This window comes from Ornithorhynchus anatinus, chromosome X1 (genome assembly GCF_004115215.2).
Source record: "Ornithorhynchus anatinus isolate Pmale09 chromosome X1, mOrnAna1.pri.v4, whole genome shotgun sequence".
Taxonomy (NCBI): Eukaryota; Metazoa; Chordata; class Mammalia; order Monotremata; family Ornithorhynchidae; genus Ornithorhynchus; species Ornithorhynchus anatinus.
In genome coordinates, this window is record NC_041749.1 from 16,855,201 (window position 1) to 16,927,289 (window position 72,089).

General features: G+C 44.2%; 1 protein-coding gene and 1 long non-coding RNA gene across 5 annotated transcripts; both read right to left on the minus strand.

The window, feature by feature from the left end:
• Positions 1-2,107: 2,107 nt before the first annotated feature.
• Positions 2,108-60,334, minus strand: CSNK1A1 (casein kinase 1 alpha 1). 4 transcript variants are annotated; one of them, XM_029051244.2, is made up of 11 exons: positions 59,908-60,333; positions 59,276-59,382; positions 34,575-34,701; positions 28,098-28,196; positions 25,563-25,646; positions 21,700-21,839; positions 18,723-18,801; positions 17,155-17,229; positions 15,584-15,690; positions 14,174-14,286; positions 2,108-4,634 (listed from the first exon to the last, which is right to left on the minus strand). In XM_029051244.2, the coding sequence occupies exons 1-11, from the start codon at positions 60,028-60,030 to the stop codon at positions 4,627-4,629; spliced, it is 1,062 nt and encodes a 353-aa protein (XP_028907077.1). In that variant the 5' UTR covers positions 60,031-60,333; the 3' UTR covers positions 2,108-4,626. The 4 variants fall into 4 exon arrangements, with proteins under 4 accessions (XP_028907077.1, XP_028907075.1, XP_028907078.1 ...); XM_029051242.2 differs by having other exon boundaries at positions 14,138-14,286; XM_029051245.2 differs by lacking the exon at positions 25,563-25,646 and having other exon boundaries at positions 14,138-14,286; positions 59,908-60,329.
• LOC114806509 lies at positions 4,726-14,128 on the minus strand. Its single transcript, XR_003754546.1, has 2 exons — positions 10,531-14,128; positions 4,726-7,989 (listed from the first exon to the last, which is right to left on the minus strand). It is a non-coding gene; the product is annotated as an uncharacterized LOC114806509 (long non-coding RNA).
• Positions 60,335-72,089: the final 11,755 nt, after the last annotated feature.

Genomic DNA, 72,089 nt, shown 5'->3' on the forward strand with positions numbered 1-72,089 from the left:
TTAAAGTTTCTTAAAAGGGAAACAAAACATTGCTTTCTACGTTATGAGCACCTGACCTAAGAACAGATCTATTTTGCCATCTTTTTTCCAATCATCTTGCAAAATGATCAGGCTCGTTTCATTGCTTTCACATATTCAACTGATGGTACAACATTTGCACCCTAAAAATCACATGGAACTGTAGCTGCATCAAAAAACTTTCTTCTGTTTGGCTACTTCCTTAGGGAGGAGAATATCTGCCATTTTCTCAGAAGTGGCCAAATCATTTTCCCCTTAAAAACACACAAAAAAATAATGAACAGGGTGTTTTATCTACCTGTAAATTTATTAACACAGAGGCATCACTGCCTTTAAAAACTGCCGGATGAAATTCACTCCAAACAATGGGAAAGGTCTACCTCCTTTAGTTAAGGACAAAGGTATTCTTCAGTACTTTTCTCAACCGAGTCTCTTGGTTAGTAGGGAATAAGCCCTCTTAGGAAAATTTACGCCTGTTTTCATTAATGGAAATAGATTCCAATTACCTGGGTGCATACTGAAGAAGAATCTTCAACCAATAATTCTACAAGGTAAAGAACAGGGGAGATGGGGAACTCTAAAATGCAAAAATGCCTCTGAAGAAGAACATAAATTGATTTAAAAAATCCAGAAAAAACAACTCTTTATAAATTACCCCTTTATATTGAGCTTCTACTTAAAACACGAGCCAAAATGTCCCCGGCTGTAACATCCTGCTCAAAATAACTCAGTCAGCAGAAAAAACACAGGGACAATATGCCATTCCATGGCACATCTCTGCCCGAAGGCTCGGCAGTCATGAGTCAGTCTACTTTTGAATGGGAAGGCACTGATTTTTCTGCTTCTGTTTCACCGGACTTTTCCTCCATCAAGATCTGGAATATCAGACATTTGGGGGAGAATTCTTTGCTTTTTTCCAGGTGTGCTGAACTTATGAGGAAGGATTACTAGGTTTTCATTTAATTCGGACCTTAGATTCCTGTACACTTATTAGCGGGATAGAGTACGTATTGGTTAACTTGGTTACGCACCACCAATCCCAGCATTAAATAGACGGACATGTTGTGGACAGCACTGAAATGGAAGCATTACTACCATTACTTCAAATGTTAAGAGCAGAGATGATAGTTGTTAAGCACTTACTATGCTCTAAGCCCTGTACTAAGCGCTGGGGTAGAAATAAGATAATCAGGTCCCACATGGGGCTCACAGTTTTAGTCGGAGGGAGAACAGGAACTGAATCCCTATTTTTGCAGATGAGGGAACTGAGTCACCGAGAAGTAAAGTGAGTTGTCCAAAGTCAGACCACAGACAAGTGATGTGAGAACCCAGGTCCACCGACTCCCAGGCCCGGGCTCTTTCCCGTAGGCCACAATGCTTCTCTCATTAGTCTAACAAAGGAGCAGAGCTAATTTTTCACAGGAAAGAATTTTGGAACACTACCATTCAGAAGAATCGGGCGACGCAGACACAATAACCAAACTTCTCTGTTTCCTAGACATCGTCGGTTCTGACACAAAATCCAGGTCACTCTACAAACCACGTATAAATCTCTACATTATTCATGTTACCATCCATACACAAGAAAGATGATTACAGTATTCAACAACCGAACAAGTGTCAAAAAGAACAGACGGTACCAGTGCACTTTTCCAAAGGTTTGACACTGACCCAAGAACTGGATACTTTTTCCAAAGGGTTCCACAATCATCAACATCAACGGTATCAATCTTTGCGATGAGCCCAGGCAGCATCCAAATGGCTTCCCCGAGAACCACGGTCCCCTTTTCCCCCCACTATTCTGTAGACGGGAAAAGAGAGTCACCTTGAAAAAGATATGCGAGAGCCTGGGTCTCGAACTGCAGAGGGGCTTGGTTACAACCAGTATTCGTCGCTTTACCCTTTCAAGTAATAAGATCCTTTTTCTTTTTCTTTCTAAAAGCATCAACCCGGAATTTACAAAAAGAAGTTCAGAAGGAAATCACACTTAGTTAAGATCTGAAAAATCCCTAGCAGGTAAACATTCTGATCCCCATAAGGGCAAACACGTTAAAATGCAATCGTAGGCCATTAAGAGCATATGCACAACCATATGTGAAGAGAGAACCAGTCTCCCCTCCAATTTATTTGCTTATATTTCTCCCCAAAACAAAGACATTCAACAGTGGTTCCGTTGGCCAGCTCCCACCACTTCTGAAAACCACACCATCCCCCAAGGGTGAACAAAGGAGTTAGCGTGAGTGACCTAGAGTTCAGCTGAGGAAGCCAGTGCAGAACAATAAGTGGTCAAGAAGTCCAATTTCAGAATGCTGCGTCTTCAACTTGTACCATCATTTTAGTGGGAAAGCATATTTTTAATTCTATTTCAAATGAGATTTCATCTCCAACCAGGATTTGTCAAAGCATTCATTGGATTTCAGAATCTTCTTTTGTCAACTGTGAAGAAACGGAACGGTAGCTAGAAGGTGAAAATGGGTTCCAGCTGAAGATGTAATGACAACACGCTCGGGACAAACAACGCCATTTTTGATTTACAAAGCTATCAGCAGTCTTAAACCCGCAGCTTAATTACAAGAACTACATACTACACCACAACCTTTTCCAAATGGCAAGATTACAAAAGGGGTGAGAGTTACAAAAATACCTCAGTAAAAGTGCATAGTCTAAGTGCATAGTAAATAAAAGCACTGAAAAGTATTTTGCCATTGGCAGTTCAGCCTGGGAAAAGAGAGTACCAAAGCAATTTTCCTTTACACAAGCTGTACTTTACATCGCTTTTAGTAAAGTATCAAAAGGTGGATTTTGAAAGCAGATCAACACCTTGACAGATCAAGAGTAAGGGAAAAACAAAAACAAAAACAGGAACCTGCTGCCCAGGTCTGGAGCTCACTCATTAGACTGCTGCAGTGTTCAAGTTCTGCTCTCCTATCCCTTAACGGCCGATTATGTGGCAATCATGGAATAATTGCTAAGGCATTTTTCAAATTCGAAAAACCTAGTCTGGGATTAAAGACCACACCGGGACCAAACCTTAACACGTGTGTGGAAATTTACAGTCTCAACAAAGCTAATGTACAAAACACCACGTTTACACCATAGGCCATCTAGTAGCATTTTTAGACAGTCTTTTTAATTGATTCTGACATGCTATAAAGGAATAAATTACACTTGGTTTCTTTCCACTGGGACAGATTCAGAGAGACAGAGAGAGTAAGGGTGTGTGTGTGAGAGAGAGAGAGAAAGAGAGAGGTGTGTGGGGCGGGGGGAGTGAAGGGGAAGAGCAGACAGCCTCAAGGGTGGTAACGAATGAGGCCATCCAACAACTACAATCAACCTGATCATAGCCACTCCACAAGTATTTCCCAGAAAAAAAAATCCCGTTGTAAAACCCTTCAGCACTTTCATTCTAACTTCCAAAATGGGTATCTTAAATCAGTCCAGCTGTTGAATCGACGATGACCTGTGGCAGCCAATACTGTCTCCTCAGTACTAGGTATTGATGCAGCAAAGTTATTTTTTTTTTAAAAGCAAGAATGCCTTTCCCCTTGAGGAAAAAAATACAAAATTTATTTTAAAACAAAAACCAAAAAATGAGGAAGAGGTACAAAGGAGTCTAAAATGATTTGCAAAGGAGTATGAGTTGTTTTAATAAATGGCCTTGAAGTGGTCTATTAAAAAACTGGGGTGATGGTGATTTCATTGTGAATTAGCAAGGCATTAAAAAAAAAACCTCATTTCCTTACAGAAACAGTTTTTAGTTTTTAATGAATTTGTAAACAAAAAAAAAGCTCCCATTTCAAAATAAAAACAAAATCCCAGATCATATAGATGTTTACAGTGATTACATTTTATCTAAGCAACTTACATACAGTTCAGTTGTAAGATGTTAACTAAATTCCTGTGACAAATATGCTGTTTTGCTTTTTATACCAAGAACATTATAGAGTTAATGCAGAGTCCTAAAGATAATCTAGTAGTCGCTAAGTTTTTATTAAGTCTTCGCTTTAGATGCTGTTATTTCTAGCACAGGTAAGCAGGCAGAGTCTTTCATATGCTTTAAAAACTGGAATCTTTGGTTGCTACCATATAGCTGGCTTGCACACAGAAGCCAACAATTTTAAGAATGTTTAAGTGTACAACTTTCAAAACCCAGGGAGGAATAACCTTAAGGGTGCACAATTGTGAGCATTTACAATCATCACAATTGTAGCTGAAGACTGTTCATGCCATTCTTCGGAAGTACTTATTTTCATAAAGCAGTGTAGTTCAAAATCAAAGGTAACAAAAATTGGCATATGCACAATTTCTCCACCACTTTGTGTGTCAACCATTTAGTTAACTTTTCCACTTGAAAAAATGCAATAGAAAACTGGACACCATGTTTCACTATCTCAGTTAATATTCACAATTACAGCGGCTACGACTCAGAACGCAGCATCACCACTGCTGCCCAGAGCCAGTTTATACTGAAATTAAGTTCTTTACACCAAGTAAATGGTTGCCCACAACCACTGGCAAGTGTACATATGAACTAAAATTTCTAGATTTGGGGAGTGTCAAGTCCTGCTCCGATCGTCTGCTCTGCTTCTTCTGTTCCTCTTTTCACACTTAGAAACCTGCAACAGAAAAACAGAGCCAAAGTTACTCTGGTGAAGAACTAAAACTCTGTGGGCAGAGCAGTCGGTGGAAATTGAACACAACACAAGAAGTTGAGAAGGGGAGAATTCTTTTGGGCTTACCCTATGGAAGGGGGAATGGGTGCATGGAAAGCTAGAGCCTAGCATTCTTAAATCCAGAAGGGGCCGATTCCTGATACCTTCACTTTTTTTTAAAATGGTATTTGCTAAGCATGTACTACATTCCAAAAGCTAATTAGGTTGGACACGGTGGTCTATATTCCACACAGGGCTCACAGTTTTAATCCCCATTTTCCAGAGGCGGTAATTGAGGCACAGAAAGTGAAGGGAATTGCCTAAGGCCATGAAGCAGGGATTAGAACCCAGGTCCTTTTGACACTTCTGAGCAATTCCTGCTCTACCCACTAGACCATAATGCTCCTCAGTTTATATTATTCTTCTTTTTTACCACAGGTTATGTTGGATGGGTTGAGTCTAGAAGCAGTCATGCCTTCTTGTTCTCTAGATTATAAAGCTCGTTGTGGGCAGGGAACATATTAACCAACCCTGTTGCACTGAACTGTCCCAAGCACTTAGTAGAATGCTCCGCTCACAGTAAGCACTAGTGACTGAGTGATTGAGGGAGCTATTATTCAGGAAGATTCTGGTAATGTGCTTTTAGTTCTCTGCTCCTCTTAGAGCCCCAGGGACAACTTAGTTCCCAAGAATTACCCAAAGAACATGAGTTAGGCAAGCTATAACCCTTCTTTGTTCTCTGAATTGTATGAGTCTTGAGATAAAATTTCCAAATATGCTCTGCTTCCCTGAAAGAAGCCAACACATTACCCTACTCTGGTGACACCACCCAAAATGAATGAACCAAATTTTAGAAACTTCAAAAAATATTAGGATTCCTCCCACTTTCTAAATATACAATTTTAAAACAGCTATGGATTCTTAGGGGGTTTAGAGAGCTAAAATGAGGAAATAGCTGTTGCTTTGGGCCTGGTTTCAGTTATATATTAAGGTTAGTACTGCCCTGAATTAAAGCTTGGGACTCTGCATCTGGGTTACACATTCCACCGGCTCCAAATCACATGGCACCCAAAAGGCCTTAGCTTCACAAATTCTCCCATCCAGTCTTGCAAAAATGCTCTTTTCTAAATTGCTGTTAGGTGACTTTTCAGTTGAGCTGGTTTGAAAACTTCCCTGGCAACTGGGGAGACGGTCCCTAAGCTCCTAGAGGCTAGGAATCGTGTCTGCTAAAACCACGGTACTCTCTCCAAGCGCTGAAGTAGTCTACACTGAGTAGAGGCTTAATACTAATGAGTAACAACCAGCTATTTCTTGAAGATTCTATCTTATTCTGACAAACAAAAGAAAACTCTCAGTCTCAAACTGGTCTCAACACCTTACTTCACATTTTAGTTATGTTTCCGGACCCAATCCTCTACCAGCAAGAAGGGACAATTCAATTCACTTAGGTAGCCACTCCTCTGGCTATACAATTGATTCATTTGGATCTTGTAGATATTATGTGCAGGGAGTCATAATAAAAATAACCCAAACCCACTACGAACACCACTGGCAACAAAAAAAGTTGAGACCTGCCAACACTTGTGTGCCTGGAAGAGGGAACTGCGTCAGAACAGCCGTCTCCAACTGCCTTCCTAGTCAATCGTATTTATTAAGCCCTCGTGTGCACACCAGTGTACTAAGCGCCAGGCAGAGTACACAATAACAATAAAACAGACACGTTCCTTGTCCATCGTGAGCTCACAGTCTACTCCTCTTGCTTCTCATATTTTAAATGCTCTCTGACTCTGGCTTATCTATGAATTTCTCTTTTCTAAGTGTCTGTCCTTCCCTACCTGGAAGGACAGACCTACCGGAGTCTCCCTGAGTCTCTTCTTGGGGCAGGGACCAGATCTGGACTTATTCTGTATACACCCCAGGGCTCAGTACGGTGCTCAACACAGGAGTCCACACTCCATGAGTACCACCCCTACCATAATATCAATAAAACTTTAACTGTAGAATGATGGTAACCAATTAATAAAATCAATTACATGGCCCCTCAAACTGAGCTGAACTCAGCTAAACAAAAAAATTTCAGTTTTTTGAGAAACATACAGAACTGCTAAAACAATGAAAGCTAGTCAAATTGTTTTGGTAAATGAAACTCCGAAGACAATTTCTTTTATGTTGAAGATAGGATCGGTTAGGTATGCATCATGCATTAAGTGCAAACAATTATTCACATGGTGATAATATCGCACTCTGACCTAATTAAAGCTTTATAAAACCATTCAGTCACGATGGATATGCACCATCTGCCAAAATGCACACTTTCACTATGCGTTTTGGCTAAAGCATTAACTGGGAAGTAGGGAATTTCTGACCAATAATGTGGGCCTGTTTGGCTAAAGCACATGGCTGGGCAGTGAGTTTTGTAGCCTGAGTTTTTTTCCCTAAGGCAGGGTTTTGCTAGAAAGCAACTTCTGTGTTTTAGAAGAGCTGGGGGGTAATTACTTGAAGGTGAGATCAGCAATTGAGTAAAATGGAAATGATAGATACTATGTTTAGATTGTTTTAGAGGCTCATACTTGTTTTTCATATCTCCATTTTTCAAACAGGACAAAGGGAGAACTACATCAAGAACTGTAGATTAAATCACGTTACCTAATAAGAGAAACGATGAAAGACCCTTACTAAACAACTAACAAATCACATGAAGCCCCCTGCAGTAGTGACCCTAGGAAAGAAAGCGACGCATCAGAGCAGCTGATAATTGTTCCCAATCAGTTGAGAGAAACTGAGATTGGAACATGCTGGATAATTCTCGTACTGCCAGCCAATATTTGGAAAAGAAATTCTAACATCCCTACTGCAAGGAAGATACTCATTACGCAAGTCTTGCCATCATTTAACTGATATATCTGGAGAATGTTTCTGTGCTAATGGCAACACCTGAATGGCATGCCACTCCTGGCGGGGAGGGAGAAGATGAGTGAAGTTCATGGTGGGAGGAGATTGAGAGTTTTTCCAGATTTGTCAAGAGAAGAATATTCCACTTGAGGATTCATATCAGAGAGCTGTCTTTAGTAGCTTCAGGGGATCCTAAAAATTTAGTTCATCTTGAATATTTTGCACCTCCTCTTCAAGTCACCGAATCATTCATTCCTTAGTATTTCATTCTGATGCGTTTCTCTTATTCTTGAGGTGAACTTCTCGATCTTGCTAAACCTCAGGCAAACTGAAAGGTTAAGTAGTTCTGTTGAAATGGTAAATCATAGCTGGAAATTCAAGACAGTCCAATGATCTGTAGTGCACGTCTGAATTATCTCTTCAAAGCCTGCAAATACAAACAGATGCTAGATTTGTAAAGGAAGCCAGCAGAGACAGATGTGTCTATAAAAGCCTGTAATTGAAGATTATTTGTGAGGGGGGAAGATTCTTCAGTGATACTGGTCCAGAGACCAGCAATGGTAGCAAGGGGAGACTTGTTCTCTGATTGTGTCTCAACCTAGGGGATGGCCCTCAGGAAGTTATGAACATTTGTGCTTCCGTTGTATTCGACAGAAAAAGCCCCGATTCTTTGTGTGTGTTGTTTTAGCTTCTGCCGACGGTAAGGTCCCAGAGGCGTAAGGTTCCTAAGAACAGCAGAGTGTTTGGTTCACAGGAGACACTCAGAACCTACCATTCCTCTCCGAACTCCTTCACTGAGTTGTCAACATCCACTCCCTCCATTTCCTCTCCCTAACCTCCTCCAATCTAGCTTCCACAGACATTATCCCTCTAAAGTCGTCAATGACCTCCCTCTTGCCAAATTAAACAGCCTTTACGCCATCTTAACCCTCTCTGACACCTATTTAACACCGTGGACCAGCCCCCTTCTCTTGGAAATAGTATCTAACCTTGGCTTCCCTGACACTATCCCCTCCTCATTCTCTTAGCTCTCCAGCAGCTCAATCTTAGTCTCTTTCACAGGTTTCTCCTCTGCCTTCCACCCCCTAAACTGTGGGGGTCCTTCAAGGCTCAATTCTGAGTCCCCTTTTATTTTCTATCTATACCCACTCCCTCAGAGAACTCACTGGCTCCCATCTCTATGCAGATGATTTCAAATCTACATCTCCAGCCCTGCCATCTCTCCTTGTCTCCACTAGAGAAGCAGCTTGGCTCAGCGGAAAGAGCCCGGGCTTGGGAGTCAGAGGTCATGGGTTCTAATCCCAGCTCTGCCGCTTGTCAGCTGTGTGACTTTGGGCAAGTCACTTCACTTCTCTGTGCCTCAGTTACCTTATCTGTAAAATGGGGATTAAAACTGTGAGCCCCACATGGGACAACCTGATCACCTTGTATCCCCCAGCGCTTAGAACAGTGCTTTGCACATAGTAAGCGCTTAACAAATACCATCATTATTATTTTGCACTTTCCAAACATCTCTACTTGGCTGTCCCTCTGATACCTCATTCTTAACATGCCCAAAAAACCCTATCCTCTCTTCCCCGACTTACAAATCCATAACTGGCATTATCTTCGAGTTGCCTCTCTTATTCAAATATTCATTCTGCCACCAAATCCTGCCCGTTCTACCTTCATTGAATCACTAAAATCTGCCCTTTTCTCTCCATCCAAACTGCTACTACATTAACCCAAGCATTTACCAATTCCTCAATCACTGCAACAGCCTCCTCAGTCCTTTATTCACTCTGCTGCCTAGATCGCTTTTTTTAAAGAATACAAAAAATAAAAAGAAAAAAGACAAAACCCAAAACTCAAAAACCAAAAACATCCAGGCCACATCTCCCCACCCTTCAAAAACCTCCATCGGTAGGAAGCAAACTTTTTACCATCGACTTTAAAACACTCAATCAGCTCTCTCCCTACCTTGCCTCGCTGATTTCATACTACACCAGCCGGCCACATCTCCCCACCCTTCAAAAACCTCCATCGGTAGGAAGCAAACTTTTTACCATCGACTTTAAAACACTCAATCAGCTCTCTCCCTACCTTGCCTCGCTGATTTCATACTACAACCCAGCCCACACACTTTGCTCCAACCTACTCAATGTAACCTGATCTCGTCTATCTCACCACAGACCCCTTGCCCACATCCCCCTTCTGGTCTGGAACTTCCTCCCCGCTACATATATGACAGACCACCATATTCCCCACCTTCAAAGTCTTATTTAAAATCCCAACTCCTCCCAAAGGCCTTCCCTGACTGAGCCCCCATTTCCCTTACTCCATCTCCCTTCCATGTCACCTAGTCACTTGGATCTGTATCCTTTATGAACTTGATATTCACCCCACCCTCAGCCCCACAGGACTTATGTACTTATCCGTAATTTATTTTCATGTCTGTCAACCCTCTCTAGAATCTTGGCTACTGGTAAACAGGGAACCTATCAACTCGGTTGCATGTGCTTATTAAGTACCACTAACTGATAGTAAGAAAAACAGCAAGTGGGAGGCAGGCCTCACATTTTAGAACTTTGGAAAACCAAGTGACAAAGATGGCCAATGGCACAATCAAAGTACCTCCACGTTCTGATATTTCAACATTAGGTTCAATGCAGGTTTTAATCTTTCGAGTCAAACTCTGGGAACTCGAGAGATCAACCAGACGAAACCAATAGCATTAAAAGTTGAGCTGTCCCTATAAAAAATAAGACCTTCCATAAACACGGGAGAAATTTACAAAAGCCACGAGGAGAGACTAAATGTATTTCATCTTCTCCACAGTTAAGGTAAGACTAAGCAAAGGCTTTCTCCCTCGATACTGGATGATGCCTTTCAGCGACCCACACTCATACATCCTCATTAGCCTTTTAAGCAAATTCACTATGACAGGAATTGCATTTAAATGATTGTGCAGTTGAAAACTATTCCGTACCCGTTGTGACTGACTCCTCTTCCAACTGGCACCATTCGGTAACTTGGGTTGTTACCGAAGATCTCCACTCCACTCAGGATGTTCTGACTGCTGTGAACCCACAGAAATACGGCTGCACTTAAACTGAGTGGGTTGATGGGGTCAGTAGCAGAGAAGGATCCTTTTTATGCTCTTATCTTCATTTTCGATCGAGCTGCTTTAGTTCTTCACTGCAACGTTTATTGTTCACGGACTCCAGATTTCAGGAATCTGTTCTCTGGCAGACTTCTGGATTCAGTTTACTGGAGTAGATTTCTTCTTTAGCTGATATTTCCTCCAGCCCCTCATCCAAATCTTCGCCAAGGATTTGGACTCTGGTGCCGAACAGTAAGTCATTTTCCTAGAGCAACTGGTGAATTTGGTTACGCTGGACAGAAACTGTAGCTAAAGTCCCAACAAACATTGGAGTGTGATTCAGAAAGAAATGGATATAATAGGATGAAGTAATTAGATAAGCTCTCACTGATTTTTCATTTTTAATTTAACAAAAGGTGGTTATTAGGACAAACCATTTGTCCACAAACAATGACTGTGCCAGGAAATAACTATTTCAAACGTACCCTAATACTTCAGGCTGTGGGAGCTTTAACAAAAACACTCAGCATTTCTGCTGAGTTCTAAATCTGCAACTGTTTTAGCTGGAAACAATGTTTCTGAGACATTCTGCTTTTATAATTAAGAGCGTCATGGTGGATAGAGTGCTTCTGGGGGGTGGTTTTGAAGATTAAAAAAAAAAATATGTACCACCATTTTAGTCGGACTTGTTCCTCAAAAATGAGGCCGGACCCACTTACAGGTTCTTTAAAACACTGACTGTTGAAAAGCATTTGGGCTGGAAAAAAACCACACCAAGTTATTTCAGTTTAAGGTTTTAGGGGAGAGTACAGATTCCCTCAAAATCAAAGTCACATTTTTGCCTCTAAGGGGTTGTCATTTGGTTGCTGACTTGGGCGTTGACGAAATGACTAGATGGATTCAAAAGGCACTACGAGGCGAATCGGTTTTTCTGGTTAATTTGTCCTTTAATCACTTTCAGTCAGACCATTAAATCTTAATTTAGTGAAAGAACCTGATGAGTTGGCAGGACATGCAGGCATCGCTTTACCTTGAATTAAGGCATAATGAGTTATCTCGGCTGAAAGCACTGAAGAGTCAACTGAAACAAAGTAGCTAGGCTACAAGAAAGATCTATTATAGAAAAGCCTTCATTGTCTGGAGCAGTCGGGCCTGAAGTTTCCATGGCCACCCAGGTTGAATTGATAAAAGTGCTCTCAACTAAGCCACGGTAACAAGGAAATCTGGGGCACATGATTCTTCAAATGAGTGTTCTCAGAGAGTACAAATGCAGAACAAGTTACCATTTCTTGGAATCTCCCTGGCGCTTATCATATGTCAAAAAACCTTTCGTCTTTTAATGCTGCTGTCACCTTTGTAAAATTAAGTTTCAGTTATGGAAAGGCTCTACAATACAGAGTACAAAACAAACAGCTCTGCTGCAACAAAGGGAAATCTCAAGCAATCATTCTAAATGAGAGGGGCTGGTATGACAACACGAAGATCTGACTTCGGCTGAGAGAAAATGTCGTCTCTGCTTACTGAGTAAGATTTACAAAATGGAAGCGGTTGTACGTTCGTTTTTCCTAAAAGACTGCCCGTTTGTGTTGAATTTTCTAGGATTGGCAGATAAAACTGAAATCCCAACGTGAATCAAATGAATTGGTTTGATGACTGTAGCTTAATTCTTCATTTGCAAAGGCCACCACAGCCCAGTGGTCAATTTAGAAGTTCCGACAGATCACGGTACAAAATCGAAGTGGTTCTGTTGGCTTGGAAGATGGGAGCCCTTCTCAGTGAGACTGGTCACTTGCTGGCAGAAGAGTTAGCTTTCACTGCAGGGCCCAGTCAGCAGCTGGCAGAGCAAGCCAACAAGACTGACTAAAGTCCACCCGTTGAGGAAGTTTTATGACTTTTCACCCTACACCTTTTTCTGAGGATACCGGATCCCTTGCCTCATCGGACCCAAGCTGTGAATTTTCATATTTGCATATGAAAAGTTACACGTACTCCTTCCACCTAAGTCCTCAGTTTAAGAAATCTGTGGCTCTGCACCGAGAAGACTGGTGAATTAAAGTTTATCACACAGTTTCCCAGAAATCTAGACTGTAAGCTCCTTAAGGGCAGGGATCGAGTCTACCAACTCTTCTCCTCCGCAAAGTAAGTGCTCAATAATTACCACTGGTAAACTGATTGCTAAGTGCTCTCAAATAAGCAGTTGCAGAGAATTCCTCTTGGGAGCAGAATTCCCTGTATTCTTATTTACAGGTGATTTGGGGGAAAATTTCAGAAGACCAATATCAAATTTCTCGGGCTTCACTCTTTCTAGGGCAATCACACCGCTAACCAAAAATGACCAAAAGAAGTGTACTCCTGCCCTTTATCTCTGCAAACAAATATTATTAGGTTGGAAGGTCTCTAAAGATTACTACTGATGGAGAAAAGGGAAAAGATCATTCTCGCCACTCAAGGGTGGAGCTGGGAGGCAGCAGGATAATACGGAAGCAGAGCCATGCGGTAGGCAGCTCCATTCCTTACCAAATAGCAATGGAGGGCCAAGAAGAGCCGGGGTGGGGGTGACGGGAGACGCTTAACCCTGATTAACAGGAACCCTTAATTTGCAAAGCCATTCTAGAGCAATGGCACAGCAAACTGCTCTAGCCTGCTGCAGATTAAGTTCTACATTGCCCCCGGAGACCATAATTTGCCAGGTCTTCACTTTAAAAGCTCAAGCACCCAATCATTTTGGAAACACAGATCATAGAAAATTGTGACTTGGAATGTTAAACATTCGTTCGGAGTGTGCTCACTCTCTTCCTTGCTCCACATGCAGAAACAAGTAAATGTATGTAGAGGAATGAAATTCCGGGCTCCTTAATCACCTGAGCGGCTAATACAGGATTTGAAATATTGGAGTCAACGAGCATTAGCTTTACTGCGATGCCAGGGACACCTAGATCACGTTCACAATTTTCCATTTTTATGGCAAGAGCATTAAAAGGGAGAGAAAGATCCTTAGCGTGATCAGTTTGAAAATAGAAGCCAATATACCATGGCAAACCAACTTAAGAAAAAAATCACCAAGTGTTAGGTCTAGGATTTTGGATGGATTGGTGCACCGTGTCATCGTGTTCCCAACATCAAGTTTGTTTTGGAAAAGGGGTTAATGCATGAGTAAAAAGATGCAGTTGTTAAAATGACCCATCATCCCAAGAGAAATGATTGAGATATATATATCTATATATACGTATAGATATATATATATGCATATGTATGTGTATATATATAGATATATATATGTATATATATGAACAAGGACATTTTGGTTTAAAGTTAGTAGTCAAATTTTCCAAGGACGTCTGATCTTTTTTAAAAATAAAGAGCCAAATGTGTGTGTGTCTGTCTTTTAAACCACCTCCTTGATCTAACACTGTTAAAACAATTACTGAATTACCCAATTTGGTGTTGAATTTTTTTTTCCCCCTGGAACGTCACTTGGTTCTTGGCTACTAACCTTTCATGTTACTCTTGGATTTGTCAGTTTGCTTGCCTGTGGGGGTTTGGGCCTGTTGACCCTGCCCACTGGAAGAGGCTGCCTGCTGGGCTGCTTTCTGCTTTAACATCGTCCAGTCAAACGTGTAGTCGTATTGGTGGTTTAGGGTCCTACGACATAAAAAGGAATCAATAAATGCATCCCCGTTTCACCCGAATAACTTCCACACATCAAAAACATCATGGAAAATTTGGAGTCTGAGCAGGTGGCTCCTTAGCAAGACCTATTCAAACCAAAGTAAGCACTCACTCTGAAATGAGGCTCTTGGAGGGCTCCTGCAGACCATTTCATTTTCAAGTCTTCAGCTGCCTAATCCCTCTTTCGGTTTACAACGGTGGGTCTTAAACGCATTCCATTTTACGATCCCCCAAACACCTTCCTCCCTATGAAGGATCCATTGGCAAATAGGGGTATTACCAGAGGCTTTGTTGGAACCAAAACTCTGCTATTAAAGTCACTGAGGTCCAGGCAACCCAACCCTGGCCGGGGGGTCTTCCCAAGTGGCTCATAACCTCCTGGAGGGCAGGGACTGTGGCTACCGATCAAACTCTTCCAAATGCCTCGTGCTGTGCTCTGCACAGCGGGAGCGTCCAATAAATACCAATAGCGTGTCAATAGATTAAAACCTGTCCTGGCAGGGACACAGAGCACACTCGGGACAGTTTTCTTCCGTTTGCATTTACGACACTTGCAGAGGCGGTAATAACACGGGCAGCAGGGAAGACAAAATGTGGCACTCTTTGGGGAACTCCTAACACTGAGGGTGTCATGGAACTTTGCGAACCTCTGGTTTACAAGATCGGTACAGAAGGATTTCGGTGACGATCCCACCCTCCATTTATGTAATAGCACTTGCCTGACAATAGAAGAAATACGGCTACCCTCACTTGGGCTTGTTGAGGGTGAAGACCGTTTGGAAGGGCACTACTCAAGCAGTGGACATTATGGATTGGTTACCATAACCCCCTAAACCTCCTCACTCAAACAAGCAGCTTGAAGGTTTAGCACACCTCAGTCATCTCGGGGAAACTGTGCCCCGGTGCGGGAATTTGGTGGCATTTAGGGGAGGAGCCTGGGGCTACAGTAAACTTCCAGAGCTCCAAACAGGACAGATTGAAAAATGTAGATAGTTAAAAAAATGAGGTTGTAGATCAATTTTGAAAATGGTGGCCTCAAACATCCAAAACCTAGAATGAAGACACTACTCAATCTCACGTTCAGGGTCTTAAAATCTCCTGCCCTTCTTCCCCATAAAATACCCGCAAACCTCCAGTATCGTTAGAATAATATCCAAACGGCGTCATTTTTTTTTTTTTAGAGTGTCTACTGTGCCACACTTCACTCAACTACGTTATTTTTTCACAGCTTTTTAGATCATCTTTAGTACGGAAGCATTTAAAAACGAACCTGAAAAGAATACGGAATAGTTGTCTCAGGTACATGTAATCTGGTGCCTCTTCAAAGCGCAGGCCACGACAGTAGTTTAGATACATGGCGAATTCTGCAGGAAACCCCTGAAGGTTGAAGCCAAATGACAGATTAGTCAACAGAAGCTTAACACCCTTTTATTAACTAAGGGAGGCAGAGGCACTCTAAGTCTAAATGGAAAACAAACGAGCAGATTCGTGGCAGGATGCGGTCAACGCTTTGTGCAAGGGACAGCAAAATTCTCAACTGGCTGATTGTTTTAGATCCTCCTTATGGTTCTAGTTACTTTACATCAGTAAATACCAGCTAGAGGGAAAAACTGAAGAAAATCCCACCCTCCTGATACCAGGGTCTTTTACTTATATGGAGAGGGGGCGATGATAATGGCTCATTAACTACCCAGGGCTCAAAGAGGGGGTGGAAATCTTGGAAGGAGGGAGAATCCCTGGATAGCCAGAGCCTTTAGACCCAGTGGCAGGGGCACCACCCGGACAGCAAAGATGCCATCTCCAGAGCACTGGACTCCAGTGCTGGTGTGAATTATTACCGTATTGACAGGTTGATTCAGCAAATGCCTAACGGCCTGAGGTTTGCTGCTTTGCCTTGGGCTGTGCTCTGACTCAAAGCCGGGGGTAGAGCCCAAAGGGCAACCCCCAACACGGTTTCAGGACAGAACGGGACGTCTCTGGATCACTTCCCTGGGCCAGGGCTAGGGGCTGTGGCACTGGATAATCCTTCATCTCATCCCCCTAAGGTCATCCATGACCTATAGTTAAGATGATGGACAACCTATCTGATCAGCTGCTTTATACCACCTTTCAGGTAATCAAATATGCACATGATTACATGCGCACATACATCCATTTATATATAAACCACTCTACTCCCTCACTTGAAAGATACCCTCCAGTAAATTTCCAGTGTACACCGACTGACTTCCGTAAGGTACACTCCCCCTTTGAATCCCATGTTTAACACTTCAGACCCCGACTTGTGTAGTTAATAGGAAAGGCTCTCTGAAGATTAGTTATCCTGAAAGTGACGGCTTGTACCACTTCATCTGCTTGGTGGAGGGGAGGGGGAAGAAAAGAGGTTGTGGTCTGGGTGCTATTTTTTAGCAAGTGAAAATAAACTCTCACGGATTTTCCCTGAATCCAGACAAATTCTGAGAATTTCCTTTCCCCTTAACAAAAAAAAAAGAGTAAAAAAATAATTTAAGAACAAGCCCAGATATGGAAAGGCAAAGCGACTAACTTGCCATCCGCTCTTGGCTGCTAATTCAGATCACAGCGAGGATGGCACAGTTTCTTATGGAGTCTCCTGATGACAAATTTCACAAGTCTAAAAGATAAACCCAGCGGAACCATCTGGCAACCAACTATTTGGGAATTGTCAGATTCAAAGAAATTCACTCGGTGCCCAGAAAGTAAATGAAAAGGGGAACTTGGTCACTTAATGGGACACCAGCTCTGTGATTTGTTATAAAGAGAACATTCCTAATTTACACTGTATCTGAATTTACACTGAATGCATTGGTCACGCTATTTTACCTTACACAAAACTTCGACTGGAGTGGACATCTTCTTTTCACTAATCTTTTCATACTTCTGTTTCTTTGTGGCAGCCTGTGGAACACGTGAACTGTTAAATTTTCGGTAATACTACTAAATTTACAAGGATGGCACTGATAGATAATTTAAGATGTTAATTCAAACAAGTCAAATTCAAAAGGTTTCCATCAGCCATGCTTATTTAGCAAAGCAGCCATGCAAATTGAGTACATCCTCAGCCTAAGGGGAAAATCAAATCAGGCTCAAAAATCAATTAAAAAAAAAGGAGTGGAAAAGCAAACTGAAGAAGCTGACCTGAATTTTTCTAAACCATTTTCCTTAATATCATCTAGTTAGATTTTTATTGAAGTGTTGTGGGAAAACTCTTCTAGACTGTGAGCTCCCTGTAGGCAGGGATCATGCTCAACGACTTTATTGTACTGTATTCTCCCAAGATATACTGATTGACTGCTATGCAGGAACACATTTATATTCTCTTAAACTCAGAGTTTCTAAGCAATAAAAGGGTTGGGTTTAGTGAGGATGTGGAGGAGGGGAATTCAAAAGATAGCTGGGCCAAAGGAAACTTAGTAACTTAATTCTATTTGCTTTCTTATGCCAATTTCACAGGCAAAATGATTTTACTTTATGAAGAGTATGAGAACCTTGGACCCTTACTATCAATCAATGGTATTTAAAGAGTGCTTCCTATGTGCAGGGGACTGTACTAAGCACTTGGGAGAGTACAATACAAGAGAATCAGCAAACACTTTTCCCTGCCCATAAGCTTACAAGCCAGTAGAATGACAGCCAAATACCAATACTGCTATTTAATGCATTTTCATTCATTCATTCAATAGTATTTATTGAGCGCTTACTATGTGCAGAGCACTGTACTAAGCGCTTGGAATGTACAATTCGGCAACAGATAGAGACAATCCCTGCCCACTGACGGGCTGACAGTCTAATCGGGGGAGACAGACAAAAACAATAGCAATAAATAGAATCAAGGGGATGTACATCTCATTAACAAAATGAATAGGGTAATAAAAATATATACAAATGAACGTTTCTAAGCACTGGGGTAAATACAAGATAGTCACTTCACTTCTGAATGCCTCAGTTATCGCGCCTGTAAAATGAGGATTGAGACTGTGAGCCCCACGTGGGACAGGGACTGTGCCCTACCCAACTTGCTTGTATCCACCCCCTCGCTTAGTACAGTGCCCGGCACACGGTATGCGCTTAACAAAATACCACAACTATTATTATTACCACATGGAGCTCACAGTTTAAATAGGAGGAACATCAGGCATTCAATCCTCATTTTGCAGATAAGGGAAGTTATGTGACCGCCCCAAGCACACACAGCAAGCAAGTGGCAGAGCAAGGATTAGAACTCAGAATCCGACTCCCAACCCCACGCTCTTTCCACCAGGTTATTATTACTAGAGCTCTCAGGCAATCAAATTCCCAAAGTGCTGCATACTGTCCAATCCAAAAAGTAAAAACAAGGCAGATCAAGATGGGTTCTTATCTTCTGAAACGCATGCGAGTATGCGACCTACCTTTAATCCTTGCCATGGCAGGCTGGTTCGGTTAAAATACATCAACACATATCCTAGAGATTCCATGTCATCTCGGCGACTAGAAAAGAAGGGAGGTCAGTTTTAACAGCTGGAAAGCTAAGGATGATGGGGTTTTTTTTTTTAATATAAACAGTGACATCTTTTCAACCACCTCTAAGTAGAGTCTGTGTGTACATATATTTCAATTTTTATGGTATTTCTTAAGTGCTATGTGCCAAGTACATGTGAGAATCAAGCTGGACAGAGTGGGAAGTCACAGCCTAAGTAGGAGGGAGTAGTTGAGCAGCAACTCTCAAGCTCGACTGTAAACTCCCTAAGGGCAGGGAGCAGAGCTATTTACCCTATTGTACTCTTCCAAGACCTTAGATCGGTGCTCTGAAGGGTAAAAGCTCAAATACCAAAGATCGGTGATTCTGATTCTATTAAAACTGAAGCAATAATGAAATGCAAGTCCATTTCATAATTGGGCTCCAAACAAATGATACTTTCAAAAGGAATCATGGATCAGAAGTAACAAGAGAGCAAGACATTTATACATCGGTTCCTAAGTTTTCAGCAGGGTAAAGAGTGCTGCAATTAACTGCTGTTATTGGAGAAGAGCTTTGTCCCACAAGAAGCCCACTGATCTCTATGACTAGAGAAAAGGAGAATAAAAATGACTCAATGTATCGATTTTAAAGTCCCAAGAACCGAGACTTAATATACAAATTAAAATTTATCTGCCTGGGTGATTCTTCACAATTTTGGCTTTCTTAAATTATCAGAACTTGGCTTTCTACTTCCCCGAGATTCCTGATTTACACCTAAATGTCGGTGTCAGGATTCTTAAAATGGTAGACTTTGGGCTTAGAATTCCCTTAGGAGGTTTTGGGTTGTTTTTTGGAAGGAACTTTTTGTTTTATAATGACGGGGATTGTGGGGTGAGTTGTAGATGCTTTCGGTGGGAAGGGGTGGGGAGTTAAGAACAGTTAACTGGGAGTCGATTGGGTGCCAGTGAGAAACGGGAAACCTCTGCCCAGAGATTGTTGTGGCAGTTGCTGCTTCTTCCCCCTTATCTACTATATAGCTCCTGCGGAAATAACTCAAGGCAAAAGCTGTTAAGAAGCTTGTATCTCTGGGAAGAAAAAAAAAAGATGGGGGAGGATCGGGCAGCTACCGTACCTTGGGGTCTAGGCTATTCTCAGACTTTTTTTTAAAAAAGATTACATTAGAGCTGATACAGGTAAAAATGAATTTCAGGACACGTGGAATGATTCTCTTATTTCACTGGAAATTATTCTGGTAATGTCACAAGCCGATAGGAAGCATCTGTACCATCCTACAACCACCATCACCTAGAACTCATCAATGTACAGTACCTAATAAATGGGATGGCTACAGTGGAATGATTATCTTGGCAAGATCAAGTTATTGATAGAAACCCCTGACATTAACAAGTAGACTTAATGACAAACTGATAAAAGTTCTCAGAAACTGGGCCTAGAAACCATTCATGCCCAAGAATGTCACAACAATGACAGGTAATTAGGTTTTATTTCAACCTTTGCAAAATCAACATTCCTTTTATTCGGAATCATTATCAGGAAATTACAACGGGGGAGTAGAAATAATCTGTGTCAAACTTTTTAAATCATCTACTCTTCTGGCCTACATTTATGCTTACCCATTGCTTTTTTTTTTTTTTTTAAAAAAAATGGCATTTAAGCACTTATTATGTACCAGGCACTGCATTAAGCACTGGGGCAGAAACAAGGTAATCAAGTTGGACACAGTCCACGTCCCACATGGGGCTCAAAGCCTTCATCTCCATTTCACAGATGAGGCAACCGAGGCCCAAAGAAGTTGAATGACTTGCCCATGGTCATGTACCAGACAAGTGGCAAGGCAGGGATTAGAACCCAGGTCCTTCTAACTCCCGGGCCTCTGCTCTATCCACTGGGCCACACTGCTCCTTTATTCAGAGCGACTATCTTCCAAAAATGCTTTCTTCATTTCACCACCTTAGCTTTAGTTTACAATTTTCTCATTTGAACACGGAGCAGTGCGACTCAGTGGAAAGAGCCCGGGCTGGGGAGTCAGAGGTCATTGGTTCAAATCCTGGCTCAGCTACTTGTCAGCTGTGTGACTTTGGGCAAGTCACTTAACTTCTCTGAGCCTCAGTTACCCCATCTGTTAAATGGGGATTAAGACTGTGAGCCCATGTGGGGCAATCTGATCACCTTGTATCCTTCCCAGTGCTTAGAACAGTGCTTTGCACATAGTAAGCACTTAACAAATGCTATCATCATCATTATTATTTTAAAACGAGAGTATCACTTATTAGCAGGAGATCCCACTGTATGAAATGTCATGAGTACACTGGAAGCATCAACTCCTTTTTAGAGTTACCAGTCGTCAAGACACATCAGAACCACGAAGCCTTTAAGTGCTCTTCAGGAATGCCATAGAAAACATTCCAATTGTGAGCAAAGTTAAAGTGCCAGGGTATTGAAGCAGACTGCTCCCAGGAGGACACCTACGGAAGACACAGATACAGCTGCACAGAAACCGTGCCGTGTCCTCAAAATACCACTTAATAGACATTAAAGTTAAACTGCTTTGGGCGATATGGGTTGCCTTTGAAAAATAGACGATCATCTGGGCTGGCAAGACTCCACTGGGCAAGTCTTTATTTCACCTGAAAGTGGTACATCCAGTCTCGTAGGATGACAAGCTAGAGACATCTGTTCCAAGAGATGTGTTCAAGAAAAACAAAAGCTCCATTTAATTGGCTTCCCTGTCCTGTCAGCGACAGCAGGGGAAAAGGATTAATATGCATCTCTCCATTTCTCTGCCAAGGGAAAAAGCTCAAACTTAACACGAAACTAGGCAACAGTGCTCCAGAACCGGAGGATTCAACGGCTTCTGCTTACGACGCTAAGTCGGGCTATTTGACTATCTTCTTGGGAAAACTCACCTCTGCTCAATGCCAAGATGGGCATTGATGCTAGCATATCGGGCTGTGCCAGTGAGATTTTTATCTTCTCTATATGGTATGTGTTGCCTCGTCCTGTTGTCTCTGTACTTTTTGGCCAAACCAAAGTCAATAAGGAATAACTTGAAAAAAGAAATTAAGAAAATTAGGCTTCCACATCATGTAAATTAAATCTTCTTAGTCATTAACCGGTACCCTCTCTTTGCTTACAATACAGCAAAATGAAGTACCTGAAGTAGAACGCAGATAATGAAGACTTAATATTGTGATACTAATTAAAACTAATTTATAAATCATACCGATAGTTATTTCGCTAGTACAAGCCCTTTCTTTAGTCATGTGCACTATTCGCTACTCCAAAATCTGTTAAATCAACGTGGTCAGATACTTGCCCTAGTTCGGGCTGTCATACAATTGGGACCAGTTCTTTAAAGTAGGAAGGAAAATACAAACATCCACAGCAGTATATTTGTCAAATGTGCTATTCACCATAATGAAATATGACACCATGTTAGAAAGTCAACCAACTCATTCAATTATATGCAAATTACAATGGGATTTTCCCAGAGGGGCCCATGTTTCTTTAAAAAAAAAAAATTAAAAAACCCCAGCCCCTTTTTTTCCCCTTTTGCCCCATTTAACAACACAACATTGTATTCTTTCAAATAAATCACACCTGAAGATTTGTTACCATATGAAACCAGTATTTTTACAGGCAAAAAATTACACCATGTCTACAGAAGCATGCACTACATTTACTAATGTAAGGTGACATTATGCATGTAATGTGGCAGCTAGTGCCTGGCAAATATATCATGTTGAGATTAATTTCTAACCAACATTTTAACCAAGTATTTGTAATGATTAAGAATACAAACACATACTCCAAATGATCAAGCATGGCACAGCAAGATTATCTCCTCAGAACAGTTTTGTTCTCAAATGAAGACTAAAAGGACCTAAGTAAAGTACATGTTTTTTTTTTTTAAATTCGCACTATTCTTCAAGGAATGTCAGTATTTTAAAAGTATGTTTGGACATCTAAAACCTTTCAAACTCCTGGGATAAACTCATTCCCCATTTTTTTAAGGAGGGAAAGACCACAGATTATGGGTGACAAAAATGTTTAGGGGAGCAAAAGGTCAAATGCAGCATTCAAAGCTGTTCATCATTCGCAAACTATCTGAATGCACCAATATTAAACCAACATAAATGAAGGTCAAGCTCTCTAAGCAATACAAAACTAGGACTTCCAAGTTCAAACAAACAGATTCAAGGTGGAAGGGAAACAAAGCAGGGACTAAAAACACCCTGGCCTAGAGAGGATTTTCCTCAGGGCACCACCTCTCCAGCCTCAGAAATAATCTGTAGGAATCCTAGGCAAAAATATTTCTCCAAGGAGCATTTTATATTGCTGCTTTCTTTAGCAGGTCAATATGGATGAGTGAGAGCAAGGAGAAACTGTGAAGCCACTTTCTTCTGGTTGTTTCTTACAAGTCTAAGCCTGAATAGTTGTGCTGCAGGACTTGTGTTACAAAGCAACTTTCATAACCAGTTGCTTGGAGAAACAGCGTGGCTCAGTGGAAAGAGCACGGGCTTTGGAGTCAGGGCTCATGAGTTCGAATCCCAGCTCTGCCACTTGTCGGCTGTGTGACTGTGGGCAAGTCACTTAACTTCTCCGTGCCTCAGTTCCCTCATCTGTAAAATGGGGATTAAGACTGTGAGCCCCACGTGGGACAACCTGATTCCCCTATGTCTACCCCAGCGCTTAGAACAGTGCTCGGCACATAGTAAGCGCTTAACAAATACCAACATTATTATTATTATAACCAACAGCTTGCTTTAAAAAAGAACAACAACAAAAAAAAACCCCGGGATTCTCTAGAGGAAATTCTTTTCTTCCATGAACCTGGGAGGGGAAACCCTGCCCTGCTGACATTTCCATCGAATTGAAATACACTCTTAAAAAGTGGAAATGATCCTGACCTCGCTGTCAGTCTTCTAACCAGATTTAAAATAAAGAGAACTGTTCCCCCTTTCTTTATGAAAACACATTATACAAGTTGAGCAAAAGTTTTATTTGTAAAAATAAATAAAATAGTGCAACCAGATGAAAAAAACAGACTAAAATGTGGGAACCACAGCAAGTTCAACATTTCCTTCCTGGGATACCTCTGGACTATCATTTACTGCCCCTCTTTCCACTCTTTCCAAAAACGAAAATTTATAGGAGTAAATTATTTTCTGAAAAGAAAAGGGCACCTGAGCTTGACCTACTTGTCACATCCAAGCAATTTTAAAAAGAGACTTTTGGGCCTTGGGTAGGACCAAGAATCCCAGAGCACTACACAAGATATACTTCAGGAGCTCTCTCCAAAGACTGATCTTGAATTTTACTAAAACAGTGCAGTTCTAAGACAGCCCAAGTGGGTTAGATACCAGGCGGTCGAAAGACAATTATTTTGTTGAACCTCTACATCCACACAATGAATAAGTTAATCATTCTTCTAAGAGTCACCTTCTCCCACTCTAGACTGTAAGCTCCTTACGGGCAGGGAACATGTCTACCGACTCTTAGTACAGTGCCCTGCATCCAGCAAGCGCTCAATAGATATATCTGATTTACTGAAGATTTTGTCTGCCGGCAAAAGAGTGGTTTCCCATTCAACAGAGGGGGGGGCAGACCTCTTCAGGGCCACACACCACACCAACATGGTGTGGAGTGAAAAGACGACGACAAAAATGACTTAGAAGCCCAGCAGCAATACTAGGGAGCCCTCAAAGAGGAACGCATCACCACGAGTTGATGCCTTAGTGTATAGTTTAAGGTACAAATTGATTTAGAAAAGTCTGCCTTGTATTTCAGAAAATGAGTGCTATCGATCAGGAGCCAGTTAATAATGACTGGCTAAAGCGAATCTGTAGCTCCCACAGTAAGGACCCCTGAATGCACGCCTGCAATGAAATACTTAAATGAAATAGTGCATTCACTCATTCCATCATATTTATTTGAGTGCTTACTGTGTGAGGAGCACTGTACTAAGAGCTTGGGAGAGTACAGGACAACAATAAACAGACATTCCCTGCCCAAGCTTACCTAACTGGTCACCACCAAAGAAGGCAATTATATAACTTCTATTGTACATGCTCAGCATCAGGGCTAACATGTTCTCCATGAACTTTGATGAGCAATGTTCCCATTGGGGTGACTGAGTAAGTCACGACAAGGCAAATTCTCAAGCATGTAATACTGGGAGAAAGCAAAAATACTCCAAGCAGAAAGAGAGGAAGGGGGCAGTCTTAGTTTAAGACGACTCAGTTCTGGGAGCACATCATCTGAAACAATTTTAGCTCGTCTGATATTTTCGGGAAGGGCAAGGCAGGGATCGGGAGTCAAAGTATTTCAGGTACCCGGTAAAATAGGAATCCAAGTCGCTAGATATCTCACGCCAACAATCCTGCCGCTCCCACGCCATCTTTCTTAAGTAGATGGCGACTGCTTAAAACTCAACAGGGAATACTCTCGACCATGGCACTTGAAAACCCAACGAAAAAGCGTCCCTTTGGAGGGATGTGCAACAGCATTCGTTCTCTTCACGTAAACGCGCTCTCTAAATTTTGCAGTTTAAGCAAAAGCCACAAGAAAACATCTTAGTCATGTTATATGTTTGCCAAGTATGTCTGAATAATGCCAACATAAGAGGTGCTTGAGCAAGGCCTACATTCTCCAGAAATTAAAACCAAACCAAACGATTAAAAGATAAAAAACCGAAGGGAGAGAGAGAGGAAAAAAAAAGCAGCACATGAATTTGGGGTTGAGGTTGGAATAGGAGACAGTTTCAGACCTGGTTTAATCCTGAGAAAGATGGGTCCTGAGAAGTACTAACAGTCATGCTTCTTTTCCTCTTCCCCACTGGAGATTCTAAACACTGAACAAACAATAGAGGGTGGCAGTGCATCAAACAGTATTGCTCACATTGCAACAATGGCCGGCGCAGACAGGCAACACCGAGGCATTCGAGAAAGAACAGGGTAGCCAAATGCCATCCTTCTTCCAGCACGCACAGTAGCTTCTCAGTTTTCCGAATAGTCAACTGAATCACATGCTCCAGAAAATTACACTCCTGAAGAAAAGGCCAATTCAAGTGTCGCTGTGGAGTGCCGCTGCCTTTGAAAGGGATAGCAACGGGGACATTTGGCTTGATTTCCAAGAGGAAATTTGGGACTTTGAAATCCGTACCTCATACTGCCCTTCCCCCAAAAACAAGAGTTGAGGGGGAGAAAAAAAAATCTTCAGTAAGGAAGAGGTAGAAGGCATTTAGTCACCTTAAAAGTTTACTTTCATAAGCATGCAGGGCTGATTTACTACTAGAGGTGCAAGTTCACCTTTAAGATAGGAGCAGTCACTCCTGAATATTGAATTCAGAATGATTTTCCAAAGCAAATTGGTTCATATTTATTTACCAATTTTTTTTTCTAAAGGTAGAAAACTATGGGAACAAGATTAACAAATTCCAGTCTTGGACAACTGGTGTATTTCTTCTACACTATAGGGAATGTTAAAAACCTAGCTGCTAGCTATAGAGAAACAAAAGAGTAAATTTGGAAGCAAGTCTTCCTCAAAAGGAGCAACTATTGATTCAAAATGTAACAGAGCAAAATATCTGGTCTTTAATTCCACTCAGGTGAAGTAAAATGTTGTGCTCTCACTGCTAATCCTTAGAATTCTCTTAGATTGATGGGTGTCGCTACCTTCGGTTCTAAAGGGAATGGGGCAACTGAAAAAAAGTTCAGTATCTTCAGACAATTTGGATTTCCCATTACAGTCAGGGTGACTAATCTGCTATTTCTAAAAAGAATGCCTGCATTTTCTAAGCCATGGTTCCATTTTAAGGTAAAACGTGGTATCACGATGGCAACCCGGTGTGACTGTGCAGAAATGTGTTGGACAAGGTAGGAAGTAAGGGATTAAGGGTGAGGGGGAAAGGAGAAGGGAGCGCGATGGCCAAAAAAAGGAAAAAAAGTCAGAAATTGACAAAAATTTATTTTTAAAAAAGTTAATTTTTTTTCCCACTAGTATGACCAGGATTTGCCAGAAAATTTAAGCACCTGGCTCCTTTAGAGCAGAGAAAATAGAGCTTTATAGAGTATAAAAGTATGAAACTTGGGAATGAGGAAGGTTTAAAAGCAAGTAATTACAAAAAGACTAAGTTTCACTGTTAGAAGCTCAGCTTTCCAACAAAACTCTTGAATCTCTCCAACTTTCTGTGAGTCCTGCACCCCTTCGGACCAAACATTAACACCTCACATGAGCAACCACTGCTGATGTTAATGGCTCCAAGTTGGCATTCATACAGGCAAACAAAGGTAAACATTTAGAACTAGACCCTAAAAATACCCAACATACTCTGATGGCATAACAAAACAATTGGGAATCTTGTTTCCAATTGGAGGGGGGAAAAAAAGTATGCAGTTAATTCTGCAGTTGAAAATTTCTATTAAAAAACAGCATGCTTAGTGCAGTAGTGCCAATGCTGCCTGTCTGCCCGAGCTCAGCATAAAAACGGAAAATTAAGCAAATTCACTCAAGTCTCATCAGTGACCAGAAAACTTCTAAAGGACTACATATTTTTGACTGAAATCATGCATATAACTGGTGACCCTATCACCATGTAATTAAACTGAACAGTTCTCAAAGATCCCAATTTAGGAACACAGTTTTGCTTTAAGATCTTTCACTTATCTAGACTGCTAAAAAGAGGAACCCATCCGACTTGGCATCTGAACCAGTGAAATACACAATAGACTTTTTTTGAGGGGGGGGGAGTTTAACAACTTTTGCATCAGGCTCAGAAGCTACAATCTCATATCCACAGACTCAGTGGCTGAAGAGGTCTGGTTATCAGCAATATTCAGTCAGCAAACTTAAATACACTTGGTGACAGGTGGGTGAGGAGCTCCCATGCTGGTGTGAACGCATTTTGTGTCCCCGATATCTGAGTCAAATTCTTAAGATCCAATTTTAGCATTCAGCAGAAAATGATACGGGGACATTCACTATCTAAGCGATTAATGTAAACAACAGTTAACAGTGAATATTATAAGCAATTAAGTGTCTCTATTCAGCTTTGGGTTGGTTGGTTAAACTATGGGGGAGGCAGATTGCCCCAGTGGCTCGATGGGTTGGAGACCGTCTACTTATATAACCAAAAAAGGAAATCTTAAGTCCTAACATTAACAGTAGATTTAGCCTATTTGGCTTAATCTTTTTAAGCAAAACAAAGTTTCCTCAAATTAGTTTTAAAGGCTAAAAGTTTACGGGAGCAATTCTTGGAGGTATTATACTCTTTGAACTTGCATGCAAAGAGCATTAGACTAACCTTATTACAGTGACGCCCAATACCCATTAGGAAGTTATCTGGTTTAATGTCTCTGTGTATAAAATTCTTTGTGTGCACATATTCAATTCTACTGATCATCTGTAAAAACAAAAAAGAACAGAATTGCGTTAACAGGAACACATTATTAGCACCTTACCGACAAAGATCATAAGCACGTTGTAGGTTTGAAGTTAATCAAAATAACATTAATGCAAATTAGGTACGTGAGGGAACCTGGCAACCAACACTCTCAGTAGCCAATTACGCTAAACAAAAAGATCTTCAGTGTTAACGACTCATCCTACTGCCCTTACGCTCCACCCATTTTCCCCCAAAGCTTCAGTAACTGCCTCTCTTACACCTCTCCCAACCTATCCTCTTCCGTGTATCTTTTGAGCAAGATTCTGAGCTAGGGGGGAATCAATGGATGTTATTTATCGAGCGCTATGTGCTGAGCACTGTACCAAGTGTTTGGGAGGGCAGAATACAACAGAATTAGCAGACATGAGCCTACAGTCTAGAAGGAAGCACAATGTTGACTATTCTAAGGCTCAAATTTTGCTAGGCATTGAAAGGATACAAAGAGCAAGGCCCCTCTGCCCAACAGGAATTTACATTCTGCAAAAGCATAACTCATTACATAGCTAAACAGTACTGCGCACATTCTTCTGATCACTCTTTAAGGCTGAAATTTTCTGGGTTCCCTGAAGAGATGAGAACTCCAGTGAGCTCAGCCAGAAGAGCAGCAGCAGCAGGAGCGCATAAGAGAAAATGTTAGGGAATGTCCAATAGCAGGAGAAAACACTTTCCTGCCCACAAGGACCTCCGACAGAGCTGAGGCTCCAATGGGGAAAGTGGACATAAAAATATACACACATCATGTAGTTACAATAATGGGCTGAAAAATTTATTATATCTAAATACACATACTGAGAATGGGTATAGGGTACCCAAGTGCGAGAGATGGTTGTCAGTTTGATGTGTTGGGAGTTGTGTGGAGAGAAGCAGTGTGGCTTAGTGGTAAGAGCACAGCCACACTGGGTTCTAATCCTGGCTCCACCGATTGGCTGCTGTATGACCTTGGGGAGGTCGCTTAACTTCTCTGGACTTCAGTTACCTCATCTATAATATGGGGATTATGACTGAGTCCCATGTGGGACAGGGACTGTTTCCAACCTGATTGGCTTGTATCCACCCCAGAGCTTAGTACAGTGCCTGACACATAGAAAGCACTTAAATACTATTAAAAATAAATACATAAAATCAACTGCCACATAATAAAAATCTCCCCACTCTTCAAAATCCTCCAATGGTTGCCCATCAAGCAGGTGAACCTGACCACTGACTAAAGTACTCAAAAAATTCTCTCCCCATCCACCTACTTCTCTTCACCCCCTCCCACTACACCCCAGCTCAGGTTTCATTTTTTATCAAGCCAACCCACTCGCTGTGCCTTATTCTCATCTCTTTCACTGCCGACCTCTTGCTCACGCCCTACCTTCTGCCCGAAATGCCCTTCCCTTCAAATCTGGTCATCCTCCACTCTCCCCAACCGAGGTCCTTCTGAAATTGCATTAACCTCTCACGCACCCACCCAACGCACTCCTTATCTGTCACATCAGCATTTCCGCACCCCCACATTTCCCTCAGATACATATACTGACTCTGTAGGGCCTCCTCTAATCTATAATTGATTTCAGCCAGGAACCACATTTAAATATTGTCCTCTAGGAGGGACTGGAGTCTAAATTCAGAGAGGCCGGGGAGCAAGTGGAAACAATAGTCTAGACATAACATGAGCCTATGCCAAGGTGGTAGCAAGTTTAGTAGGAAATACTGTGTAGGAAGAACTGGCAGGACTTCGCGGTGTGAGAGCTGAGACACTGAAGAGCTGAGGAGGATTGCAAGGTTAGGGGCTTCTGGGAGACTGGCGCTGGAAAGGGTATAGCAGGGATGATGACTAATTCGTTAAGCTCCCTCTAGCCTCCTTGTGGGCAGGGAATGTGCCAACCAACTCTGTTATTCTGTACTCTCCCAAATGCTCAGTACAATGCTCCCAACTGCTCAATAAATACCACTGATCGATTGAACATTTGAAGTTTGACGTTCCAGAGGGACATCTAAAGTGGAGAGATCCCGGAAGCAAGATCGGAGGATAGATGACATGTCAGGGCTGGAGAGGGAGATCTGGAAATCGTCTCTGTAGAGGAGGTAGCTGAGGCCATCTGAGTGGAAGAGTTCCCTGAGAATGGGTGTTGAGAAAAAAGCATAGGGGACCAAGAATAGACCCTTGCAGGAAGGGGGTGAGCAACAGACGAGGAGTAGAAGACCAAGGGGCTAGGAGGAGAATCAGGTGAATGCTGGGTCTGCAAAATAGAGGTCTGATAGGGTTTCAAAAAGAAGGGAGTATATCAAATTATGTAAAATATCAAAATCATCTGAGTGGCCAAGAAGGATTAAGCTGAATCGAACCCCTATGACTTGGTTCATAAGGAGGTTACTGGTGATTTTAGGGAGTGGTTCACAAAGTGGTCACCAAGACAGCTGAGGCATCATGAAGCACTGGGACAGAGTAGAGACTCTCTGACTTGGTTGTAAGGACGTCACTGGTGACTTTAGAGAGTGCAGTCTCAAGTGGAATGAAGAGGCCAGAAACCTGTTTGAAACAGGTAGAAAAGAAATGGAGAAATGCAGCAGGTGTATAAGAACATTTCAAGCATTTGGATAGGAATGGGAGCAGGACAATGGGGCCATAGCTGGAAATTCCCAAAGTTCACAATTCTACCAGGAGCACAGCAGGGAGCAGTTAAGCTGGAGCAGAAGCAGCATTTATTGAGCGTCTATTTCTTTGGTCTGCAGTGCTAGGCACTTGGAGAGTAACAGAATAATGGAGTGACATTTACCCTGTCCACAAAGACCTTTCTCTCTAAAGGTGGAGACAAACATTTAGAAAAGAACTGTGGGTAGCCTGTCCAGTGGGAGCTGGCATCCTGGTGGAGTCAGCAGTAGCAGGAATGGTTTTTCTTCTAACATGCTCCAACTGCTGTTCCGGTGAGTGAGGGATGCATATGTGATGGGGGGGCTAGGATTATGAGAAATTGCAGGGGAGGGGAGCGGAAAGAATGAAAGGGGAAAGGTGTCATGCGAAACCACAAGAGGAATTTAAAAAAGACTGAAAATCTCTTGCACAGGTTTCAAGAAATCTTCCTCTTTCTCTTCTATTCCCAGGCTTTAAGTCTGTTGCTTTGTCTGATAAACTCTGCTTTAAGTCCATATTTCTAAGCTGTTCCTCTCTTATTTTATCTTTCCTTTCATTATTAAAATGTGCCACTTTCTGCATCTAGTTTACAGACTAGAATCTCCCTACCAGATTTTCTGCCCTTTTGTCTCACAAGAGCAAGTCTTTTGCTTTCACCTGAGCTGCTAAATACATTTAACTGTCCTCCAGACATTTTCTTTTATTTCTATGCTTCCTCCACTCATCTGCCTCTTATTTTTGTTGGTTGTACTGAATGTATGGAAATGCCTACACTTCAAAGAGTCTTCATCTTTTGTTCCACTCACACAGTCCTCCTCGCCTTCCAAGTTTTTGAACGCTAAATTCAGAGAAAAGGGCACGCTGTCCAAATTTCCCACTAAAATTTTTTCCCCCAAATTATCCTGTTTAGTTCTTAGCACAGAGGGTAGACATCACCATACTTGTAAAGCAGTCTTCATAGGGGGAAGAAAATCAATCCAAAAAGCCAGTCCACAAATTCCTGCCAATTTTTATACTGGGGTCATTTCGAGACTTCTCATTCTAGCCAGCTCCCTTTCTAAGTTTATTCAGTTTCACTGCATTTCAGAATGCCATTTCTCTGGAGCATGTTACACCGATAGACCAAGTAGCCTGCAGACTGTAGTTGTCTCTAGTTTGTAAGCTTGCTGTGGGCAGGGAACATGTCTACCAACTCTGCTATATTGTCCTTTCCCAAGAGCTTAATACAGTGCTCTGCACACAGTAAACGCTCAAACACCTTTCTGGGCAAAAGAGAATTGCTGGGTTAGTTGAAAGAATATGTTCATTTTGCTTATTTAATTTACCAGCCCACTTGCTGGGGGCGGGAATGCTAACTAGTAAATTTTTAGAGTTGGTAATGTTTTTGTTCTGTCACCATGGCGACCCATTGTTCTAAAATGTACCTTATACCAGCGTGCTCCGGGTTACGATCTGCACTATTTGTTGAGTGACTACAGCACAGTTATGCCTGACCATGAAGTTAAGGCCGCTAATGACAGGAAAAATCAGTTTCCCGCTGTCCTTTTCTCCCTCCACCTCACCCGCGGTAAAGGGAGGGTGGGGGGGGGGGGCGGATTAAATAATTACCTGTAGTGCTCAGCTGTTGTGGAGGGTGTGGTCCCAGAAGAGACCCTAACTGCACGCATATCTCTAGGAAAATGCAAGCCATGATACAAAGGATGCAGCCTGGTTGTAGATCCCTGATATTTTGTCTTCCTCCAGCACTCCGACATTTGTTATGCTACCTAAATCCTTCTGACCTCATTGGCTGTGTTGTGTGTGCCTACTAATTTTACTTTTTCACCGGTCTTGTTCTATTTCAGGTCCTCCTCGTTTTCCTAATAGTTCTCTTTCTCCTCTCCCATTTGATCATAACTTCATCTTGTCCTTGTTTCTCTTCTTCTTGACTGGGGCTCACTTCACCAGTGTCTCGGTCCCTTCTTTCTACTATGCTCCTTGTTCCGACTACCTGGGTTGTTCTCTGAGCATCCTCACCCCACCCCAACCCTGGGAGCATCAGGCCTATTGGGTGACCACTTGGAAACACTAGGTCAACTTCCTCACATTTGTATCTCTAGTACCAGGGTGGTGAAAACTTACCCCTTGCCCCACCACCTCTGTCCTAGCCCATTCTACCCTAGGGAGTCACACATGGAATGGTGGCCCAGATGATTATCCCAAGGCCACACTACCTACCATCCTATACAAACCAGAGCTATTAACAGAGAGAGGGATCGTGGGAGGAAGGCACAATTGCTAGACATGAAATCAAATAAAAGACGGGGTTTCCAAAAAAAGCTGATTTCTGACTGGAGAGGGATTGTTTGGGAAAACATTTTTCCGGCCCAAACCGTCTGTGAATCGGGCAATCTTTATAGATCTAATCAACAGATCACTCTAAACCCAGGTGGGCTGTAATTACTTACCTCAATACTTGGAAAACTGAATTGGGAATCTGGTGAGGAATAAATGAAACCCATTTCCAAATACTTGGGATTCACTAAAATTCCAAGTGAAACCTGCCGGTTTTGAAATATAAAATCAGCAGGCCCCACCTTATTGAGTTCTACCCTTCAAAAATCAGGTGGCGCTAAAATTCAAATTATAACTTTGCTTTATATAAAGTCTTTAAAGGAGGTAAGAAATTGTACTGGCAGCAAAAAAAAAAAAAGTATAGGTTGCTGCTCCTAGAACAGAAGTGTAGGAAGATCAGAGGAACTTGATGGGAGGGATTTCTGTGCGGGCAGAGAATGTGTCTACGAACTCTGTCATACTGTACTCTCCCGAGTGCTTAGTAGAGTACTCTTGCACACAATAAGCGCTCAATAAATATGACTGACTAAATGATTCTCTTTCCCGCAACTAATACTAGCTAGGATAATCATGGAATATTTTCACCCCGGTCTTACGGGAACCTAGCAAATCAATAGCCAGTATGTGACTACCACTAATAGACAGTGACATCTGGCCTGAGATTTTCCTGTGAAGGTGTTTGGAGTTCACCTGGGTGTACTTATTATAACAGGCCTGGTCTTGTGTACTCAACCTACAGAGTTGGGCACTGGCTTTGGTCAGGTTTGGATTATTCAATTAGTGGTATTTACTGAGCGCTTAATGGGTGCAGAGCACTCTACTAAGCCCTTGGGAGAGTACGGTACAACAGAGTTGGTGGACACATTCCCCGCTCACAAGGGCCACGTGACACATTTTCAGCCCACGTGAAAGGAGTCACAAAAACCTCAAAATCTTTAAAACTCCAAATTTGACGCTACTCTGTAGCCATCGACAGAACTTTTAAAACGATGGACTATTACATAAGTACAGAGGTACTCACACACTACCAAAGTTAGTCGGTAGAATAATGCAAACACAGAAGAAAAATCTCACAAAGACATCACTATGAATTAGTGCAGTACTTTAGCCAAAGTATCAGGTTCAAGACTAACATTAAAGATATCTGCGCCAACCAACTCCTTACTGGTAAATTTCCAATGTCTCAAGAGTAAAGTACCCTGAAAGATCTGGCTGGCTGCACATTTACTGACAGAAGGGGACTGATCATATCCTCAGCAATTCACAGGGACCCAATCACTACAGCAGAGGCGGCCCAGGAATGAATGACACATTGCTGGACTACTGAGAATGTTCGCTGCTGTTCACCTGAACTTGCTTACACTACTTCACTCAACCCAACATACCTGGTCAGCTAACATAAGTACTGTTTTCATTGTGAACCTGCGGGAACAGAAATTGAAAAGGTCTTCAAGGCTGGGTCCAAGAAGATCCATGACTAGAACATTGTAGTCCTTTTCCTGGCCATACCACCTGAAAGAAAGCAAAAATAGTATTGTTAAATTATCTTTGCACCCTAAGAACCAAATTCCGCCATTTGAAGTCAACTCTTTTCTAAGAACTTTGACCTACTACTGCCCCATTCATTTCCTTTTGGTGTTTCCCATTTTTGATGATTAGCTGAGCATTCTAATGTGGCTTACACTCTAAGCATGTCTTCTGAATCCTACCCCAGACTGCAATGTTAGCTCCTTTTGGTCAGGGATCATGTCTACCGATCTGACTGTACTGCACTCTTCCAAGAGCTTTAGAACAGTGTTCTGTGCACTCTAAGTGCTCAATAAATACCACTGATTGAAAGATTGGACCATTAGTGTTTGCCAGTTATGAAAGTGTACGAGCTCCACGACAGAGCAAATGCCATATAGCGGTGTGAAATTATTAAAAAAAAAAGTGTTAACATGTTTAGCAGAAAACCGATACTGCACAGTAGTGAGTGATAGGGAAGCCATGAAGTATCACATAAAGCAGAATGGGGTCAGGGAAATAAATTGTTTAATTAGCCAGGTAAGGCTTCCATGAAGGGGTGGGAAAAATCCTGGAGGCAGTTGCGTGACGAAGAGATGACAAACTGCCTCCCAGTTTTTTCCTGACCTCCTCAAAGGGCTTTAGAACATTTAGAGCTGGGAAATGGGGATAAAGTGAAGAGTCCGATCTGACTTCTTGGAGGACCCTAATGCAGGCCCGGCTTCGGTTTGAAAAACGGAAGACAATAATATCAACAGGGTGGCAGGTTCGGTCCCTGGAACTGAACTTGGGAAAAAAATGGATGTGGGAAGAGGCGGTGGGAAGTGCACGGGGCAATGGAGAAATGACGAATTTGATCAGTCTCTACCAGCCCAACTATCCTCTATCAGCAGTTCTGTTTTGTAGATTTTATTGGCTTCTTGCACTCCCAAGAACAAAGTCTTTTGCGCAGACACAGGCGCTCTCCCCCCCCACCAAACACACATTCCAGGACGAGGTTTTAGTACCAACGATACAGTATATTTTGCCCTTAAAAGTGCATTATAATCATTTACAAGCTTTTGTTCAGTATGATGGTAACATTCCATTTTCTTTTAGGTGAGAAACTAAGGCACATAAAAATTAGGTGAATTACTCAGGTGTACAAAGTTCAAGACAACAATATGCTTACTCATTCTCTTCTCTTGCCTTTGCTCTGTTCAGTGACCTACACCCCTAAGTGTCTTGGAGACAAATGAATAGTGGCTGACTGAGTTTAAATAATATCCTCCTCCTTGTAAATATGAGATTTGGAGTGCCTATTTACCCTTGGTTCTCAAATTTTAAGCTCATCCCTAGCTGCTGAAGTTCTGACCAGCCATTAAGTTTACCAATACTTGCTCGCTGAGGACAAATTCTACTGGGCCGCTGGCACCCTAACCCTTAAGTTTTTTTTTAATGGTATCTGTTAAGCGATTACTATATGTCAAACACTGCTCTAAGTGCTGGGGAAAGAACAACTTAAGTTGGAGATAGTCCATGTCCCACTGGGGGCTCACAGTCTAAGTAGGAGGGAGAACAGGTATTGAACCCCCAGTTGGGAGCTGAGGAAACAGACACAGAGAAGTTAAGTGACTTGCTTAAGGTCACACAGCAAGCAACTGGAAGAGCCGGCACTCAAAGCCAGTCCTCTGACTCCCAGGCCTGTGGTTTTTCCACTAGGACATGTTGCTTCTGGAGCTGCTAGAGTACAGTTGCATCCCTGAATCAATTAATGGTATTTAAGGGGCATTTACTTTGTGCAGAGCACTGCTCTATGCACTTGGAAGAATACGACAACTGATAGACGTTCACTGCCCACAAAAGGCTTACAGTCTACAGTAGACCTCCTGAAGGCTTCTTCCTTTCCATAATGCCCTCCCCTAGGAGGCAATCTTGCCAGCTGACCGCGGATCTTTGCTGAGAGAATAAGGTTAGATGGATAAATATTTTTATTTGCTATATTGCATGCTGGAGGGTAGAGACTAAATAGGACTATCAGAAAATGGTAGTAAAGTAGCATCTGAGGAAGGAAATTTGGTTACACATACCTTACATTTAACATAGCAACAATACCATTTTGGGAGAATGAAGTAAAAAATCCCAAAGAATTTTTAACATGGGAATTAATTTACAAGCCAAGATGGAAATGAGTTTTCCCTGAAAAACGAACCCTGATTAGTGAGGTGGATGGGTAGACAAAACCACAATTAAAAATAAGTCTCAGAAAAAGCAACTGAGTTTTCACCAAAATCTGGTCACCTGGATGAGATTATGTATCTGTATTACTAAATACTGAGAAGAAGATGTACCCGAGGGTCAGGCTCATGAGCACCGAGCACTGTACTAAGCGTATGGGAGAGTAGACTATAACAGAAATAAGAACGAATCGATTACGAGGCAACAGTAACACCCTGAAATTTTGAGAAAAAGGTTTTCCCCGACTCAGTGTTGAAAGTGTGGCCAAGCTTGACCGTTTTTCCAAAAGCTCTTTGAATTTTGTTGGGCTGCTTCTCTCCTCTAACCCTTTGTCTGTTCCACCGGAGGTGGGAGCAGACGGTTAAAGCTACAACACTAAATTTTAACCACTTAATTTCTCCAACCCAGGAGAGCCCTGATTTAGGCCTTTTGAAAGGAAAAGAGGGATAAAACAAGGCCAAGGGCTGCACCCATATGAAGAGGCAGGCAGGCGGGGAGGGGGGATGGTAAGGGAGGAGGATAGGAAGGAAACGGCATGGGGAAGCATGGGGAACACCCGCTTTTACAGAGCTAGAGCTGGCTCCTTTCAACAAACTACCAAGACCGGAGCCGAGATCTGGAGAGAACGCTTGCTCCACCCAAAGAGTCATAAGCCGTTGGGCTAGAGAAAGCATGTCATGTCAGGTTACAAGCACCTGGATTCAGCAGGTTTGGAAGACAATGTCAAGTTGTCCGATGAGCCAAGAGATTCTTGAGGCTTGTATCAAAACTTGAAGTCGAGTAGTCTGGTCAAAAAAAGAGCACCTTTAATATTTACGGTGTTTCAGCTATTTTGCCCAGAGCAGGAAGTGCTTGTTCTAACCGGGTCGTGAATCTGTTGCCGAATTGTACATTCCAAGCGCTTAGTACAGTGCTCTGCACCCAGTAAGCGCTCAACAAATACGAATGAACACATCATCTAAGCCAAGAGCAAGGACAACATCCCTTAACAACAAGCCTTGCACTCTCACCAGTCAAAAGTAGCAGGGCTTAGTGGATACAGCAGTAGCCTGGGAGTCAGAAGGACCTGGGTTCTAATCCTGGTTCTGCTACATGTCTGCTCTGTGACCTCTGTGAAGTCAATTAACTTCTCTGTGCTTCAGTTACCTCATCTGTAAAAAAACTGGGATTAAGAGTGAGCCCTATGTGGGACAGGGACTGTGTCCAACCTGAATAACTTGTATCTACCCCAGTGCTTAAAACTGTGCATGGCACATAGTAAGCACTTAACAAGTATTATTATTATTATTATTAGAATGCGATAACAACAGAAACACCTGGCTTTTTACACCCACCCAGTAATTTACTTCCCTGATTCATTTATCTCTCCACTTTGTATCCCCCTTGCCACTTCAATCAATCGTATTTATTGAGCGCTTACAGAGTGAAGAGCACTGTATTCAATAACTTCAATGTTTCCATGCCACCCAAGCACATGGATTCTCACCTACCCCCCACCATCGCACTTATGTTTATACACTATTATTTGCTCTTATCTGTAACTTATTTAGGTGCCTGGCTCTTCCACTAGATTTTTAACTCCATGAGGGCAGGATTCATATCGACTAAATCTCTTGTACTCTGCCAAGGACTTAGTACAGTGCTCTGCACATGGTAGGTGTCCAATAAATATTACTCACTGATTGAACCAAATCAGGCTTTTGTCCAAGTTTCAGTTTATTTATCTTCCCAAGGTGGGAACTTGGAAAGGGAGATGACAGGAAGGGGTAGGTAGGGCACAAAGTCATAATGGGGATGGAATGAGACACAAGGTGAAGCGAACCTTGACTAAAGTCGTTGTCAGAATGCTGACATGGCTCTAGAGGATACTTTGCCAGAAAGCCACACCCAACGTTTGTGAAACATTGCTGAGCTGCATTTGCCAATAACTTGAAGGAGATTCTACTGGTCTAATTTAGAAGACTCTCAAATCATATTTTGGAATAATTTTCCCTGCTAAGGGAAGACCTACGGTTGTCAATAAATGCATTTACGATAGAAGCAAAATGAGCACACTGCACTAACTGTGCATCTAGTGTGTAACCCCTCCTCTGGTATTTTAACTAATTTTAAATTGTGAAGGTGAAATGCTGGGGCAGGGGCTGAGGGTGGAAATCATTCATGCCCATCCTAGCTTTGATGCAGGGGAAAAGAGAAAGACATACCAACTGTAGACAACTGCCCAGAAGGGAGACACTGAAAACCGTTATTCAGTTCTCCAATTATGCAGAGGTTTATGTTCACTCTGACTGAAACCATGCACAAGAGTCCAACCATTTCTGTGATTATCATGTGGCTTTTTATCCAGAGAGAACGTGTTCTCGGTAAAAGTTTCTAATTCCCCAACAGCATGCGAAGCAGCGTGGCCTAGTGGAAAGAGCAAGGAACCCGAGTGCTAATCTCCAGTTCCGCCACTTGTCTGTGTGACCTTGGGCAAGTCACTTAACTTCTCTGTGACTCAGTTTCCTCATCTGTAAAATGAGGGTTGAATCCTTTCCCGTTCAATTTAGAATGTGAGCCCCGCGAGGGCCAGCAAATGTTTCCAACCTGATTAGCTTGTATCTACCCCAGCACGCAGTACAGTGTCTGGCACATTAGCAAATATACAATCCCCCGCCCTCCCCCTTCAAAAAGCCCTCACACAGAATTCTACCCAAAACAAGCCAGTAGAAATGTGTTATGAAAGACCTGAGTGTCCACAGTTAAGCTAAGGGTTTTAGAGTCACACATTTAAATTGGTATGGAATTTTCCTTCTGCAGAATAACTTTAGAGTGGATATATTTAACTTTAAAAATCCCTATCTTCACCTCTACTAGCCAATTTTTCTTTCAAAAAAAAAAAAGAAGATCAGAAGACAGCCAATTCAAACGCATCTCTCTCAAGTGACAAAATCCTTAAGACAATTACTTTTTGGAGCAAAAAGTAAGCTGGGAAAGGAGGAAATGAAGGAAGAAGAGGGAAGAAGCCTGCCCTTCTGCCAACTTTCTCATAACACTGTTACGGGCTCATGGGGAAGCTAATCATCACTATAGTAAGCAAGGTAAATTCACTTAAGAATCCCAATATTGCAATCTAATATTTGGCAATCTCACCCAGACCCTTTTAGACAATGATGAAACAGTTCGAACTTTTTTCTAGAAAAGTGCCATTAGGGGTTGGCAGTGATTTATTGAAAGCCCGCCAAAAATGCAGGACTGAGAAAAGCATTCCGGGCAGAGGGAGTGGCATTATCAGCAGCAGCAATGGCATTTACTGAGCGCTGTTTGCAGAGCGCTGTACTAAGCGCTTGGGGGAGTATAACACTACAGAGTTGGTAGACACTTCCTGGCCACAGTGAGCTTACAGTCCAGCAGGGGTTGACAGACATTAATAGAAAAAAGAATTTATATTATATAGTTGTTAGATATGCACACGAGTCCTGGGGGGCTGAGGGTGACCATGTGCCCAAAGGTCAGAGATCCCCAAGTGCAGAGACGACCCAGAAGGGAGAGGGAGTGGAGGAAAAGAGGGCTTCATCTGGGAAGGCCTCTTGGAGGAGATGTGAGCTTAACTGAGCAGTGGCATGAGCCACTGGTTGGAGAGGAGCTGAGGAAGGAGGGTCAGCTAAATTCAGCTGGGCAAAATGGTAGGCACAAGCTGAGGTGCAGCAGCCCAAGAGCCTTGAGGTCAATTCTGTTTTATGGGAGTTCCTCAAGGTCCGGGGGAAGGGCAGTAACGCGGTCAGACTGGCATTTCGGAATGATATCCCGCCGATCAACACGGCCTCGGGCACAAGCCAAGAGATGATAGATACTGAGATACAGGACCGAGCTTGGCAGCTCGACGCCTGGGGCCCAACGGGCAGACTGTCTGATTCGTGAGGCACCCACAGGTCCTGGCCCGGGCTCAATCTCTGCTGCTCTCTCCTGAATATCCATCCTCACCTCGGCCTGGTCACCGCCGTCACTACAATGGGTACATCCAACTCTGAGCAGCAGCGGCAGTCCTACCGCCGGGCCTGGAGCAGAGAGCATGAAAACGCTACTGCCTGGAAATCAGGCAGGACTATATCTAGACCATCTTAGAGGAAGAACTTTTACTTCTAAAAGGAAGGTTACACCTTTTCCCAATTCTACTAAACTCCCTTTTATCAGTAGACGAAATTCCTCCAACTAAACGGTAAGCCCACATCCCTGGTCCACCTTTCTAACCCATCAAGATAAACAAACGTATAATTCCCACGTGTGCCCCATGGCCCATTTTTTTTTTTTGAACAAATTTGAAGTTTCCTGCAGCCTGATTCCTTTGCTCAGCAATTTCAAATATTTCCAAATACACCATACATATATGTAGCTAGTATTTGGCAAGAAGAGGAGTTATGGGCTGTGCCAGGGATTACCTTCGACCTCGGGGAAGACTTGAGAGCCCAGAATTAACCCGTGTTTTCCGTAGGAGTAAGCCCGAATCCCAGAGACCGCCTCAGTACCCAAATGGTCTCCACTAACAGAGGTAAGGGGTGATCCCAGGGCACTTTGAGGGGGCTGTTCGGCCTCGGCGATATATGTGGCTGGATTAAGTTTCTAGCCCATGGTCACATGGGTCAGAAGTCAATCTAATTATGGGTCTGTCACTTGTCTGATGTGTGGCCTTGGGCAAGTCGCTTCACTCCTCTGTGCCTCAGTTACCTCACCTGTAAAATTGGGATTGAGACCGTGAGCCCTATGTGGGACAGGGACAGTGTCCAACCTGATTTGCTTGTATCCACCCCAACGCTTAGTACGGCAAGCACCCGTAAGTTTAACAGTAAGCGCTTAAGAAATACCACAATTATTACTAAGTAGAAACGGAAGCAGAATTTCTGTTTTCAGTCAACTAACTGCAGAACAGTGTCCATGAGTTTGCTTACATTTTCTCCACTTGAGAGTTTTCAAGTTCTTTAAAAATTCATCTTCTGTGTGCCTGCGTGATTAACCAAAACCACAAATTCTCCTATTTGCAGAAGTAACTGGCAGGTAATTTTTCAAAAACTGAAACTCACAATACAGCGAGGCTGCTGGAGTTTCCAATTTTCCAGGAGATGGTGAGGAAGAGCACCATCCGTTCACTTCTCATTCAGAAAATGAAAAGGACATAAACCAAACAGGGAGTAATTCCTAGCAGTGCCTGGAACACAGTTAAGTGCTTTCAAAATATCCTAACTGTTAAATATTTAATATTACTAGCGGGGGAAGGATGACCCTGTTAGTTACAGGCCAGTGAGATGAACACTGGTGCCGGGGAAGGGACTAGAACAAATCACAAAATCAATTTCTAACCCCTCTAGACAATAATCACAAGTTACTTGGAAGCAACCAACAGAGTTCTGGGAAAAGCACCAGAATGGACTTTTCTTTCCATGAAAGTGTTAGACCTCACAGAGGCGGAAAAGAATGAAATCTATACTTTAGAAAAAAGCTTTGTGCCTGTATCCCATTTGACATTTTCACTACCAAAACCAGAGAAATACAGACAGCTTTTCTATAATTCATATTTTCACTACAATCATGGAGAAGTCGTGTGACCTTGTGGAAAGAGCATGAGCCTGGGAGTCAGAGGACTTGGTTTCTAATCCCAGCTCCACCACCTGTCTGCTGTGTTACCTTGGGCATGTTACTTAGCTATTCTGTGCCTCAGTTACATCATCTGAAAAACGGGGATTAAGACTGTGAGTCCTATGTGGGACAGTGACTGTATCCAACCTGATTACCTTGTATTTACGCGAGCGCTTAGAACAGTGCCTACCACATAGTAAGGGCTTAACAAATACCATAAAAATAAAGAAAGTTTTCTGGTTAGTAGGCAAGGGCAGAATTGGGAACATTCTTCTGACAACACACTTCTGTCTGGGTACAGCACGGCAAGGAGCCAGAATTACTACCCTGTATGTTTTCCTGAACGTGGGAGAGCTAGAAGACAACTATGTTTTTTTGAGTGCTCATTTGGCTCGAGGTTGACACCCAAAAGGTGATTATCGACAAGCCTAAACCTAGGGAACATAATGAGATCTGGCCTGTACAGCTCTGACTTGGAGTCAGGTCTACTGAATGTTTTTCCATTCACAGTAATAATTGCAGCATTTGTTAAACACTTATGTGTCAAATACTGTAATTAAGTGCTGGGGCCGGTACAAGATATTCAGGTCCCACACGGGGCTCACAGTCTAATAAGGAGATCAGGTTTGGAACACCCAATTTGCAGATGAGGAAACTGAAGCACAGAAGTTAAATGATTCGCTCAAGGTCATGCAGCAGGTAAGCAACTGAGCCAGGATTAGAATCCAGGCCCTCTGACTCCCTGGCCTTCTTTCCACTAGCCCACAATGTTCCATGACCTGGAGGAAAGAACAGAGAACTTGTCCATGGATACTGCAGATGAATTAGCAGTAGAACTGCCTTCTAATTACTGTCCAACCCCTAAAATGCAATCTCATAAAAAGCCAGGAAAAATCAATCAATTGCATCTGAGCGTTTACTGTGTGCAGAGTGCACTGTATTAAGTGCTTGGGAAAGTAGACGTGCTCTCTGCTACAGTCAAGCGGGGGTGACAGACGATAAATTACAGATATGTTCGTAGGTTCAATGGGACAGACGATAGGGTAAATAAAGGGCACAAATCCAAGTACAAGGGTGACACAGAAGGGGGAGGGAGTAGAGGAAATGAGGGCTTTGTCGGGGAAGACTTCTTGGAAGAGATGTGATTTTACAAAGGCTTTGAGGGTAGGGAGAGCGATCGTCCGTCAGATATGAGGGGGGGTGGTGGGGAGGTTCCAAAACAGAGGCAGGATGTGGGCGATGGGTCGGCCTTGACAGATGAGTGAGGTACAGCGAGTAGACTGGCATTAGAGGAGCGAAGAGAGCGTGTCGGGTTGCAGCAGGAAATCCGTGAGGTAAGATAGGAGGGGGCAAGAAGACAGAGCTTTAAGCCAATAGTAAGGAGTTTCTTTGATGTGGAGGTGGATGGATTACCACTGGCGATTCCTGAGGAGTGGGGAAACATGAAAAATATGGTCACAATTCTTGGTAGCCTTTATTCTTTTATTTGGGGTTTATCAACAGCTTCTAATGCTTCAACCAGTACTCAAGGTCATTGTGCAGAATTAAAGCTCTCCTTGAAACACAAATAAAACAAGTTGAAGATCACAACATTTACAATATAGGATGCTTGTAAATGGAAAGAGAAAAACACCTGTATGGACTTTTTCCAAATGGGCTTTGTAAAACAAAATAATTGTTAATGTCCAGTTCCAGCAAAGGAAGGTTCCCTGCTTTTGTGGCTCCTTTGACTATGGTCTCATCATCAAGCTGTTGGTATTTATGGGAGTTTTGGAGGAGGGTCTAAGTTCTAGAAGGGTCAAGTAGTAGAGGACTGGTGATACATTGTGACTAAAGTGGTAAAACTCCAAATGGATGTCACTTCTTGTTGGGGATGGGAGAGAGACTCCTCAAATGAATTCACAGGCTATTGACTAACCCACATGCATCACAAAATTTATCCTTCCTTTTTTTAACCATCGCCTCAATCGCCCCCACAATCCCACTCAGGAAGTAGATGCAATGGCCAATCTCTCTTCCCAATAAACACCCGCGAGAGCAGAAAATTCACAACCGTTCAATCGATCAGTAGTCCACCTAGACCATAAAGACCTCCGAAAGGGAATTTTTTTTTAAAATCTGACCGATCTGGTCTGGCTACTCACAGAGGCAGACCTAAAATGACCCTTGGGCAGCAACTCGACTTCGGAAGGGTGGGAGTGGAATTGAGGAAGTTCAAAGTCTGCAGCATTATGTGTACTGGCTTTTAAAGTAAGCAAGGACTGTCTGATAGCTCAAACCTTGGAGATAAGACCGCTTCAGCCCTTCTCTCGGGATCCCATGGGGCTGTCCTCAGCACAAAATTGATGTGTGTGACCATGTTCACTCATTCAGTTGCATTTACTGAGTGTTTACTGTGTGCAAAGCACTGTACTAAATGCTTGGGAGAGTAAAATTTAACAATACACACATTCATTCATTCAATTGTATTTACTGAGCGCTTACTGTGTGCAGAGCGCTTGGGAAAGTGCAATACAGCAAGAAAGAATGACAACCCCTGCCCACAACAAGCTCACAGTCTAGAGGATAACAGTGGATTTCGATAAGCGCTTACTATGTTCCAGGCACTATTCTAAGCGCTGGGGTAGATACAAGCAAATTGGGTTGGAGATAGTCCCTGTCCCACAATCTGAATTCCCATTTTACAGATGAGGTAATGAGGCCCAGAGAAGTGAAGTGACTTGCCCAAGGTCATACAGACAAGTGGCACAGAGAGGATTAGAACCCACAATCTTCTGACTCCCAGGCCCGTGCTCTATCCACTACACCAGGCTGCTTCCTTTCTGAAATACAATAATCAGATTCCAAACCATCTATCTCCCCATTTCTGTAAGTCTGATTACTCTGTAAATGTTTTTAAATCCCCCCCCCACTTTAGAACGTAAGTTCAATGGGGACAGGAAATGTTTCTCTGGCTTGTAGACTACTTTCCCATGCACTGAATACAGGACACCGCAACCCAAAGGGCAGGTGCTCATTAAAGACTAAATACCCTCCTCTTCAATGCTGGTGTAGCTACTGCTTCTAAGAAAGAAATGCTGCAATTCTATCACACTACTGAAAAATCCCCACATACACAGGAAGAAGGTTCAGTTGTTACACTTCCAAACTTTCTGGGAAGAGGAGCTGAGGGGGGAAAGCAGAAGTGACTTTCAAGACTGTTAAAAACACGCCTCCGAACACTGAAAAAAAGCCTTAAAGGCCAATGAATTATAGGAACACAATTCCTGACATATTGGTACTGCACCCTGTTATTTCCTTAGATTCCCTCCCGCTGGCACTATTGGTAAAAAATTTGTGCCTGCCTCCCCATTACAATGGAAAGGAAAATAAAATGATTGACGAAGCCATATTGAGTCGCAATAAATTAGTACCGACGATCCATCTACACTAATATCTTGTCTCTTAACAACAGTCCCTAAACTGGACTTTGTTGAAAGGATTGTGGTAAAGCACTTTTGAATACCTCTAATATGGACCTCTTGGTCATGAATTTTTCCAAGCCCTCTTGTCCTTATTGATATTTTCCACTTGCACACCCAACTACTGGGCCAGTGAATGTGTTTCGAACAGAGACCTTCAAGCTTTAACTGGGGGAGTCGGGGGCTCCTCCGTTGTGGCATATGGTGCACAATTTGGTGCCCTCTGGCCTGTAAGCTCGTTGGAGGCAAGGAACAAGTATTGTACCCTCCCAAGGGCTTAGTATAGTGCACTGCACACAGTAAGCGCGCCAATAAATACCATTGATTGCCAATTCTGTTTTCACTGTATTCACCCCATCATAATATTGTACGGTTTCATCATTCCACAATGAAGAGTCAGGAATCAGTTCCCTTTTGCCATACTGTTCTGGAAAATGTTTTGGGCAGGGCAGTGGAAAGAGGGGAAAAGAGTGCTACTTGACGCCCCGGTGGTAGCTTTGGGTTGGAAAAATTAAGAAAATGTTGCAGTATACATTATGCAGTTACTCTGAGTCACGTGCTGCCCTGAGCATCGGAGTGTATTCAAGATAATCAGGTCCCACATGGAGCTCATAGGCTAAAGGGGAGGAAGGACAGGTATTTTTAATATGGCTTTAGCATGGGAGCTAGAACCTTATCCATTGCTTCAGTGTCCAGGATCAACAGGGCGTCCTCCAAAAAAAGCACAGGTAATCTTAAAGCCACACCGTACTGATTCCTACCATAGGAGGCAGGTAATAACCCTGGTTTCTGAGTCAGAGGCTAATGTGCCAAACTGTGGCTTGCCCCAGAATCCTGAAGTCCCTAAAGGTGTCCTAGGCCCCAGGATTTGCTGGACTCGAGACGTCTTTTATGTTTTGTGGTATCTTCAACTACTATTATGACATCTGGACAGTTGCGGGAAAGAGAGTGCTATAATTTTCTTGAAAAACTAAGGAACATTACAGAAAGTTCAACTGGCACTCAATAAGCACCACCCACAACCTCGACAATCTGATTGTTTCAGAGGTTACATAGGCAGATCTAAATTGCTAGCTTGCCAATTTACATGAAACAGAACTTCAGGAACTTGATCCAACTCAAACACACTTTCCCCAGAAGGAGCTTTATTTGCAGTTACGGTTTAGGAACCCAGCAAACGTGGCAGGTATTCTTATTGAATCAAAGACATTTATTAAGTACCTGAAGACTAGGATCTACAAAGCATTTGGGAGAGTACAATAATAATGAGATACATGGCTCATGAGATTTAACTGTGGGGGGCTGGAGAGAAGACACAAAAATGATCAGAGCCCACAAAACAAGGATGAAGAGCAAGGATAAAGAAGAAGACAATTCAAACAGATTAAAATGGTTGAACAAATAACTGAAGGTACTATACATATAGATTTAAAACTGCTCCTGAAAATAAGGGCTGAGGGGAGGAATAAAATGTTCAATTGTTTATAGTCCTCTAGACTGTAAGCTCTTGGTGGGCAAGGAATGTGTCTCATATTGTTGTGTTGTACTCTCCCAAGCAATTAGTATAGTTCTCTGTACATGGTAAGAGCCTTTACAAAGACCACTGATTGATTTGGGGGGAGGCACTGGGTTGACACGCTGAGGTGATTGATGCATATTCTTCGGGGATGGCTTCCTGGAGAGGTGGGATTTGGGGATAGCTTTAAAGGAGAGAGCTGTGCTCCAGTGGATTTGGTGGGGAGGACAAGGTGCATCTATCTGGTCCCGTCGACCTCTCGCCCACCTCCAGCTTCCGGCCTGCAGTGCCCTCTCTCCTTATATCTGGCAGTTGACCTCTTGCCTCACCTTCAAAGCCTTATTAAAAAGACATCTCCTCCAAGACATCTTCCCTGACTAGGCCTCCCATTTCCTTCTCTCCTACTCCCTGCATCACCCTTGTGCTTGGATTTGCACCCTTTATTCACTTCTCCCTCACCCCCACAGCACTTACACACAGGTCTGCAATTTATTGCATTCACCGTCTCTCCCTTTAGAGTGTAAGCTCATTATGGACAGGGAATGGGGCTACAGACTGTCACACTATTCTTTACCAAGCACTTAGTAAGCACACAGTAAAGGCTCAATAAATATGATCGACTGATTAACAGTAAGGTACTGTTAGAAGGGGAGTTTGGAAAGAATGAAGAGTGCAAGCTGGAAAGTGGCTGGTCAAGGGAGCCAATAGGAAAGACGGGGAGAGCCCTGAAGCCAGTGATGCCGAGTCAGCCTGAGAGAAGACAATCCACTTTACGATCCACTTTAGGGCAGTCTGGAATATGGATCTAAGGTGGGGAGGGGCTGGGAGATAAAGTTAGCTATTTAAACCAAGATAAGGCAAGAGGTTTTACTAGGGTGGTAGCTAGTCTCCTCCCATCCCTGCTGTTAATACCATCAACTTGTTGTATCAGAAACCCTGGACACTGGGGATATTCTCAATTCCCAATTGCCTTTCAGTTCTCACATTAGACCAACTGCCAAATCCTGCTGGTCTTATTTATCCTGCTTATCTGCCATTTCCTCTCCAAACAAACAGCTACATCCTGATCCATACTTCTGCCTTATCAGGTACTACTATTCTCAGACTCCTCACCAGTTTCCCTGCCTCCAACCAATATATACACTGCTGCACAGATTAGTCAGTGGTCGGTGTTTATTGATTAGGGCACTATACTGAGTGCTTGGGACAGTGGAGTAGCTGATAAAACAGGATCTCCGCCCACAGAGAATTTAGATAATCTCGAAGCATCACTCAACATACACTGCTCCACTCCTAAAAAACCTCCAGCGGTTTCCTATTCCCCCTCCACATCAACAGAAACTCCTCCGCATTAGCTTACTGTCTTTCCACCACCTCTCCCTGCCTTCCATGTCTGCTTCCTTCCTGTTTCTCCCATACTTAAGCCTAACTCAGTCAACCCTCCCCTCAAATCCACCGGACTATAGCTCTCCATCTTAAAAGCCTTCCCAAAATCCCATCTCCTACATGTCTTCCCCCGCCAAACTTCAAGGCACAGTAGATGCATCAACCCAATAACTATCCTTAGCCCTTTGTGTATTAGATTTCATTGACTATCCGCCACACTCAGGTAAGAAAAGTTTGTATTTGGATTTCTGTTTGTGCATTCGATTACTTGTTTTATTTCATCCTCATAGACTGTTATATCCACCCATACCCGATAGTGACAATCAATCATAGCTGTGTGTCTCCCCCTTTAGATTATGAGCTCGAGAAGCTGGCTCGTGCATTGGCTTCTGCTGAACCCTCCCAGGTGCTCTGTATGGCACCCAGTGGGCATTTAAATGCCATTACTCCTATAATCTCACACTAAGTGCACAATAGACGCCGCTGATTAAGGGGGCAGAACCCAGAAATGTCACCATGGAAGTATCAGCAAGATCTAGCAGCTGACACAGTGAGGGCTGAGAGAATGAGGAACCCAGGATGAATGCGATGGCTGTGGGCATCTGGGATAGGGAGGATAATGGCGGAGGATAATGGCGGTGTCGACGGAGGTAGGGAAAAGCGGAAGGATGAGGAATGATCTTAGTAATAATAATAATGTTGGTATTTGTTAAGCACTTACTATGTGGAGAGCACTGGTCTAAGCGCTGGGGTAGATACAGGGTAATCAGGTTGTCCCAGGTGAGGCTCACAGTTAATCCTCATTTTACAGATGAGGTCACTGAGGCACAGAGAAGTTAAGTGACTTGACCACAGTCACAAACCTGACAAGTGGCAGAGCCGGGATTCAAACCCATGACCTCTGACTCCCAAGCCCGGGCTCTTTCCACTGAGCCACGCTGCTTGGTTTGGCTACGCTGACTGAGGTCATTGGCGGGACAAGACCCATTCTTGTGGATTTCCCAGCGACAAGAGGAAAGGAAGTACTATACATACTGGTAATTTTTCAACTTATACTAATGTCTGACACCTCCTCTAGACTATAGTAAGCTCACTGTGGGCAGGGAACGTGGCTACCAACTCTGCTGTTCTGTCTTCTCCCAAGCACTTAGCATAGTGCTCTGCACATGGTGAGCGCTCAACAAATACCACCAACTGACTGATGGATTATTGTAAATCGGATCTGGACGTGGTTGATTTGGCTGTCATCCGCGGAGAGGTGGTGTGATGGTTCAAGTCAGGTGAATGAATAAGCTTGAGAGACTCCCATCCTCAGCACTTGTGAATAATATCTACGTTCAATTATATCCTCTGATCACTCTATGTATTTATATCCACCTTCCCCACTGCAGTGTTAAACTGCTCATGGGCAACAGAACGTATCTCGCTTAGGGTGTGCTCTCCCAAGTGCTTACAGAGCATTGCGCCCCTCATGAGTGTTCATGAGTACCACCTCCAATAAACATTACTACCATTCATTAAGAGAGTGAATAAGAAGCAGGATGGTCTAGTGGATAAAGCCCGGGCCTGGGAGTCGGAAGGACCTAGGTTCTAATCCCTGTTCTGCCACATGACTTGCCTATTTCACAGTGGACACTTCACCTCTCTGGGCCCCAGTTGTCTCATCTGTAAAATGGTAATTAAAACTGTGAGCCCTGTGTGGGACAGGGACTGTGTCCAACTTGGTTAGCTTGTGTCTATCCCAGAGCTCAGTAGAGTGCTTGGCACATAGTACTTGCTGAATAAATACCATACCGTTACCAAATACCACCAAAAAAGGTACAGAGAGAAGAGTGAGGGGGCTGGAACAGGACTAAAGGGACACCCACAGTTGGGGAGTAAGAGGAAGCAGGTCCAGCAAACAAGAATGAGAAGGCACAGTCAGTGAGATAAGAGAACCAGGCCTTGTTGGCTAATCCAAGATCTGCAAGTGCTTCAGGGAGGAGGGGTTGAAAGTGGCAGAGAGATGGAGGACAATTAGAACAGAAAAAAACCACACTGGATTTGGCTTCTAGGAGGTCACTGGTGTCCGTGGAGAGATGGAGTGAATGGGTCAAAAATCTAACTCTAGTGAGTCAAGGAGAGTTGGTGGAGAAGTGAAGCCAACAGTTGCATACAATCTCTTCAAGGAATTTGGATGAAAAGAGAAGCAGGGAGACAGCATGATAGCCAGAAGAAGTAGTGGGATTCAAAACACTTTTTTTTTTTGGTGTAACACAAGGATGACCAAGCCTCATGAACCACTGGGTCATGAACCAAAGACAGACGGCCGGGAGCCTCAGATCAAAAGTAACTCCTTTAATTCATTCAATCGCATTTATCGAGCGTTTACCCTGTGCGGAGCACTGTACTAAGCACTTGGGAAAGTGCACAATGACAATAAACAGTGAGCAGGACTTTCCGGGATGGAGATCCCAGGGGATCGGTGAGTGCAAGGTGAAAGTGAGAGGGACAGTGTAAGGGCTGAAACGGTGGCACACTATAGCCTGCCAAATGAGCGAAACACACACATCTGTTAGTTGCCCGGGAAGCAAAGATAAGTGGCCATTACTTTAGAACCAGTTTGGCCACCCTGGTACAGTATACTTACCAATAAGGAGTGGGAGCTACACGGAAAATTGGAAGAGCAAATGAATTGTTCCAGGAAGAAGTAATGGTGGATTAAAAGCTACTTATCGGATTATGCACTTGAGGTCCTAGTAAGACTAGTACAAAAGGAGAAACCCAAGGACTTCAAGCATGGGCTTTTAGGCTTTTGAAAAAAAGACATGACAAAGCAAAGTGACCTCACTATTTTCATGGGCAACTCCCAATTAGGTCTCAAATTCAACATTAAAATGACCTTCGACTGTAATTTGACTTCCCACTCCCAATCCAAGACCAGGTAAATTTAGAGGGCTGGACCAGGGCACAACAACAACAATAATAATATTTGTTCAGTGTTATGTGTCAGGCACTGTACTAAGCACAGGAGTAGACACAAGACAATCAGTTGGGACACAGACCTTGGGTCCTAGATGGGGGTCTCATTCTAAGCAGATGGGAGAACACATATTGAATTCCCACTTTACAGATAATGAAATCAATCAGTGGTATTAACTGAGTGTTTACTATTCATAGAGCACTGTACTACGTCATTGGGAAAGTCTAATATAGAGTTAGTAGATACCAATTCCTGCCCATAAGGAGGCTATAGTGTGGGGGGGAGACATTAAAATAATCAATAGAGGTAAAATAGGAGAGTATAAGGATATTCACACCAGTGCGATGGGATGAGTATCAAAGTGCTGATGGGGTACACAGCCAAGCGCGTAGCTGACAGTGAGAGGAGAGCTGGCAGGGGAAAAGGTTTGGTGAGGGAAGGCCTCATGGAGAAGATGTGATTTGACGAGTTTTGAAGGTGGGGAAGAGTGGTAGACTATCGCATACAAAGAGTGAGGGAGTTCCAGGCCAGGAGGACATGGGCAATGGGGTTAGTGTCAAAACAGAAGGTACAGAAGGCATCAGAGAAGCGGAATACATGGTTTGAGTTGTAATGGCAGCTCGGTGAAGTTGAGGGAGCGAGCTGACTGAGCCTTAGAGATGATGGTAAGGAGTTAGTTTGATGAAGGTGGACGGGTGACCGCTGGGGTTTTTGAGATATGGGCTGAACAGTTTTTCAGAAAAATTATCTGAGCAGCAGAATGAAGTATGGACTGGAAAGGGGAAAGACAGGTCAGCAAGTAGGCTGACGACGTAGTCAAGGAAGGAAGTAAGTGACTGGGTCAGCACAGTAGCAGTCTGGAGGGAAAGGAAAGGGCAGGGCAGATTCTAGAGATGTGGCAAAGGAAGAACTGACAGGATTTCATGAATCCTGAATCAGTGAATTAGTAGGGAAGCAGCGTGGCTCAGTGGAAAGAGCCTGGGCTTCGGAGTCAGAGGTCATGGGTTCGACTCCCGGCTCTGCCACTTGTCAGCTGTGTGACTGTGGGCAAGTCACTTAACTTCTCTGTGCCTCAGTTACCTCATCTGTGAAAACGGGGAATAACTGTGAGCCTCACGTGGGACGACCTGACTACCCTGCATCTCCCCCAGTGCTTAGAACAGTGCTCTGCACATAGTAAGCGCTTAACAAATACCAATATGACCAGACTATGGATTTGTGAGGAAGGGAGGATGGTGGTGTCTATGGTAATAGGAGAGTCTGGAACACTCATCTGACAGGGTGTTTTTTTCTGGGGGGGCGCGAGGAGGAGATGAGGAGTTAGGTTTTGGACAGGTTAAGTTTGAGGTGTTGAGGGGAATCCAAGTCAAGATGTCCTGAAGACTGGAGGAAATGCGAGACTGCAGAGGAGAGAGGGTGCGGCCGGAAAGGTAGAAACTGAATGGAGGAAAATTTCAGTGACTTGCTCAGTGTCACACAGCAGCCAAGTGGCAGAGTCAGGGATTAGAACTCAAGTCCTCTGACTTCCAGTCTGTGGTCTTCGCACTGGGCCATTTTGCTTCCCAGTACTTTAGCCCCATTAAGCACATCAAAACCACATAGCCCATGGTTGGGCACTGACTGGCATCTGGATGGTGGCTGGCACTTCAGGGCCAAGTGAATGGGAATGATGCAATACTAATATCACAGTCCACATCTATTCAGAGGTACCTGCATCATTTTACTATACCCTTCGGCCAGAAATTACTACATTTCAGTCAGCTTCGTTAGAAACCCAATGATCCGAACCAGTTATTTGGTCATAGGCCAATCTGGATAACCAAAAAAAGTAGAAAAAAATACCGTAAAACTACGTGGGTGCCGCTTGGAGGTAGAGAAGACCAATTTTTCTTAAGTTTTACAAAATTTGGTTAACTTAATTAGCTTGGGTCCAATTATTTCATATAATTGGCTTCCTGCTTAAAAGGAGATAAAATGATCTCTAAACCCTGTCTATCAAAACTTGGGGAGGGAAAAAAGAGGGAGAGAAGGTAACAGTAGACCTATCACAGTCAATTAAAAAAACTTCAAAGCAACCACAGCAGAAGCCTTTCTTTAAAAGTTCAGAATTTGCTGGCTAAAAAAGTTGGGCCTTGGCTCTACTCTTGGTTGATGGAAAGGCTGCAGTCTCAATTCAATAGGGACAAAAAAATGTGTCCAGCGGGGTGGGGCGGGAGGGAGGGGGTCCTTTAATTTCTTATAAAATACTTCAAGGGATCACAAAAGACTACTGAACAGCTACATGAGATAGTACTCTGCTACAAACCGGAGATGGAGGCAGAAGGAAACAGAGCAGCAAGAGGGCTTAAATCCTCCTAAGGGTTTCAGGAAAGAAAACTCTAATGCATAACGACCGATCAGGTGGAAGTTGCAAACGGTGGCCCAAAATATAGCTGGGGAGGTACTTTTTCTGGATTGGCTGAAAGCTCCTTGAGTCTTCCAATATGAATTTATTTTTAGCTGTGAGAAGCCTCCTGATTGTCAGTCCAAGGATTGGTCCTAAATGACAGCTGCTTCCCGAGTTGCTGGGGGTGGTCGGTGGCGGCCCTGATCACCCCCCAGAGGAGACCCGGGAGCTCTGTGGGACAGGGCAGCTCCAACTTCAGTGTCCACGTGGGATTTCCGGCTCCCACTTCAAGAAGCGGCCCTTTACACCTTGACTTTCACACCCTAGCAGCAAAATGTACTCATGTAAGTTGGCTTCTGCCCTTACCAGAGTTTTGGCCATGCATTTTGGCTACACTGATGTTAGGGGACTAGGGACCACTCACCTGAAGACTTGAGCCCATTTGGATACAGAGCACCTGGGTACAGAGGCAAATGGTTTGGGCTTTGCTCGGAAAATACCAAATTTGCAGGTAGTACATTTCCTGCCCACGAAGAGCTTATACTCTAACGAGGAGACCACTAGTAGAACTTGTGATATAGGGGAATCAAAGGATTTAGGTGCTAGTTCCCGTTCTGCCAGGAGCCAGTTGTGTGATCTCAGGCAAGACACTTAACCTTTCTATGTCTTGGTTTCCTCCTCTGCAAAATGGACATAATTATCTGCCTTTCCCTATCTCACAGAAATGTCGTGGGGGCAAAACTAAGTTAAATAACGTGACAGTGCTCAGGGGATAAAAAGTGCTACATAAAAAACCAACAGGGTTAAGACATAGTCCACATATCCTTTGAAAGGTTCAGAAGCAGAGCGGCCTAGTGGTAAGAGCAGAAGACTGGAAGTGAGGAAACCTGGGTTCTAATTCCAATTCCACACCTTGAATGCAAGTCAATTCCCTCATCTATAAAATTAGGGTTAAAATACTTGTTCTCCTTCAGTCTGTGAGTTTCATGGGGAACAGTGCCTGCAATGATTGTATTTCATTTACCCCACTGCCTAGGTCATAGTTAACTCTTAAATACCACACTTTTTAAATTTTTTTTTTTACAAAATTGGAAGGGTGAAATTTCAGATCCACCAAGCTTCTCAGAGAGTTCTCTGCCCTGGGCCCCCTTCAATCAATCAATGGTATTTACTGAGTGCTTACTATGTGCAGAGCACTGTACTAAGTGCTTGGAAGAATACTCTCCTTCAAACAGATGACAGCTAGGAAAACAAATACTTTCTGGCCATTTGAACCAATTCCTTAAAAAACAAAAACCTGATGAATATTATTTTTCCTCTGTCCAATCTGTAGCTCAGAAGCCGCAAACAGCTTCCTGGAGAAGCTCAAGGGGTCCTTTTGCCCAGGCCCTTCCTCTTCAATAAACTTAAATGACAATTTGCTCTCCTCTTTCTACTTCTCCAAGGAAAGCTGGTCTACATATAAACAGGCCATACTATTTTGGGGGAAAACTGTGGCATCAAAATGCCATTCCAAGCTGCACGTCTTCCCCTTTCTCCTCCAAGTCAAGGAGAGTAGGAGGTCAAGGAAGGGAGTAGAGTGGTCCCTACCATCCAAACTGGGATGTTGTGAGACCTAAACCCAGCATGATTCTGCATGGATGGGTGTGGAAGCCCAAGAATGCAAGAACAGTTGGGATGGGGGAAGTGTGCACTAGGGCAAATTAGCCTGACCAGTTTGGTCAAGTCAGTCCCAAATCTGCCACATTCATTTTCTGGAATTTCCCTCCCCTCAAAAAACCAACAACAACAACGACAACAACAACAAAACAAAAGAAGACGAGAAAAGGCAGTGGGAGATCATCTCCTGGTATCTTAGGATGGAAAAAGTTGGATGTTAGGCTCTTCTTTCTAGTCAACCGGGTTTCTGCAATGAGGCCTTCAAACTATTTGGTAATGAGTACTTAAGAAGCAGTCCTGACTACATAAACCAAGCCAACTTTTTCAATCAGAAAATGAACAGCAAGAAGGGGAGGTCTTGATGAATCTTGAACACATGCGCACAATTGATAGCTCTATCCAGATAAAGACACAATTGTAGGCACACTCCCTAATTCCCAAAGGCTGCTGTATTCAAAATGCGCAGTGAAAACCCCCTCTGAGGCAGAACTTAGGGAAAAAAAAAAAAAGCAAATTGAGACCAGACTTCTGAAGCAAATTTTAATTTCTTTTGATGAGCAAGAGCCCCCAAACTACTACTTACATCTATGACACTCACAAAAAAAAAAAGAAGCTTAAGTAGTAAGAGAATCAACTCATTAGACATGAAACCAGCAAAGAAAACTCGTAAATTCTTCTAAGCAAAAAAGCCTTAAATTTTATAAGGTAAAACTAAGTCATTTTTACCTAAGTGGAATTCAATTTCAAAAAAGGTACTATGGATAATGAGTGTTTATCGAGAGTTAAATCCAGACTGCTTCAGCAAAAGTAAGGAATAATAAACTCCTCCGTGAAATTTTGAAGAGGACCAGAAAGAAACTAAAATCTTATTTTATAAACTCTAGGGCTGATCCTAGAAATACCACACTACTTGCCTGTGGTCATCTCAAGGTTTGGGGATTTTTCTCTTTTGGAAACCACATTATTAAAATCTGGGGATTCTCCTATAGTTATAAATCTTATTCAAGTGAAGATACTTTAGTCACAGGATAGTACATTAGACAAAAACCATGAATTAAAACATTCTTACCCTTTCCCTCATCCCCAAGCAATCTGACTCACAAGTAAAAATACAGTCCACTTATTTGGTTTAGTACCAGGACCATTTTTTCCTGAAAGTAAACGCAGGAAATGGCTCTCCGAGAGCCTTCCCATAATACTGCAAGTGTAACAAACGATGCTTTTCAAGTCAACAAGTAACACTTGTTAAACTTACAATGGTCCCTTTCCCACAATGAGATCTAAATCGGTGAACATTTTATCAAAAACAATATATTTTTGTCAGCAGCCTCTGGCACAACAAACCTATTTGCCTTTTGAAGGTTAGCAATGTTACAGAGGAAATCAATGATGTCATTTCAACAGCCTATTTTGTGGTACGCGGTCTCTGGAGAGTTCAGACAATTGGTTAAAAATCCTGACCACAAACAAGGCTTACTGAATACGGTGCCGAAGAGTTTAGGAAAGATGAGGCAGTTTTCTAAATCTCACTGACCTGCTGTCCTTTTGCAAATGTGCTTTTTTTTCTTCTGTCACTTAAAAATTGGCACACAGTTTTTCAACTTTTGGATGTTGGGGGCAATTACACGGAAGATCCAGAAATATTTCTGATGCCACTGATGCCTGTTGACTTGTTTTCTTTTACTGTCTGTCTCCCCCTTCTAGACTGGGAGCCTATTGTTGGGCAGGGGTCATCTCAGTCTGTTGCCGAATTATACTTTCTACGCGCTTAGTACAGTGCTCTGCACCCAGTAGGTGCTCAATAAATCCGACAATGAATCAATGAAACATCTTTTGAATCGCCAAACTAGATTTCCCGACTCTGCCACTTAGCTGTGTGACCGCGGGCAAGTCACTTCACTGTGCCTCGATTCCCTCGTCTGTAAAATGGGGATGAAGACTGTGACCCTCAGCCTGATGACGATCTCCCCCAGGGCTTAGAACAGTGCTCTGCACATAGTAAGCTCTTAACAAATACCAACATTATTATTATTAAAAGAACAAACCCACACGACTCAGAAGAAATCCAGCACAACTTGGAAATCCTAGGTACTTTTCCCATCCGTTACTAGACTGTAAGCCCGTCAAACGGCAGGGACTGTCTCTCTCTGTTGCCGACTTGTTCATTCCAAGCGCTTAGTACAGCGCTCTGCACATAGCGCTCAATAAATATTATTGAATGAATGAATAATGACTGTTCTCTAATAACCTCCCTGCAATACACCCCTTGTCGCAACCCCGCTCAAAACACGTAAGGTTAGGATTTATTTTCCTCCTAAACCCAGACGATTTGCTCACCGGCCTAGGACGATTCGAGAGACTCAATGATTAGGAAAGCCTGGAAAGAGTGCTTAGGCTTTTGCTCAAAAATGACGGGCCACCCCACAGAAAATATCCGCTGCCGGCCTTTCTTTATCACCGAAGGCTAAGCCTACAAGGTGGCAGTCTGACCTCGCCCGAGGTGACCAACTGGTGGCGATGGGGATGGAAAAAAGATTCGCCCACGGGGCGTCAGTTATGAGTGATTTGGGCCCGGTCGACTTTGGACAATCCGGTGTCACAGCTGTTGCGGAAACCAGAGGGGACTGTCACTCTGGTGTCTCCCTCCCCGCCCTGCCACGGCTTTGGTATGGAGCTCAGGCCTTCGTTTCGGCTGTGAGGTGATTAAAGGGAGGCTGAGGGGTGAACCCGGCCGGAGAAAGGGCCGGGAAAATGGGATTGAGTCACGTCCAGCCGCCATTTTCTAAGCGGAGGAGGAAGACATGTTGGAACAAAAACACAACAAAAGAGCAGCCATTTCCCCAGCCGGCTCCAAAGGCAGCCCAACCAGACCTCCCCCAACCGGGGCACAAACGCTCGGCCTAACGTTTAGGCGCTGGTTGATGCCCCCTTCCCTTATGGGCGACCCCCGTGCCCGGCCAACGATGCCCCGACCCCATCTGCGAGGTTGGCACAACCCAAGGGGCTCTTTGCGGGTGGGAGGGGGAAGGGTCGCAGCTGGGAAGACTGGGAAGATGATCCAGGGAAAACTCGTTCCCCGGGGACCCCCTGGAAGCCCGGGCGACCACTTCCAGACCAGCGGGATGGTCCTGGGCTGGGGGGGGGGGGGGGTCCATGTTCCCACGCCTCCTGCCCCTCTGGAGATGCTCGTTTGCTGGTTCTTATTCAGGGGTATTTACTGAGCGCTTACTACGTGCCCGACACTGTACTAAGCGCTTGGAATGCCCAATTGGGCAACAGAGAGAGCCCACCCCTGCCCAGCGACGGGCTCACAGTCTAATGGGGGGGGGGCAGACGGACAAAAACAAAACAGAATGACGACAAATAGGACCAAGAATTCTTACCGTATGTGGGGGATGCCAACCCCCCCCTGGAGAATCTTATAGAGTTTACTCTCGTACAGCAACTGGGGGTGTCTGGCCTTCTGAGACTCTAGCTTCACTGCCACTTCCTGCAGGGGAGAGAGGGGGAGGGATCAATAATTCACCTAATCAATAAATCCCAGACAGAAAGGAGGGGGTGGGGGCAGATAATCACCCTCCCCAGCTCACTCTACGACCCCCCTTTTGGACTGTGAGCCCCTGGATGGGGCAGGGATAGCCCCTCTGCCCCCCCCCCCCCCGAGCGCTCAATAAATACGACTGAGCGGATCAAAGGCAGGGGGACGTGATGCTAAACGTTGCGACGAGGCCCCAAGGCGTCCCCATTTTGGGAAAGGTTCCATAAGGATTCTCCTCCCTCCCCATGGCGGGGAAAGTGGCTGGTCCTGGCCTTCTTTTTTGAGGGGGCAGGAAAGAAACCCAAGTCAGGTCCTGGTCAAGTCCTAAACGCCCCACGGGGGGGGGGGGAGATTAAACTTTTAAAAAAAGGGGTTAAACCCGTCTATTTTGAGGGTGACAATGGAGTCCCCCTTTTTTTCCTATTTGGGGAAACTCCCCCGCTACGGGGTAGGCCTTAGAGGGTGGCCGGTTTTTACCTCGCCGTTGGTGATGTTGATGGCCAGGTAGATGTCCCCGAAGGAGCCGGACCCGATCTTGCGAACGAGCTTGTATTTGCCCCCCACGATAAACTCGGCCTTGGAGCCGCTGCTGCTCGCCATGCTGAGGCGGGGGGACGGGGCCAAGCCCGGTCACAGCGCCCGGGCTTCCCCCTCCCCGGTCGGGGCCCAGAGGGTCTCCCCCCTTCTCGCTGAAGGGAGACCCGTCCCGGGGACGGGAGGGGAGGAAGGGGAGGCCCTGGCGATGCTGCTGCCGCCGCCACTGACGACGGCTCCCGGCCGCGACGAACCCCCTCCCCTCCCTTCCCTGTCACTCCGCCGCCGCCATCTTGTCCCTCCTCGCTTCAGCCGACACAAAATGCCCTCGGCCCCCGGCAGCCGCTTCTTCACGGCGCGGAGGACTCTGGGAACGGGCGCGAGGCGAGCGAGGGCGGGGGAGGAGGGGGCGCGGCGCGAGGCGGCGCGAGGCGGGGCAGGAGGACGCCCATTGGTCCGGCGGCCCGTCCCCGAGCCAATCGCCTCAGCCCCTCGCCGACCGTTCGCGCATGCGCCGGCTGCGGCCCGAAGGGCGGGGGGGGGCCAGTTTGCGCTTGCGCGGGCTGCGGCCCGAAGGGCGGGGGGGGAGCCAGTCTGCGCATGCGCGGGATGCTGCCCGCAGGGCGGGGGAGAGCGGGGATGGGGGAGTCAGTCCGCGCATGCGTCCTGCTCGTCTCTGGGCCCCGGTCGAGCCCGCCCTGTAGTTAATGGGCAAGACTTTGGTCACCCTCTGCTGAGCGTGGAGGGAATGGCTCAGGAAAACGTTCTCCCTCACCTTGTCTTTCATTCAGTCGGATTTATTGAGCGCTTACTCTGTGCAGAGCACTGGGCTAATAATAATGGTGGTATTTCTTAAGCGCTTACCGTGTGCCAAGCACTGTTCCAAGCGCCGGGGTTGATACAGGGTAATAATGATCATAGTAATAATAATGTTGGTATTTGTTAAGCGCTTACTAGGTGCAGAGCACTGTTCTAAGCGCGGGGGGAGATCCAGGGTAATGAGGTTGTCCCACCTGAGGCTCACAGTTAATCCCCATTTTCCAGATGAGGTAACTGAGGCACAGAGAAAAACAGTGGTATTTGTTAAGCGCTTACTATGTGCAAAGCACTGTTCTAAGCGCTGGGGGATGCAAGGTAATCAGGTTGTCCCACGTGGGGCTCACAGTTTTAATCCCCATTTTACAGATGAGGTAGCTGAGGCACAGAGAAGTGAAGTGACTCGCCCAAAGTCACACAGCTGGCAAGTGGCGGAGCCGGGATTCGAACCCATGAACTCTGACTCCCAAGCCCGGGCTCTTTCCACCGTACCACGCTACTTCAAGTGAAGTGACTTGCCCACAGTCACATAGCTGACAAGTGGCAGAGTGGGGATTCGAATCCATGACCTCAGACTCCCAAGCCCGGGCTCTTGCCACTGAGCCACGCTGCTTCTCTAATCATGATAATGATGGCATTTGTTCAGCGCCTACCATGTGCCAAGCACTCTTCCAAGCGCTGGGGTAGATACAGGGTAATAATGATCATGATAATGATGACATTTGTTCAGCGCCTACCATGTGCCAAGCGCTCTTCCAAGAGCTGGGATAGGTACAGGGTAATAATGATCACGATAATGATGACATTTGTTCAGCGCCTACCATGTGCCAAGCCCTCTTCCAAGCACTGGGGTGGATACGAGGTAATAAGAATAATGATAACGGTGGCATTTGTCCAGCGGTAATCAGGATGTCCCACGTGGGGCTCACAGTCTTCATTCCCCTTTTACAGATGAGGTCACTGAGACAGAGAGAAATGAAGTGATTTGCCCAAGGTCACACAGCAGACAAGTGGCAGAGCCGGGATTAGAACCCACGACCTCTGACTCCCAAGCCCGGGCTCTTTCCGCTGAGCTACGCAGCTTCTCATAAGTGCTCGGAATCTACAATTTGGCCATAGATAAGACCATCCCTGCCCAACGATAGGCTCACAGTCTAAACGGGGGGAGACAGACCACAAAACAAAACAAGTAGCCATTCATCAATACCATCAAGATAAATAGAATCATAGATATCTACGCCTCGTTAATAAAATACAGTAATAAATAATATATAGAAATATGCACAAGTGCTGTGGGGAGGGGAGGGGGGTAGAGGAGAAGGAGGGAGTAGGGGGAAGGAGGAGCGGAAGGAAAGGGAGGGATCAGTCTGGGAAGGCCTCCTGGAGGAGGTGAGCTCTCAGTGCTTGTATTTTTAATTTTTTCATGGTGTTTTTGAAGTGCGTGCTATGTGTCACACACTGTTCTAAGCACTGGGATCGATGTTTATATAGTCATTCAGTCTGAGTGCTTACTGTGAGCAAAACACTGTACTAGGTCCTTCATGTATCCATTTATTTATTAATAATAAAAATAATGTTTGTTAATAATGTTGGTATTTGTTAAGCACTTACTATGTTCAGAGTACTGTTCTAAGCGCTGGGGTAGACACAGGGGAATCAGGTTGTCCCACGTGAGGCTCACAGTTAATCCCCATTTTACAGATGAGGTACCTGAGGCACAGACAAGTGAAGTGACTTGCCCACAGTCACACAGCTGACAAGTGGCAGAGCCGGAAGTCGAACTCAGGACCTCTGACTCCGAAGTCCAGACTCTTTCCACTGAGCCACGCTGCTTCCCGTGTTAAGCGCTTACTATGTGCCAGATGCTGTTATAAGCGCTGGGGTAGATACAAGATAATCGGGTCGGACACAGTCCCTGTCCCACATAAGGCTCATACTCCCAATTCCCATTCTATGTATATTAATGCTAATAATGTTGTAATGATGTTGGTATTTGTTAAGCGCTTACTATGTGCCGAGCACTGTTCTAAGCGCTGGGGTAGATACAAGGGAATTAGGTTGTCCCACGGGGGGCTCACAGTCTCCATCCCCATTTTACAGATGAGATAACTGAGGCACCGAGAAGTTAAGTGACTTGCCCAAAGTCACACAGCTGACAGATGGCCCAGCCGGGATTTGAACCCATGACCTCTAACTCCAAAGCCCGTGCTCTTTCCACTGAGCCACACTGCTTCCTCATGTTAGTCTCCCCATCTAGACTGTGAGCTCATTGTGGGCAGGAAATGTGCCTGTTTATTGTTGCCGTATTCTACCTTCCCAAGCGGCACAGTATGTATTTTGCACACAGTAAGCACTCAATAAATTCAAGTGAATGAATACAAGTCAGTCAGGTCGGACACGGCCTCACGTGGGGCTCACAGTAGGAGGGAGGATCCTCATTTTAAAGTTGAGGGACATTTGTGGAAACTGAGGCACTGAGAAGTTAAATGACTTTTTTAAAAATGGTATTTGGTAAGCGCTTATAGTGCCAGGCACTGTACTACACGCTGGGGTAGATGCAAACTAATCGGGTTGCACATGGTCCGTGTCCCACATGGGGCTCACAGTCTTGATTCCCATTTCACGGAGGAGGTAACTGAGGCACGGAGAAGTTAAAGTGATTTGCCCAAGGTCGCACAAATAGACAAGTGGCAGAGCAGGATCAGAATCCAGATCCCTCTGGTTTCCAGGCCCAGTGCTCTGCCCAAGTTCACCCAATAGACAAGTGGCAGAGTCAGGATTAGAACCCAGGATCTCTGACTCCCAGGCCCATACTCTTTCCAGTAGACTACACTTCTTCCTGGGGGACTTTAATGCCCTCATGTCCTAGAGGCCGGTAGTTGGACTATAGTAATGCTGAGAATTGTGGTATGCATCTAATGTTTACCCTGTGCCGAACACTGTGCTAAGTACTGGGGTATATACAATACAATCGGATCCCAAATGGGACCCACAATCTAAGGAGGAGGGAGAGCAGGTATTTAATCTCCATTTTACAGAGGAGGAAAGTGAGGTACAATAGAAGTTAGACACTTAGAAAAACCTTTTTCCATTGAATCAATCGCATTTACTGAGCGCTTGCTGTCTGCAGATTAGACTGTAAACCCATCAGTGGGCAGGGACTGTCTCTATCTGTTGCCTATTTGCACATTCCAAGCGCTTGGTACAGTGCTCTGCACATAGTAAGCGCTCAATAAATACTATTGAATGAAAGCAGAGCACTGTACAAAGTGCTTGGGAGAGTACAACACAACAATATAACAGACACATTCCCCGCCCACAGCGAGTTTACAATCTAGAGGGGGAGACGGACGTTAAAATAAATTAGTGTTGTGGGGCTGGGGATGGTGGGGAGAGCTGGTGAATAAAGGGAGCAAGTCAGGGTGATGTAGAAGGGAGTGGCAAAAGGGGAAGTGAGGGGTTAGTCAGGGAAGGCCTCTTGGAGGAGGTGTGCCTTCAATTAGGCTTTGAAGGTGGGGAGAGTCATTGCCTGTCAGATATGAAAAAAGAGGGCGTTCCGGGCCAGAGGCAGGACGTGGGCGAGAGGTCGTTGGCGAGATAGATGAGATGGAGGTATAACGAGTAGGTTGCCATTAGAGGAGCGATAAAAACATCTGAAAGAAATCTAGTGGGAAGAGTCTACTTTTGCAGAGGTTTCTATTAGATACAGAGGACCCTGGTCTGTTAAAAGGTCCAGTCACGTTATGTTGAGGGTTCAATTAGCCCATTAACCTATTTGATCCTTCCACGGTGACTGATTTTACAGTTAATTTTGTTTTTCTTTGTCCCTTTTAGACATCCAGTTTGAGTCCCTGAGTTGGGAGGGGCAGGACAAAAGAATCAATTCACTAGGTTCCTTATTCTAAGCAGCTGGTCTAGTTAGTTGATCAGGAAACTGGTCGGGGAATCCATTATAGATTAGCTTCCAGCTGCCTAATGTGATGACCCTAGCCTGGTGTTTTTCAAGCTTTACATTTTTTTCCATGTAAATGAAAACACAAAGGAAGAAGGGACAAGAAGTATAAGTACAATTAGAAGACTGATCCAAGCACTTGACTACTCTACCAGCCTCCTCGCTGATCTCCCTACCTCCTGTACACGGCCCCTGCCTCATTCCACACTTCACTTTGCTGCCTGGATTATTTTTTTTTAATTTTAAAGTGTTCAGTCCGTGTCTCCCCAGGCCTCCGAAATTCTCCAGTGGTTGCCCATCCTCCTCCTCATGGAGCAGATACTCATTTACCATTGGCTTTAAAGGCCCACAACCAGATCGCTCCCTCCTACTTCACCTCACTGATGTCCACGCCACTCCTCTAATGCCAACCTACTCTCTGTACCTTGATCTCGCTTATCTCACGCTTGATCCTTGCCTCTGTCTTCCCTCTGGCCTGGAACTCCCTCCCCCGTCCTCTGGCACATTGCTCTTCCGACGTCCTTCAAAACACTCCTAAAACCCTATCTCCTCCAAGAGGCCTTCTCTTACTAAACTCTCCTACCTGTCCTGCATTGCCTGTGGACTGGGATCTGTACCCCTTGAGCACTTGATAGTCACCCCACCCTCAGGCCCGCAGCACTTATATCCACATATTTTACACTCTGCCTTTTTCCCTATCTGTGATTTATTTTAATGTCTATCTCCCCCTGCCCACAATCCCTGTGAGACTGCTCCTTGCGGGCAGAGATTGTGTCTACCGCCTCTATTTTAATGTACTTTCCCAAGTGCTTAGTACAGTGCTCTGCGTTATCATGAATGGGATTTAGTGAGTGCTTACCGTATGCAGGGCACTGTACTAAGTGCTTGGAAGAGTATGCCCAGTAAGCGCTCAATAAATACCACTGATCGATTGATGAAAAAGAATAAGACCAATGTATGGTTGTTTAATTGAAAGGGGTGGTTCATTCACTCATTCAATTGTATTTACTGAGCGCTTACTGAGTGCAGAGCAGAGTGCACTTGGAAAGTACAATTCAGCAACAGAAACAATCTAGAAGAGAGTCTAGAAGAGAGACAGACAACAAAACAAAACAAAGCAAGTAAAGGGCCATCAATAGCATCAATATAAATAGAATTATAGATATATACACATCATTAATAAAATAAATAGAATAATAAATATATACATAAGTGCTGTGGGGTGGGGAGGGGTAGAGCAGAGGGAGGAAGTCGGGGCGATGGGGAGGCGAGAAGGAACAGAGGAAAAAGGGGGGTTTATATTCCAGGTTTAAAAATCTGCCACTAAAGATCTGCTGTGTGATCTTGGGCAAGTCACTTCTCTGAGTCTCAGTTACCTCAACTGGAAAAGGGAGATTAAGACTGTGATCCCCATATGGGACAGGGACTGTGTCCAACCTGCTTGTATTCACCCTAGCGCTTAGTACAGTGCCTGGCACATAGCAAACATTTAACAAGTACCACAGTTAATATTATTATTATTTCTGGAAAGTCTGTTTTTCAGGTCGGTCTGCTGGTCAATCAATCAATCAATTGTATTTATTGAGTGTTTACTATGTGCAGAGCATGGTACTAGGAGTTTGGGAGGGTACAATACAACAGAATTAGCAGACACATTCCGTGCCCATAATGAGCTCGGTATGGATAGGACAGCGGACGGTTCCCAGAATTTTTGTCTTAAGCAGGCATACGTCCTCCTCCGCCTCAATTCCCGCTGCCCGCCGAGTTCAGAAGCTCAGAAGTGGCACCCATGTTCACAGGAATGTGGGAGGGGAATGCAATAATAATAATAATAATAATGTTGGTATTTGTTAAGCGCTTACTATGTGCCAAGCACTGTTCTAAGCGCTGGGGTAGATACAGGGTCACCAGGTTGTCTCACGTGAGCTCACAGTCTTCATCCCCATTTTGCAGATGAGGGAACTGAGGCCCAGAGAAGCGAAGTGACTTGCCCACAGTCACACAGCTGACAAGTGGCAGAGCGAGGATTTGAACCCATGACCACTGACTCCCAAGCCCGGGCTCTTTTCTACGGAGCCAGGCTGCTTCCCTGAGCAATTGGTGGGGTGTTTGTGTGGGCGGGGGGACCGAGGGGGTCAGGGGGTCCCTCTGGGGAAACACTCTAGGCCTGGAGGGACTTGGATGGACGTCTGCAAAATGTTGCATATGCCGGCCATAGCACGTGTGACTTCATGTGTGTGCCTCAGTGTTTGGTAGAGTGGATAGTCATCCCATTTTGCAACAGGTGGTTTGGTTTTTTGGCTATTCTCTCTCCCTTCTCCAGTACCTGTGCGGTGTTAGGTGCTTTTAAGCCCTCCTTTCCTCTTCTCCCATTCCCTTCTGCGTTGCTCTGACTTGCTCCTTCTATTCTAGAAGCAGCGTGGCTCAGTGGAAAGAGCCCGGGCTTGGGAGTCAGAGGTCACGGGTTCGAATCCTGTCTCTGCCACTTGTCAGCTGTGTGACTGTGGGCAAGTCATTTAACTTCTCTGTGCCTCAGTTACCTCATCTGTAAAATGGGGATTAACTGGGAGCCTCACGTGGGACAACCTGATTACCCTGTATCTACCCCAGCACTTAGAACAGTGCTCGGCACATAGTAAGCACTTAATAAATATTAACATTACTATTATTCATCCCCCTGCCCATGCCTACAGCACTCATGTACACATCTGTCATTTTATTTATTTATATTGTCTGTCTCGCCCCTCTACACTGTAACCTCACTGTGGGCAGGGAATGTGTCTGTTACATTATTTTGTACTCTCCCAAACATTTAATACAGTGTTCTGCACACACTAAGTGCTCAATAAATATGATTGATTTTTAAGAGCTCGAAGATGGAGTGATTACCCTGCCCTCAACAATACCACCCCTCAAACTTTCCAGTCAGGTGAAAATCCAATAATAATAAGAATTATGTATTTGTTAAGCACTTCCTATGTGCCAAGCACTGTTCTAAGCACTGGAAGGTTGGTGGAAGCAGATGAAGCGAGGGAAAAGGAGAGACTTGGAGACTGGATTGGGAAATAAAGAGGGAAGGAGATGGAGAAAAAAGGATTAACTATTAAATCTTTCTCAGGGACTCAGTTCAGTTATATGTTCCAAAAACAAAAAACCAAAACCCAGAGTGGGAAAACTTCCCTTTTGTTTTTCCCAAGTAGTTTTGTGAGAGAACCGTTTTGCCCACCTTTCGGAATGGAAGGAAAAGTTCGTTCACTTTTCAGTAGCTCAGCAGTCTTTATGAGGAATCTACTATCCAAATAAAACACTCAGCATCTCGCTTAGTGTTTGATATGTCTCCTCCCCCAAAACTCCTATAAAGGTAGCTGGTCATCGTGCTTAAATGAATACTCCGCTCCCGTAGAACTCGTGTCCTATTATTTCCTTCTATATGTAATTAATTCTAATGTCTGTCTCTAGCTGATAGTAAACTCCCTTAGGTCAGAGGACGTGTCTACATGTTCTGTTGTGCTCTCCCAAGCTCTTAGTTCAGTCCTCTGCAGACAGTAGGTGCCCAATAAATACTCCTGAGGGACTGAAGAGAAAAATCCCACCATATCAGCCAATTCTTGCCACACAGTCATCTCGCCTGTGAGGAGAATTCTGATTTCCAAGGGACGTTAGTGCAGTCCTTCCTGAAAGAGTGTGGCCTCTCCTTCCTGAGATCTACGAGAACAGGATAGAGAAGCAATCCTATCTTGGATGATTCTCGAGTCAGGCCTTGACTTCTGGAGTTTCCTAAACTCATCGGGTTCCTGCATAAGTCTGCCTTTCTTTGGCAAAAGCCTAGCAGGGCCCTTTATTGGGTCCTTTTTCTTTATGGTGAATTCAAGCAATAACTGATTCAATAACAAAAAGCTGCTACATGGCGTCTGGTGTCTGAGTAATGGTTCCACCTGCTCCACAGATCTCCCTGTGAGGGTTACTTTGTTCTACGGCCTGAGGGGAAACATCCAATATTATAAAGTGGCAGAAAGGAAGTTTCTATTGCTCGTGTTCCAACATAGCCCTCAAACAAAACCGTCTAAAGGAGAGCTCCTCATCTTCCCACCCAAACCCCGATCTCCCTTAGCTTTTCCATCGGTGTAGACAGCACCACCATCCTCCCTGCCTCCCAAGCCCGTCACCTTGGTCTTATCCTCGATTCATCTCTCTCCTTCGATCCACATATTCAATCTGTCACCAGATCCTATCGGTTTGACCTTCACAACATTGTTAAAATCCACCCTTTCCGTGGCTCAGTGGAAAGAGCACGGGCTTTGGAGTCATGGGTCATGAGTTCGAATCCCAGCTCTGCCCCTTGTCAGCTGGGTGACTGCGGGCAAGTCACTTAACTTCTCTGTGCCTCAGCTACCTCATCTGTAAAATGGGGATTAAGACTGGGAGCCCCACATGGGACAACCTGATTCCCCTGTGTCTACCCCAGCGCTTAGAACAGTGCTCTGCACATAGTAAGCGCTTAACAAATACCAACACTATTATCTTATCTCACCTTGACTACTGCACCTGCCTCCTTGCTGACCTCCCCGCCTCTTGTCTCTCCCCACTTCAGTCCATACTTCACTCTGCTGCCCGGATCATTTTTCTATAAAACAGCTCAGCCCATGTTTCCTCACTTCTCAGGATCCTCCAGTGGTTCCCCATCGGACAGAAACTCCTTACCATCAGCTTTAAAGTACTCATTCAGCTCCAACCTTGCTTCACTACAGTCCAGCCCACACATTTTGCTCCTCTAGTGCCAGTTTGCTCACTGTACCCCAATCTCATCTACCTCGTGGCCTACTCCTTTCCCAAATCCTCCCTCTGGCCTTTGTTTAGGTCACACATCTCCTCCAAGAGGACTTCCCTGTTTAAACCCTCTTTTCCCCCACTCCCTCTCCCTTCCGCGTCAGTTATTCACCCGTCTGTGACCCTTGGACTCTTAGTATTCACCCCACCTTCAGCCCCACAGTAGTCATGTCTACAACTATAAATTACATAGTATAAACAATTCATTTCTATTGATTTATGTCACCCCTTCCAGTAAGCTCTCTGTGGGCAGGGAATGCGTCTATCAGCTCTGTTGTATCGTTCTCTCCCAAGCGCTCAGTACAGTGCTCTACACACAGTAAGTGCTCAATAAATCCGATGGATTGACTGACCGATCCCTGAAATTTATATTATCTTCAGTTTCTGGAGGGAACAATAAAGGGTGGCGTGGAATCTGTTTTTTTTCCTGTCCGTTTTCTTGCCTGACTTAGCTTAGCGTGACTTTATTTGTTAAACAGTTTAATGAGGGTTTTTGTTTGCTTTAAATCTACGCGGCATTAGTTCCTGGAAATGCATTGTACACCCCTTTTGGGATCCTTCTCATGGTTGCCGGTATTCTGAGACATTTTAATCAAGCGATGGAGTTTCTTCTGTTCCTTTCCTTGTTTGTCTCCTTTCTCCTTCCTCTGCATTGTTCATTTGCAAGGGCATGAAACTGTGTTCCCGGTGACTCATTATTAGTCATTGATTGAATCTACTCTGCCATGTAAGACTAAATTGGAAAGATGCTTGATTTACTGGTCCTGTACGGAGACGCCACCGAGAAGACATTCAGGGGTTTTCCTGCGAGGCTGCTCTCGGCACTTCTTCCATCTTGGCCAAAGAGGGGCAGGCGGCAAGCGGAGGAGGTCAGTTGGCCCGAGGGCCGCCCTCATTTTGTCTGCCCTTGAAATATTCCGCCTGAGAATCACCAGATGCTCAGTTTGAGCCTCTGTTGGGATGTCCTTGGATCGCATGGCCTAGTGGATAGGGCACAGGCCTGGAAGTTAGAAGGTCACTGTTTAATAATAATAATGCTGGTATTTTTAAAGTGCTTACTATGTGCAGAGCACTGTTCTAAATGCTGGGGGAGATACAGGGTAATCAGGTTGTCCCAAGTGGCAGAGCTGGGATTCGAACACATGACCTCTGACTCCCAAGGCCTTGCTCTTTCCACTGAGCTACGCTGCTTCTCTAAGTAGCTCTGCCACTTGTCTGCTGGGTGACCTTGGGCAAATCATTTCACTTCTCTGGGCCTCAGATATGGGGATTGAGACTGTGAGCCCCTTGTGGGACGGGGACTGTTTCCTACCTGATAAACCTGTACTTACCCCTGCGCTTAGTACAGTGCCTGGCACTTAGAACACCCTTAACAGATATCACAGATACCTCCAAAACCTAATGTGAAAGAGCTCCTTCTCAAATCCCCCGTGGAGAGTGAAGGGTAGTAAATTGCCCGGAGGGATGGAGGGATACCGTAGTTCAAGGAGAATTAGGATAACGAGCTAGAATGACACCAGGCACTGTCAGAAAATGAGAAAAAAACCTAAGAATGAGCACTGTGTAAAGGCCGAAATGGAATGTTCACTGGAGAGAGGATTTTGGCACCCAAAAGGTGACCTCTCAAGGGTCTTGGAGCCAAGTCACAATGACTAAAAACAATTTTCCAGAACAGTTCCCTGACCTTCAAATCTCTTTCCCCAGATGACTCTAAATATGGAGTTTTTCAGGCCCTGTCTTCTCTGTTTGATCCTCCTTGGAATCTCAGGGCTGCCAAACACTCCGGCTGCTTTTGTCTTTAAGGGTTGAACTGGCTAAGGGTAAAAATGTGAGGGAGCAATTTGGGCTCTGCCAGGTTAAGAAGACATGCCGAAGGCAGGCAGGTCATCTCCTTCACTGGATGATGCCTTCATCAATAAATCCCATCGATTGATTGATTGACTTACACAATGTCGAAGACAGGTGTCCCCCTCCCCTGGGTGGTACATTTCAATAAATACCGGTGATTGATTGACCGATGGATCGATACGGTGTCGAAAACAGGTCTCCCTCCCCATGGGGTGGTATTTTCATACACCGAATACTATTGTTAGATTGACTGATTGATCCAGTCAAGAGAAGCCGCTTACAGGGAAACAGCATGGCATAGCGGACAGGACACGGGCCTGGGAGTGGGAGGGTCTTGGGCTCTAATTCTGGCTCTGACACTTGTCTGCTGTGTGACTCTGAGGAAGGCACTTTACTTCTCTGTGCCCCAGTTACCTCATCTGTAAAATGGGAATTGAGATTGTGAGCCCCATGTCGGACAGGGATTGGGTCCAACCCAATTTGCTTGAATCCACCCCAGTGCTAAGTAGAGTGCCTGGCACAGAGTAAATAATTAACAAATACCACAGTTATTATTATTATTACAGTGTCAAAGACAGGTCTCCCCCGCACTGAATGGGACATTTCAATAAATAGTACTGATTGATTCGGTGTCAAAGGCAGGTCTCCCCCTCCATCAAGTTCTTAACCGTGCTGCTGTATA

What these genes read in the sequence shown, in the direction of transcription:
- CSNK1A1 (XM_029051242.2), bottom strand. Translation starts at nt 60,030, where the DNA reads ATGGCGAGCAGCAGCGGCTCCAAGGCCGAGTTTATCGTGGGGGGCAAA. An exon ending in TCAACATCACCAACGGCGAG is followed by an intron (nt 59,383 to 59,907) that starts GTAAAAACCGGC and finishes TCTCCCCTGCAG; the next exon opens with GAAGTGGCAGTGAAGCTAGA. An exon ending in CTATTCCGTATTCTTTTCAG is followed by an intron (nt 14,287 to 15,583) that starts GTTCGTTTTTAA and finishes TTTATGTCGTAG; the next exon opens with GACCCTAAACCACCAATACG.